The sequence below is a fragment of the Musa acuminata genome, chromosome BXJ1-6, assembly GCF_036884655.1.
Source record: "Musa acuminata AAA Group cultivar baxijiao chromosome BXJ1-6, Cavendish_Baxijiao_AAA, whole genome shotgun sequence".
NCBI lineage: Eukaryota > Viridiplantae > Streptophyta > Magnoliopsida > Zingiberales > Musaceae > Musa > Musa acuminata.
This window is the reverse complement of record NC_088332.1, coordinates 32,957,004-33,029,092: the sequence shown is the minus strand read 5'-3', so window position 1 is coordinate 33,029,092 and position 72,089 is coordinate 32,957,004. Positions and strand designations below refer to the sequence as shown.

At 38.4% G+C, this 72,089-nt stretch overlaps 3 protein-coding genes and 2 non-coding genes across 6 annotated transcripts; 4 read left to right on the top strand and 1 right to left on the bottom strand.

The window, feature by feature from the left end:
* The first annotated feature begins 15,439 nt into the window (after positions 1 to 15,439).
* Positions 15,440 to 18,772, top strand: LOC135676684 (sugar transport protein 14-like). Its single transcript, XM_065188130.1, has 5 exons — positions 15,440 to 15,640; positions 15,734 to 15,910; positions 16,527 to 16,849; positions 17,162 to 17,791; positions 18,157 to 18,772. The coding sequence occupies exons 2-5, from the start codon at positions 15,772 to 15,774 to the stop codon at positions 18,574 to 18,576; spliced, it is 1,512 nt and encodes a 503-aa protein (XP_065044202.1). The 5' UTR covers positions 15,440 to 15,640; positions 15,734 to 15,771; the 3' UTR covers positions 18,577 to 18,772.
* Positions 18,773 to 21,116: 2,344 nt separating this feature from the next.
* Positions 21,117 to 30,806, top strand: LOC103988817 (uncharacterized). Its single transcript, XR_010514711.1, has 9 exons — positions 21,117 to 21,300; positions 21,371 to 21,479; positions 22,711 to 22,839; positions 22,985 to 23,416; positions 23,497 to 23,560; positions 24,472 to 24,611; positions 24,702 to 25,013; positions 25,249 to 25,555; positions 27,864 to 30,806. It is a non-coding gene; the product is annotated as an uncharacterized LOC103988817 (transcript).
* A 3,237-nt stretch (positions 30,807 to 34,043) lies between these two features.
* LOC103988811 (large ribosomal subunit protein eL43) lies at positions 34,044 to 36,317 on the bottom strand. Of its 2 annotated transcripts, XM_009407454.3 has the most exons (5): positions 36,183 to 36,317; positions 35,128 to 35,167; positions 34,941 to 35,029; positions 34,398 to 34,480; positions 34,044 to 34,307 (listed from the first exon to the last, which is right to left on the bottom strand). In XM_009407454.3, exons 1-5 carry the CDS (start codon positions 36,183 to 36,185, stop codon positions 34,244 to 34,246), a joined length of 279 nt encoding a protein of 92 aa, XP_009405729.1. In that variant the 5' UTR covers positions 36,186 to 36,317; the 3' UTR covers positions 34,044 to 34,243. The 2 variants fall into 2 exon arrangements, with proteins under 2 accessions (XP_009405729.1, XP_009405728.1); XM_009407453.3 differs by lacking the exon at positions 36,183 to 36,317 and having other exon boundaries at positions 35,128 to 35,173.
* Positions 36,318 to 42,283: 5,966 nt separating this feature from the next.
* On the top strand, positions 42,284 to 42,357 carry TRNAV-CAC (transfer RNA valine (anticodon CAC)). Its single transcript has one exon. It is a non-coding gene; the product is annotated as a tRNA-Val (tRNA).
* Positions 42,358 to 43,032: 675 nt separating this feature from the next.
* On the top strand, positions 43,033 to 46,628 carry LOC135676682 (leucine-rich repeat receptor-like serine/threonine-protein kinase BAM3). The gene is made up of 2 exons (XM_065188129.1): positions 43,033 to 45,901; positions 46,219 to 46,628. Exons 1-2 carry the CDS (start codon positions 43,171 to 43,173, stop codon positions 46,539 to 46,541), a joined length of 3,054 nt encoding a protein of 1,017 aa, XP_065044201.1. The 5' UTR covers positions 43,033 to 43,170; the 3' UTR covers positions 46,542 to 46,628.
* Positions 46,629 to 72,089: the final 25,461 nt, after the last annotated feature.

Genomic DNA, 72,089 nt, shown 5'->3' with positions numbered 1-72,089 from the left:
AATTATAAAATAATATCGATATCATTGAGATAAGATTATCACGATCTTAGAGATATTTGGAGAATATATTATTATAATTTTAAATTATAAAATATTATCTTGATTTTATCAATAATAAAGATTAGATCTCAAAATAATTTCAGAAATTATGAAATAATATAATAAATATTTTTATAATTATTTTTGAAATAAAATATATAATTATTATATTTTTATAATTTTTATTTGTGTATATAAATTTATAATCATTATCAATAAAAATTTATAGCCATACCTAAAATCTCTTTAGAAGACTTAGTGTAACAAAGAACCAAGATCACAATCGATTGATTCTAAATCATGATAAACATAATATGATTTATCGTTGTCTCATTAATTGTTTAATATTATCTTAAAATGATCCTAAATTATAGAATTTATAATAATATATTATCATGATTCTATCAATAATAAAGATCTTGATTTTCAAAATTATGAAATAATATAGATATCTTTAAGATAAGATTATCAAGATCTTTTCAATATTTTGAGAATATTTTATTAAATTTAAATTATAAATTATTGTCATGACTCTATCAATAATAAAGATTATGATCTCAATATGATTTCATAAATTATGAAATAATTAAAAAATATTTTATACCTATTATTAATTTAAAAAAATATATAATTATTATATTTTTATGATTTTTATTTATTCATATAAATTTATAATTATTATCAATAAATTTATAATTATAAAATTTATAATTATAAAATTTATAATTATTTATAATTTATGACGTCTTACGAAAATCTCTCTAGAATAACTTAGTATAACAAAGAATAGAATTCAACAAACAAATTGCCCTATCAAAATCAAAATCAAATGAAGAGTGATCAAATCTGCAAATACTATGTACTTTATTATCCTCTAATGCTTCAAAAATTACAAGGTACAAGGAATATCTGCGATTTCTTAGGGGAAACAAGTCAGGAATAAAAAAAGCTCGTATTCCTCAATTTCATTAAAATACCATCAAATTCAAGGATCGAATTTGTACATGAATTTATTCATCCTACGAGCCCTCTACTTCATTAAAATACCAATAAATTCAAGCCGAATTTGTACATGTATTTATTCATTCGAGTAGTGACTAGACTTTCGGTTCATTCTCTTTCGATAGTGTAAGAGGCGTCAACAAGAACATCTTGCAGGCATGGTGGTGCTCTCAGTTCGTTCACGAACCTCTTCTCCAGTGTCACATGCTGCAGCAACCAATAATGTACAACCATGTTAACTACAATTGTCAATCGGTGACTGCAATGTGTAGGAGAAGATGGCAAAGCATTTGGGGTACCTTCCAAAGATCTCTGACTTCCACAACCATGTTTAGTGGAAGACCAATGTCGTCCCATTGGGCTGCGATGGTTCTAAATTCAGGGGAGCGATTCAATAGAACGACTACAGTTCTATATCCAGAGAAAGGTCCTACCCAAACCTGCATCCAAACTTCCATGATCTACCTCGTGATCTCCATCCATTCGCACCTTTTTCGCTTGAACACCGAGAGGATCTGTTCATAAGAAAACAAACCATATGTGAAAGCCATGCTCATGAGAGCCCCATCGAACTCATCGCATATGCCTACCTTGGTTTACATCAATCACTTCCTCGTTGCCATGGTTAGCCAAGGTTTCCTTGGTCATGCTCCTTACATCACAACCGATAATAAGAGGAGCCTGCAAGGATGGATTGGATTGGAGTGAAGAAATATATAAATATAATCTTCACCACGTAGAAAGATAATGAGAGAGAGAGAGAGAGAGTTGTTGAAACATTAAAACAGATGCCTTGAAGTATTTATGAGCAATACACTTGATGCATCATATCATAAACCAGTCAATAAAAACTCATTTACAAACCGTTGAATCGCGATCATGCTCAGCCCAACATCTGCGTGTCCATGCCATAGGCAATTCATCAGATTTACTCCCTCTAAATCTAACGAAAATGAAATTGTGAGTAAGGTTGTGAGAGGCATACCTATGTTGACATATCGATATCCAAGTTTAGCAAGCCCAGTAAACACCAATGCATCTGGTATAACACCGAAATAAAGCATCACTAGCATGTCATAAACCGATCTACTTATTTTTTGTTGGAGAAAACACATCAATATATTTGTACCTGATTCTCTAATTATAGTCTTGTTGATATCGCAATAAAAGTGATTCCAAGTGTTCCAACTACTCTTAAAGTACATCTTATGATCAGAAAAATTTACATGAATCTATCAAATAAATGAAAAAAAAAATATACCCCATGAATCTATCAAATAACTCGACTCCACGCCGAGTTCTCGGCTCTGATACCAAATGTCACGACCCGAGTCTGATGAGCCAATTGGTCAATAACTCTATTTTGGTCCTTCAACCACGGACCAAAATGCTTAAGCGGGAGTTAACATAGTATACTCATCAGGCCCATATAAGCTAATCATGCACATTGCCCACTTCCGATGTGGGAGTAATGTCAGGCTGAGGAACGCCTTAGAGGAGACGGAAGGTTGAGCAGCAACCATTCCCGGGGGTGATAACCCTAGGTCAGTGAACAGCCTCTAGTAGCACCCCGTGGTTACTATGTTGGCCTCCTGTTCAAGGGGAGGTGGGTGTTGCTCCCCGAGCCCAGGGGTTGAGTGGGTCGGGAGGCGATCGTTTCCCGAGTGTTCAGTCGGGTTGCCTGGTTAAGGTTGATCTTGTGTCATTGAGCCCTCCTTGTAGCGCCAATATAATAGTGGTCCTTTACACCGTGGTAGAGTGAGCTGGCCCAGCTTGGTTCAGTCTTGGGTACGTAGGATCATCCATGTCGGCGTTCGGTCGGCGAGGATCGTAGTCTGACGAGGTCGGGCTTGGGCTCTAGCTTCAAAGTCGAGGACTCCCTTGGGTTGACTGCCTGCTTCTTGCCTCCGATCCCTGTACACAAGTCGGGGTCGGGAAGAGGCTCCCGACTTTGATCTCTCCGAAGATCTTGTTAGAACTGAGTTGCAATCCCCCCTCTAATCGACACCATGAAGGGTTTTTTATCTTCCGCCTAGGGGACCAGTCGTACCTGTCATATTTATTACTACCAACGTTGTACTCGATCGGCACCATCCCGACCTTTGCGGGACGGCGTTGTACTCGATCGACGTCGTCCCTACCCTCGTAGGACAATATTGTACTCGGTGGGCGTCGTCTCGGCCTTTGCGGGATGGCGCTGCACTCGGTCGACGCCATCCCGACCCTTGCGGGACGGTATTGTACTCAGTGGGCACCGTCCCAGCCTTTGATGGACGACGCTGTACTTGGTCGGTGTCGTCCCGACCTTTGTGGGACGGCATTGCACTCGGTCAACGTCGTCCCGACCCTCGCAAGACGGCATTGTACTCGGTGGGCGTCGTCTTGGCCTTTGTTGGACGACACTATATTTGGTCGCCACCATCCCAACCTTTGCGGGACGATGCTGTACTTGGTCAGCGTCGCCCAACCTTTGCCGAATTAGCATTGACCGAGGGTATAATCTGGCGTGTTGTCCTTGATGCTGTTATGGTTAAAAATAATGGTCAGAGGATAGGTTCCCAAGATATGCCCTATCAGAATCCAACTAAATTAGGGAATGAATGCTCAATCAAACATTTGCCAACCCCTGTTTGCTACTGTTCTGAGTCGGATCTCTCTCTCTCTCTCTCTCTCTCTCTCTCTCTCTCTCTCTCTGGCGACTGCATGTTGCTCCATCCTAGACCTCGATAGGTTGGTGATCTCCGACATGGATCTTCTCGCGCCCTCGTCCAAGGCAGCACAAGTGCTTGCTTTGTCTTCAAACAGCCTCTTCGTACTCGCATCCAATTCACTGAATCTTTTGCTTGAATCCATGATCAGCATGCCAGCTCTCAGTGCCAAACAGATTCGATTAGTTCACATCGCTCCACAAGCGTCCGACCATTATTATTAATTTTTTAAAAATATAATTATTCTCATTATGTTAATCATTATTATCATCAATTTTTTCATTATTATGGTCTAAATATTTTAATTTTTTATTCATAATAAATGTAACTGTTATTATTATTTATTTATTTATTATTATTAATATTTTTCATTATGATCCAAACGTTACAAACTTTAATTATTTTTTGAACGTTATGAAGTTAGATGGTAATAAATATTTTCGATGGGAGAATATCTATATAAATAAGAAAAATAAGTGTACCATCATCGTTATGAAGCTGATGTACACTTACTCTCCATTCGAAATTCGCTAACCCGGTAGGGCATGGGATCAGAAATAGTCTCAGGGGCTCTAAGGGGGTGGCCAAAAATCGTACAGGTTAAGGAAGTGGCATAGACAAGGTTCGTTCGTTCCATGCTTCAATTACGAGCTCCTTTTTGCTCCGTATTATACTACATCTAGAATGTGTGTGATCAAGGACCGGGTCCAGTTTGAATGAAGGTGTTTGGCAGCTTAAAAATTTCCTACACCATTTAAAATGAGAGTTTCAAGTTGGAAAGTACCAAAATACTAAAAGAAATCATTGCTAAAATTCTTGACAATAACGGTTAGAGGTACGTAATTTTTGTTTTCGTATTGAATTTTCTTATAATTCTAATATCATATTATTTTCATAATTTACCTACAGGGATTATAAATTAAAATATAATTTGATTGTTTCATCATAAAGACTATTTGAATCTATTTGAATTAAAATTTTAGCTCACAAGTAATTTTTATGTCATGAGATTCATTTTTTGGCATGTTTCATATTGGTAAAATATGTAATTTAGACTATTAAGCCTCAAATTTTGATATAAGTATTTTGGATTATAGGCAATTTCTTAAACTATTAATTTCTCTGATATCTGATGTGACATTTCCAAACTTAGGGTGATAACTATAAGATATGGAAGGAGAGGATTCTCCTTTGTTTAGAATGGATGAATTTTGATTATGCTATTAGGAAGGATGAACCACCTATAGTTACTAATAAAAGCACTCTAGTTGAGGTCGTGCTATATGAGCGATGAAAGTGATCCAATCGGTTCAACGTGATGTTTCTCGAGACTAAGATAACTGCTGATATACGTGGTTCTGTTGACCAGCATGAGAAGGTCCGAGACTTGCTACAAGCTATCGATAAGCAATTCATCACTTCGGAAAAGGCATTAACAAGTCCTTAGTAATGAAATTCTCATCTCTTAGACTCATCAACATAAAGGGTGTGCATGAACATATAATGTAAATGCGAGATATTGTGACTCAATTTAAGAAACTCGAAATTGATATGTCAAAATCCTTCATAGTGCACTACATTCTAAACATCCTTTCATATCAATATGTGTCTTTTAAGATTTCATACAACACACATAAGGACAAATGGTCAATCAATGAATAAATGACCATGTGTGTTCAAGAAAAAGAGAGATTAGTGATGGAGCTAGATGAGAGTGTACTGGTGGTAACCACTCACGAGAAGAATAAAACTGAAAAAAAATCAAACTAATCAAAAAGCTAATTAGTAGGGAAAATATAAAATATTACCCCAAACTAATATTAAGAAAGAAGTCAAGTGTTTCTTCTATAAAAATAAGGGATACACAAAGAAGAAATGCATGAAATTCCAATAGTAGCTTGAAAAGAATCTTATTTGTGTGCAATAAATCTAATATGATTAATATTAATATTAACACCTAGTGGATTGACTCTGAATCAATAATCCATATTGCAAACTCTTTGTAGGGTATGCAAAACCTAAGGAAGCTAGTGGGAAGTGATTAATGTATCTTATCAAGTAATAAGATGGGCTCACATTTGGAGGCAATTGGAACATGCATTTTTAACTCTAAGTAGTGGTTTTATTTTAAAATTAGAAATGACCTTTTATATACTAAGTTTCTCACAAAACTTAATTTATATTTTCAGACTCGTATTATTTAGATATTCCTTTAATTTTCAAGGCATATCGTTTTGTTTAATATATAAATATGATTGTGTTGGGAATAGCATATTGTTTGATAGTCTTTATCGTATTTTCTTATAAAATGATGACACTCATAGTTCAATACATGTTCATGCTAGCACTAAAAGGTGTATTATTAATAAGGACTCCTCTATTTTATGGTACTGAAGATTAGGACATATCTCCATAGAGAGAATTAAGAGATTAGTTAATGATGAGATACTTAGTACTCTTGATTTTATTAATTTTAAGACTTATGTAGACTGTATTAAGAGAAAACAGATCAACAAATCCAAGAAAGATGTTAATAGGAGTTCAGATATATTAGAGATCATTCATATTGAGATATATTGTCCAGACATGGACGCATATAGTCAAAAAATTTTCATCTCCTTTATAGATGATTACTCATGATATATGTATATCTATTTGCTTTATAACAAAAATGAAGCATTGGATGCCTTTAAAGTCTTTAAGGCTGAAGTTAAGAATCAATGTGGTAAGTAAATTAAAATTGTGAGATCAGATAGAGGTGAAGAATATTATGGTAGATATACTGAGAATGGACAAGTCCCTAGTCTTTTTGCTAAATTTCTTCAAGAATATGAGATTGTTGCCCAATGCATTATGCCTGGTTCTTCAGACCAGAATAGTATTATAGAAAGAAAAAATCGAATATTATTAGATATGGCGCGAAGTATGCTTAGCAACTCCAATCTTCCTAAATTCTTGTAGACTAAAGTACTAAAGACTACTATATATATATTAACCGAGTTCCAACCAAGATTATCCTAAAAACACCATTTGAATTATGGAAAAGTTGAAAACCGAGTTTACGACATATGCATGTTTGGGGATGTTCATCTAAGGTTAAGATATATAATGTAACACCCCTGATTAGACCCACATCAAAAGTGAGTAAAGATTAAGATTGGCTTATAAGGGTCTGATGAGTGTACTACTATCAACTTCAGCTTAAGCATTTTGGTCAGTGGTTTAGACCAAACGAAGTTGATAGGCTAGTTAGCCCATCAGGCTCGGGTCATGATATTTGGTATCAGAGCCAACCTAACATTTGGGCATAGTGAGGGGGGCTCGAGTAGGAAAGGGCTACCCGTAGACAGAGTCAGAGGACTCGTCATGGCGTGGAGCCACCACTGGGTTACGCCTCATATGCACGATTAGTCCAACATCGAAAGTGGACAAAGATTAAGATTGGTTTATAAGGGTAAGAGAGTTCCAACTAAGATTATCCTAATGTAACACCCCTGATTAGTCCCACATCGAAAGTGGACAAAGATTAAGATTGGCTTATAAGATTAGTTTAGACCAAATGAAGTTGATAGGCTAGTTAGCCCATCAGACATAATAAATAAAATCATACATCAACCACATGCAACACATGCATAATAACACTGCCCTCGGCAGAGATACTTAGTCAAGTCATAATAACACATGGTTTGAGTCGATTCGATTTGATCGATCAACTTGACTCAAGTCAGACCCCAATTAGACTCTAGTCCCTTTATATAAGAGAAGATAAGATCTCCTCGAAAGGTAAGTAATAATTTAATTTTTATTTTTAATTTATTTTATATTTACTTCACACATAAAAAAAGTAATATAATATTAATTAATTTATGTTAAGGGAGAAATTAACGGTGATTATAATAGCACTCAGTTGAACAACGAATCATTGAGATTCCATAAGTTACTGATAGTATTCTAATAGATTAAGCAATTTAGGAATTATAACAAGCTCCTGGACAACTAATTGATCCATAAGTTACTTAGGGAAACATTGGTACCACATTAAGAAGATCTATTAGAAATAAAATATCAGTAATTTCTAGTGATTATGTTGTATATCTATAATAATCTGACTACAATATTAGAGCCAAAATTGATCATGAAACCTTTTCATAGGCCATGAGTTATAAAGAGTCAGATTTGTGACATGATACCATGAAAGAGGAGATGAATTCCAGAAAGAGTAATAAAGTCTGAGATCTTGTAGAGTTGCTTAATGAAGTAAAGGCTATTAGTTGCAAATGGGTCTTAAGACCAAGAAAATTTTGTTAGGCAACATTGAGAGATACAAGGCAAGACTTATTACAAAGGGATTTACTCAAAAAGAGAGAATCGATTATATGGAGATATTTTCTTCTGTATCTAAGAAAGATTCTTTTTTTATTATTTTAGCATTGGTTGCTTATTTTGACCTTGAGTTACAATAAATGGATGTAAAAATAATATTTCTTAATAGAGATCTAGAGGAGGAGGTTTATATAAAATAACATGAAGGTTTCTCCTCTAGTGTCAATGAACACTTGGTTTGTAAGCTTAAGAAATCTATTTACAGTTTAAAATAAGTCTCCCGATAATGTTATTTTAAATTTTATAGAGTGATTTCTTCATTTGGATTTGTTGAAAATCTCATGGATCAATATATATACCAGAAGGTCGATGGGAGTAAAATATATTTTTCTTATTTTGTATGTAGATGGATATTTTACTTATAACCAACAATAAGGGTTTACAGCATGAGATGAAACAATTCCTTTCTAAAAACTTTGCTACGAAGGACATGGGTGAAGTATCTTATCTCATTGGCATTAAGATCCATAGAGATAGACCTAGAGGCATTTTAAGTCTATCATAAGAAACATATATTAATGAGTTTTTAGAAAGATTTTGGATGAAGGATTGTTCACCAAGTGTTGCTCCCAAGTGTTGCTCCCATTATGAAAGGTGATAGGTTCAATTTGAACCAATGCCTAAAGAACAACCTTGAGAGGGAATCAATGAAAAACATCATATATACTTCTATCGCAGGAAGCCTTATGTATGCCTAGGTCTGTACTAGACCTAATATTGCATTTGCTATGGGGATGCTGTGTCGATATCAGAGTAATCTAGGTATAAACCACTAAAGAGCTACAAAGAAAGTGATGAGGTATCTTCAAGAAACCAAAGATTATATGATTATATATAGACATAAAATAATTTGGATGTGATTGGCTACTCAAATTCAGACTTCACTAGCTGTGTTGATTCTCATAAATCAACATCAGGATACATTTTTATGATGGCTGATGAAGCTATTTCTTAAAGAAGTGTCGAGCAGACTTTGACTACTACTTCTACCATGGAAGCTAAGTTTGTCTCTTATTTTGAGGCTACTTCAAATGGTGTATGGCTTAAGAGTTTTATTTCTGGGCTTTGAATCATGGATTCTATTTCTAGGCATCGACATTAAGAATTTTCTACGACAATTCAACTATTGTCTTTATGGCCAAAAATAATAAAAGTGGAAGTCGAAGTAAACACGTTAACATTAAGTATTTAGTCATAAGAGAATGTATAAAAGAAAAAAAAGTGGTCATTGAGCATAGTAACACTGAATTGATGATTACTGATCATTTGACTAAAAGCATGCCACCTTTGAATTTGACTAAAAGCATGCCATCTCTGAAATTCAAGGATCATGTAGAGAAAATGAGACTTTATTTCACTTTATAATTGTATTGAAACTCTTATATATTATGATATTTTCTCATTCATTTACACATTAATTTGAGAAAATATATTTGTGTTGAATCTCAGATTTTGATGATGAAACCAATTGATAAGTGTTTATGATTTAATATGTATTTTGAGTGACGCAGAATCCTTCGATTAGGGAGAGACAATTAAAGCAGGAAGAATTATATTGGGCCAAAGGAAAACGTGTCAGAAGATTGGACGTCGGGCCGGAGGATCGGTCGACGTATCGATAGAAGGTTTCGAGCCATGGATTCGGGCATCGGGCTAAGAAGAGCATATATTGCGCTAAGGATATCGAAGTTGCGGAGCTCAATTGGCTGATTGGGCAATAGGCCGCAAGAGAGGACGATGCACCGAAGAATCGAACGAAGCATCGATGGACCAATGACATACCGGACAACATGATTCATGCTTAGTAATAATTGTCTAGATTGAAGTGTATTTTTATATGTGCAGGATTAACTACGATAGCAAGGCATAAAGCAAAATGAAGTCCCGGAGTCAAGAACGCGATTTCATTAGGAGTTTGAGAGTTCGTTGGAAGTCTGGACGTTCGTCGGAAGTTCTGCCGGAATCAACCAAGAAGTCCAGGAGCTTGCCAAAGAAACTCATTGGAACTCGCCAAGAAGATCGTCGTGAAGTCCAGGAGCTTGCAGGGAGTCTACCGGAACATTGCCAAGAGATCATCGGAAGTTCGTCAGAAGATCGTTGGAAGAAATCGAACTTATCTTGCTTAGAATATATCTTAGGAATCGTAGTTAGCACATAATTAGAGTTGGGATTGGGAGGTAATCCTATCAACTCTGTTAGGGGCCAATTGGGCCCGAAGTTGGATTGGTTTAGGCCGGATTCAAGGCGCAACCAGGGTGCTGAAACCTAGCCGGCGGTGGAACCGCCTGGGGAATAGCACCCCAGGATTCCTGGGAGATGGTACCGCCTGTAGTAATGCTGCCAGTGGTGGTACCGTCTAGTACCAGATCCTGCGACGGTAATATCGCCCAAGAACGATGGTGGTACCGCTAATACCCAGGAAACATATGATGAGACCTTTTTAGGCTCCAAGTTTGAATTAACTTAAAGCCTATAAATACCCCTCTCATCCCTGGTTAACTTACACAAGCACAGAGAATTTAAAAGTGAGAAAACGCTGCTGCAATCTCTTGAGAAATTCCCTCCTCCACTCTAAGTTTAGAATTCTGTAAGAGAGGAATGAGTGCTTGTAAGGGTTGTCTCCTAAACCCGGTAAAAGAAGAATATGGGTGTAAGAAGGAGGTTCATATTTGCCTATTAAAGGAAGATCGATAGTGGATATCGGTGGCTTCGACGGAAGAGGAATCAGCGAAGTGGATGTAGGTCACGATGACCGAACCACTCTAAAATCTGGTTTACATTTCCTTCTTGTAATTTACATTAACTACAAATTGCCTTCAATACTTTTACGAACATGCTTTCAAGTTAAGTTTCTGAAATCATTTTTTAATGTACGAAGAAATTTTCATAACCGACGTGATTTTACCGCTGCACTAATTCACCCCCCTAGTGCCGACCCCGCTCTTGATCCTAACAATTTGTACTAAACCAAGAATAAACATAAGGTTTATTCATTAAGTAATTTACCAAGATTAATTCTTAAGAAACTAAATACATCGTGATACATGAATGATAATACTCGCTCTTAGATGACTTATCGCTATGATTCATGTATTTATTTCTTAAGAAAATTATTCGATAAGATTAATTCAAGTTATTAAGTTAAACATATGGATAAAGTAGGAGAATGTAATCATTTTTATTAAATTTCTCATCTATTATCATTATTTTTTTAGTGAATGTAACCGTCTCGTTAAGTTGATCATTCATATTATTAATTTCTTCATTTATTATGGTCTAAATATTTTAATTTTTCATTCATTATGAGTGCAACTATTATTATTAAATATTTATTTATTATTATTAAAAAATTTATTATGGTTCGAACATTACAAACTTAAATTAATTCTTGAACGTTACGAAGTTAGTGATAATAAATATTCTTGATGAGAGAACGTCTATATAAATGAGGTTTTTGGTCTCTAAGCTCTTTCTCTTTCAAATCTTAAGGATTTTTTATACCATCTAAAGCAAGAGGTGCCAAAATACTAAGAGAAATTATTGTTGAAATTCTTGATAATAATAGTTGGAGGTATGCAATTTTTGTTTGTATGTTAAATTTCCTTTGTTTCTATTATGGTGGTTTAGAAACACATTTTGGTCTTAAATTTTCTAATCGTGATCTTATGCTTGAGCCCTGTTCGTGCCTTCATCCGGTATGTTGATCTTCCTAAAGCTTCTTCCAACACGATCGACGTCGTTGACCGCCTCCTCGTGCCGACAGGAGGCGAACAGGAACCGGGAGCTTGTGAAGTACTCAAAGACGGCATTGTCGTCCTCCGCGTTGACCTTGCGGGCAGGTAGAGTGAGCCGCCAGCCAGCGATCAATGCAGTCGATGTGGAACGCATGCTTGCACCTGGGCAGCAGGCGGAGGAGCTCCGCGCCGTCGAACCTAAACAGGCAAACGATGCATTCAAGGCCATCCCACGCATCGCGCAGCCCCGAGAACCAGAACACGAGAAGCGACTCGACCGCGGCCTTGTTGATGCCCGAGAACCGACACTGCGGAAGGAGAAAGCCATCGTTTCTGGATAGCTCAACGATCGTGAACCGGAAAAACTTGACATATACGAGGAGGAGGAAGGTGACAGAGAACATGACCGTGAAGATGCCAACAACCATGGCCACGCTGGGCCAGAAGGAGAAGGTGGCGTCAAGCAACGACCATGTGCTGGCATCGGACGGTTGCAAGGCGACACGGACAGGGGCCGAGATCAACAACAGGAAAAGTAGAACATCAAAGCAGGGAAGGAAGACATGCTGTCTTGTAGGAAGAGTTTTGGCCTCTTCCTTCTTCCTCTGTGGAATTGTGGCTCTGATGGCTGTCATTATTTTGCTGAGTTAGAATTAGAGTTTGAAGCTCTAAAGCAAACATTTTGAGAGTTATCTTTAGGAGAGATGATATCGGTCGAGAGAGGAAAAAAGAATTTATCGGAATTGACAAGAATTTCAGAACGATAAAACAAATCTTAATAGGACGAGAAGAGACAGAGTTCGAACCAGGCTAGATTTTCTGATAACTTCTTACTCACGAGCATCAACTGGTGCAATGGGGAACTCGAGGGGAATCTGTAACCCTTCCTCTATATTTCCTGTGCCACCTTGTGTTGAATTCAGTGGAGAAGGAAGCATCTTCATGCATGAACATGTCACCCCGTTGACTCGGACGATGTTGAAGGACACACGGGCGTGCTGTGCTGTCTTGCGGGTGCGCGTCCAACGGGCACGGTTGGACGTGGGTCGTAAGCCACATCTGCCGAGGTTTGGTGTCGAGCAGGAATGGTGCAGGATTGCGTCATCGGCGGCGGCGGGAGAGTTCAGCGGGCACAGAAGGTTTCTCTATCACGATCGGCGTAGCTCCAAGAAGGCGTATGGAAGCAGAGGGGACGATAACTCGGCGCGGGAGGACAAATCCCACACGGCATTGACGGCGGTGAGAGAAGCGGACACGGGCAGGCACGTCCACCGTTGTAGAAAGGTCGATTACCTTCCCAAAACATAATAATAATATTATGGACTTGTGCACGACGGGTGTTTGATAACATTATTGGGCATGTAATCTGCACGATAATTATTTCTCCCTTGACATAAATTAATTATCATAAATAATATATTATTTTATTTAAATTATTAATTTCTTTATTTATATATTATAGTTAAGAAAATGATTAAAATTAATTTTCTTAATCGCATGGATAAATTAAAATTTTTATCGATCAATTAAATTATTAATTTATTAATTTCCTAAAAAAGTGATTTTTAGAAAGTAAATATTTTAAATTTTTATTTTATGTATGAACCATAAGAAATAAATATTATAATTTTATCATCGTGTGTAAAAAAAATAAAAATTAAATTATTATTTACCTTTTAGGTACATTAATCTTCTTCTATAAAAAGGGAGGTTCTCCTCTCTCGTTATTTTATCGAGCTTAATAGCGAAAAGATTTAGGAGAGGATTATTTGAGGAAAGAAATTTTCGAGGAGAGGTTAGATTTTCTTTTTTTTTCTTATTAATTTTATTAATATTTTAAAATCTTTGATGTTAGAATTATTATAATATGTGTGATGCATAATAATATTTTAATTTAAAATTTTTATAATTAATAAATAATGATAATTAAATTATGATGTTAGAGTGATTAGTTAATTTAATAATAGTTCTAATTCATTCAATTAAACATATTTATGTTTCAAGAAATTATATATAAATTATGTGAGAATTTAGAATAGGATTTCTTGAGAGAAGAGAAATCCCCGAGTAAAGGTAAGATCTTCTATTCTTTTCTTATTAGTTTTTATTTATATTTTAAAATCTTTGATGTTAGAATTATTATAATTTATGTGATGCATAATAATATCTTAATTTTAAAATTTTATGATTAATAAATAACGATCATTGAATTATGATATTAGAATGATTAGTTAATTTAATAATAGTTCTAATTCATTTAATTAGACATATTTATGTTTCAAGAAATTATGTATAAATTTTTATGATCTAATTAGTTTTAAATTTGGAATCATGAATCTAAATTAGTTAATTCATGAAAATAATAATTTTAAAGTTAATTATTATGTCATAATATTTTAAAATATTAAAATCTAATTTAATAGAAATGATTAAATTAAAGTCTAACTTAAGTTAAAGTTGATTGATTAGACCAACCCATATGGTCAAATATAATCTATCATATATGGTTAGGCGTGACTCTGAAGTCAATATAACTTATGCAATTAAGATATGACTAGTCCATATGATCAAATAAAATTGAAAATAAATAGATATATTATCGCTTGTAATTTGACTCGTGTATATATAATGTTAAAGAGATAGTGAGTGGATATTGGTTTCCAATAAAAAAAGATGTTGGCATCAAACAAAGGAGTCAAGTATTAAATTCCCGATAAGCATAATAAATTCCTCTACTAAATGCGTGTCTACTATCCATATTTCTTTTTCTCTCACGGGATCATAATAATTCTTGACATGTTCTATAATCTTGTACCGATTGGATCATTTGTCCCGAGCCAGGCATCTAATTCAACCAAATATTTTCCATTTTTTAGGATCCAGAATCGAACCATATATATATATATATATATATATATATATATATATATATATATACATAAAAAGATCAGGAGGATAATGCAGATAAAACATACCATGTTTACCCGGAATTGCATTTGGATTTATTTTATCCGATCATTGAAACCCCTCATAAAAGCCGACCATAAATTATTCGGTTCTTTGACTTTTCATATCAGAATGAGTCAACAGATCCATGGTAACAAAGGAAACAAAATTCTTGGTTGCGTCACATCATTGGATAATCCTACATCATCAGCCTCCTCTTCTGACCACTGATATCCGAAGCAAATGATTCACACGGCGATATTGGTCATAGATGGCCACAGATATGTTCGTTGCTGTAAGGAAACATTATCTTTGTTGTGGCTTGCTAAAATTGAAATTTCCATATGATGATGAGATAAAGTTAAATTACGTGGGAAATAACAATGAAACAGCAGCCGTCCGCTTCGATTCCGCAAGAATTCGAGTCCTCTGTTCGTCGTCTTACCTCCCCATTCTTTTCATCGAAAAAAGATCCTATAAATTATCATCATATTACCAACTTCAACCAAAGTCAAACCCCGCAGCCGCCAAGATATTGATTTCTTTCACCGTATCCAAACCTAACAAAATTGTTTCTTTCGACATATCCGACCCTATCATAGACTACTATTTCTTTCCAAGTCGCGGTTTGCTCTTATGCCGGTCATTTCCAGCGGGCATATGCCATTCTTTTCTCCCCTCCCTTCCTCCCTCCCTCCCTCCCCCTCTCTCGGGAGCCTCACCAAGATCGAGACCCCGCTGCTCTAGTCAAACCCTGCCTCTTATTTTTACGGATTCACATGACTTGTCTGTCTGTTGATTCATCGACAGGCATCCTCCTACCAGCTAGTAAAATAACACTGATCATCTAGTGTTCGCTTCATGTTTTGTTTCTTTCTCGAGTTTGACCGTCGTTCTAACAGATCTGGCTTGCTCCTGCAGTTACAAGAAGCTGAGTGACAGACAGGGAGACGGGAGCGATGGCTGGGGGCTTTGTTGGTGGTGAGTTGGGCAGGAGAGCAGAGCTGTACGAGGGTAGGATCACCGGCTACTTCATATTGGCATGCGTCGTGGGATCCCTCGGAGGATCCCTCTTTGGTTACGATCTCGGCGTATCCGGTAAGTCCTCGTTGCCACCCCCCCCTTCTTCGCGTTTCCTGGTCTTCTCCAGAGTTCATTGTTTGTTGGAGAAATGATTTCATCTGATGTGCCATCGCTCTGAAATGAAAAGTTTTGGGTCGTTAATGGTTCCTCGATCAAATCTTCGGGTGTTCTCGGAAGATAGTTGGCGTTGATGGGTATTTCGTGTGTCTCGGTTATTATCTCCATGAAAATTGTGTGGTATTGAACTCTTCCTGTCCGGAGACCGGAGAGATGAATCTATTCTTATTGGGTATTCATGAAAAGGCCTGAAGACCGCTCCCCCACGAATTGGGAACTCAGACGGACACACTTTTTAGAGTTACTTTTTTATCTTCTTTTGACTTTCGGATATCCTTTTCCTCGTTTGCGCAAACGAAAGGTTCACAGTTCCTAATCGCTTTAATATAAATGCTCTGAAAATTTCGCCAAGAGCTTCGATTCTTTTTCCTTTAACTTTGTGATTAAACAGAGCAATTTTGTGGATCAGTAAAGTATCATTTTCCCAACAATTAATCTGAAAGTCTACTAGGATTTATTTCGTGATGAAAGAGAGAAATTTTCGTCCCAGTTCACTCAGCATCCAAATCTGCAGGTGGAGTGACTTCCATGGACGACTTCTTGAAGGAGTTCTTCCCCCGTGTCTACCGGAGAAAGCAAGCACATCTTCATGAAACCGACTACTGTAAATACGACAATCAAGTGTTGACTCTCTTCACGTCCGCCCTCTACTTCGCGGCACTCGTCTCCACTTTTGGAGCCTCGCCGGTGACCAGGAAATACGGAAGAAGGATCAGCATCATGTGTGGTTCGGTCAGCTTCTTCCTCGGCGGAGCTATCAATGCAGGAGCAGTCAACATCTTCATGCTAATCGTCGGCCGAATATTACTTGGAATTGGCATCGGATTTGGAAATCAGGTAAGAACTTACTAGCCATACGCATCGGAGCGTGACCCATCTGAATGATGCTCCCCGGTAAGCTAATAAGCTAGAATCGCAAAATTTTGGTATTGAATCGATGTTGCAGTACACGGAAGGGAGATCCAAGCTAAAGTTTTGATTATCAAATCGATCTAATCGCTCTAACCATTAAGCTTATCGCGTTATCTATGCATCAGCATGATCCTAGAAACAAACAAGCATCATGTAGAAGAGCAGGTTCAAGCGAAAAGCATGTTATCTTTTTTTGATGTCTCGACGCGTTCCTGATATCTGTGATGCTGGCGACAGGCTGTTCCCCTCTATCTTTCGGAGATAGCGCCACCGAAGATCCGAGGGGCGGTCAACCAATTGTTCCAGCTGACCACCTGCTTGGGTATATTGGTCGCTGACATTATCAACTACTTCACAGAAAAGCTTCACCCATGGGGATGGAGACTCTCCCTTGGCCTCGCCACGGTGCCGGCGACGCTGATGTTTGTGGGCGGTGTCTTCCTTCCCGAAACCCCCAACAGCCTCGTCGAACAAGGCAAGCTAGACGAAGCAAGATTAATACTGGAAAAAGTAAGGGGGACCAAGCAGGTGGATGCAGAGTTTGAGGACCTAAAGGAGGCCAGCCAAGCAGCGCGAGCGGTGAAGCATCCCTTCAGGAACCTCCTCGAGCCAAGAAATCGTCCCCAGCTCGTTATAGGAGCTCTTGGCATTCCTGCGTTCCAGCAGCTATCCGGAATGAACTCGATTCTATTCTATTCTCCCGTGATCTTTCAGAGCCTGGGCATGGGCTCCGGGGCTTCTCTCTATTCGTCCATCATAACGAGCTCTATGCTTGTGATCGGGGCACTCGTCTCCATGTCGGTCGTCGATAGGATGGGAAGGAGATTCTTGTTCATCGAAGCTGGCATTCAGATGATAACCTCCATGGTAAGCAGCTTCCGTAGTATCCAACTCGTTGGCTCTAAAATTCGGATGCCAAGTCGATTGGTAACAATATGCCAATCGATGAGAAAAAAAAAAAAAATTAAATTAAATTAAATCTTTAACATCTTCCGAGAGCTTCGAATTTGAGATGATATAGCTGCATGTTTTCTCCATTTAGCAGAATTAAAATATGATAGGTGCTAACTTTTTTTATGACCGACTGATGTGCTTCGGTTTGTCGAGAACTATGATGACACTCTGGACTTGCTTCACTCACAACATCAATGCAAGAGTGTTGATGTCGTCGCCAGAGTGTCTCCACTGATTCTGACTGACAAAAGTTGTTCTTTTTTTTTGGTCTCCGACAGGTAATCGTCGCTATAATTCTTGCACTAAAATTCGGTCATGGGGTGATGCTCCCCAAAGGATTGGCTGTGATCCTGGTGATCGCAATCTGTGCCTTCGTGGTGGCCTACGGATGGTCCTGGGGACCTCTTGGTTGGCTGGTTCCGAGCGAGATCTTCCCTCTGGAGACGAGATCGGCAGGTCAAAGCGTTGTGGTGTGCGTCAACATGTTCTTCACCGCCGCGATCGCTCAGTGCTTCCTTGCCATGCTTTGCCATATGAGGTGGGGTGTCTTCATCCTCTTTGCTGGCTTGATTGTGATCATGTCCTCGTTCGTCATCTTGCTTCTACCCGAAACCAAGCAAGTTCCGATCGAAGAGATGTCACGGCTTTGGGAGAAGCATTGGTTCTGGAAGAGCATCGTCGCCAGAAATCCTGCCTGAGAGCCAACAGCAGGTCTCCAGATGATTTAGAGTTTGGTTTACGTTTTAGATGGGTGAACACACACACACCTATGTTATTTTCATCTTTCAAGCTGTTGATGAAGCAAACAGCAAAGATAGGAATAACTCCAATGACCTGTTTGTTGTTGTTGTTGTTGTTATTGCAAATCAATCAAGTTTCCACTAAATGGCCTCATGTCTCCCCATCCATATATGCATAAATAAATATAGATATGATCATTGCTTTTAGCGAGAAGAATCAGATGCTTCCATCGTAAACAGAAAGTGGAGGGTCTTGAGATCATCCTTGTCGCTTCTTTCATGATCTCCCAAGTTTTACATGTACGAGTGAGAGTCCATTTTTCTGCAGACCATCCGTGACATCCCATCTTAGTTTTAGACTTGTGACACTGCAGTCTGGTTTTTCTTTCTTACTCAACGGTGGAGTTTGATGTGATGAAAATAATAGAAGATAAGAACAATTATTGTAGAAGCTTTATTGAAGAAGAAGTGAAAAGCTTTATTAAAGTAACTTTAGCTTGAATACATTAACATGTCCCTCTCCTATTTATAGGGATTAGGAGAGAGGATTTTCCTCAACAGAATAGAGGATTTCACTCAATAGAATAGAGAAATTTTCTCATATAGTTGGGGAAATCTTATCTTCTATCATGCCCCCGTAAGATGGTGCTCCTGTCAAGGATACCAATCTTGGATCGATGCAAAGAATTATTTACGAGCCAGAGTCTTCGTGAGTAGGGCAAGAGGAGATCACTGCTGCTGTTGTTGTTGTTGCTGTTGTAGCGACTACGACGACGACGGCTGCAGTAGAGGAAAAAACTACAATGTTGTAGTAGAGGAATAAGCTACGGTAGAGGAGGAAGTTGTTGCAGCGATACTATAGCAAAGGAGGAAGCTACAGCAGAGGTGTAGCAGAGAAGAGAGAAGAAAGCTGCAATAGAGGTACAATAGAGGAGGAAGCTGTAAAAGAGGAGGAGGAAGCAGAGAAGAGAGAAGAAAGCTGCAATAGAGGTACAATAGAGGAGGAAGCTGTAAAAGAGGAGGAGGAAGCTGCAACGATGCTACAGTAGAGAAGAAGGCAACGAACGTTGGTGCAGAGTGGCAGTGGAGAAGATGTTGCCGTTCGCCGAGGAGGAAAGATTTATAAGCTCTCTAGGCAAGTGGCTCTGATACCATGATGAAAATAATAGAAGATAAGAACAATTATTATAGAAGCTTTATTGAAGAAGAAGTGAAAAGCTTTATTGAAGTAACTTTAGCTTGAATACATTAACATGTCCCTCTCTTATTTATAGGGATTAGGAGAGAGGATTTTCCTCAACAGAATAGAGGATTTCACTCAATAGAATAGAGATATTTTCTCGTATAGTTGGGAAAATCTTATCCTTCTATCATGATGCCCGTAGACTGTTATCTTCTGATCGGTGTCTTAACGATGAAGCAGAGGAACGAAGTGAAGTCATCCGAGTGAGGCAGGCACTATAACTCGGTGCTCATTCAGTGATCCGAATGGACACCGATGGGATGGATGTTGGTGGACCATTGGTTAGCGTGTCGAGGGAGTCTGCTTTCAGAAGAAGAAGAAGAAGATAAATATAATAATAACTTTTATCATTATTATAGTAATTATAATTTAAATACATGATGCTGCTTTTCTATTAGCAGTGATGGCATGCCTCCCAATTCATCTTTCTAAAAATCATATGGTCAATGTGGTTGTTGTTGGTCTTTTTTTTTAATGTTTTCTTTTCTCCAATAAACAATGAGCAGTGATGCCATTCCTCCAACAGCACTAAACGCAACATAAGGTGATTCGAAATATTTATATTTATTATATTTATTATTATTATTATTATTATTATTATTACAACAATACTAAGGCAACATTGAGATTAGAGTGTTTTACTATATATATATATATAATTGAGATTAATTGAGTTGTTCAATTAATCGAGATTTGTTTACAATGTCTTTGAACTAATTAAATTTTGATTACGGTGATCCAAATAGAATTAGTAATCAAAAACACTATAAATCTATTCAAAATATTATGATCGATTTGGACTAACAATAAATCGATATTGCTAGTTCGATTTAGTTAGATTATAATGAAACTAAGAAAGTTGTTAACGAGGATAATATTTTATTTAAGATAGAAAAGGGCTTACTAAAAGCATTATAAAAATTTCAGAGGTGAAATATGAAAAAAAAAAATGACTTGGATTTTTTCCTAAGAAACCGCTCAAAAAATATATTTTGTCGTAATTTAAAAGATAAAAAAGAAAAAGGAAAGGAATGAGAGAGAGAGAGAGAGAGAGAGAGAGAGAGCGAGGGGAAAGAGTCTCATGGTAAAGCTAACTGGATTGGATAGTTCCCCCCCAGGATCACCTGCAAGTATTGTAACTCACTCTCCCATCACACCCGTGCATCCGCGGGGGCCACTCCACACTTCGAAACAATGAACGCTCCGATTGACGGCGCGTCGTTACAGTAGTTGGAGAGGATTCCCCGTCTCACTCCCCCATCTTTTTCCCTCCCTCGTCGCTCCTCGTTCCTGTCGTTCCTAAGTTTCCTTCTTCTCGTTCGATCATACTATTTACTTAATCCCCGATTCCCCCCGTCCTCCCCTTCCCAGGTCACCGAAACCCTAGTGGAATCAACGCCGATGGCCGCCATGGAGCCTCCGCCCGCCGCCGAACCCGAGTGAGCCCTCCATCCGCCCCTCGTCTTCCCCACCAACAATTTCGCTCACGGTTCTTCGACCTCCGTGCAGGCTCGTCCTCTTCTTCGGCAGCTCGTCTTTCCAGGATCCCGATATCGTGGAGGTCTCGCCGTCGGCCTGCACCTCCAGCCCGCCGAAGCCGAAGCGGAGCCAGGCGCTGGTGTCGATCTCCCTCCCCATTCTTTTCTCTCGTTCCTCGATTCCGTAACTTCTCTTCGATTGAATCATCTCCTGTGATGTTGATGGGTCCAATAAAAATCCGATCTTGAGGGCTGGGTTGCGGATAGGTCATATCGTGTTGTCGATGTCCTATTCTTGGGCGGAAAAAGGAAAACCCTAGAGTGTAGCATCACGTCTTAGGAATGAGTTTAATACGCATATTTATCTGTCTTTTTTTATTACGTCCATTTTATTGCATGTGGAACTTATTGATGACTCATTGCTTTCTCAATTGGATGGATATTCATTAAATCTGGCTCGTGAATGTGCTTCTTGGCATAGAAAATCCACGTTCTATTAAATCTGAGAAATAATTATTGTTCTATTTATCGTGAACTGATATCTGATACCTACGAATGCTTCAAAGGTAAGACCATGATAAACGAAAAACTGGTAGCAGTTTCTGATTAAAAGAATTCGTCTTCTGCTTGTGAAAGAATTAGAGTGTCTGTCTTGTTTTCTGCCCACATTAGTTCTAGATTGTGGTACTTCTGCATTTTATTCCGTTTGGTATTTACGTTTTCTTTCATATTCGTTTTTATGGATGGAGCTTATTTGTCATTGATAAAAAGCTTTATATGGATGCTAAGAAGAATTGTGCGTATGCAAGTCTTGCATCAATCTCAAGCGTGCAATTGTCTTACCATCTGGGCTCCACTTCATAGGTCTGGCTTGCCCAAGAGGGGCTAGATGCTTGGCCAATGCAAGTCTTGATTTGCAGCACCTTTATCGCAGCTTTCTGTTTTTGAAGTTATCTTTTGTGCAGGAAGATATATGCATCCGCTTTTTATTTCTGTGATATGAATTGTATTGTTGTGACATGTACAATAATTAACATCCTAAATCGATGAACTGCAGTGTTATTTTTGTCGTATTGCTTCTAATCTTTTTATCATATTCATCTTTCACCATCCTTTCTTTTTTTTCTTGGTTTGGTGTTGTTGTTAGTTTTGATTTGATACCCTAGGTAAAGTACATAAGCCTTGTTGGAGTTTCATTACCAATTTTTTTATTTATCTTCCTTTAATAGAGGCTATCTGAATGACATATTGATGTTGATTGCAACTGTTTATTTCTCATTGTTGATTTATTTTTTGGATCATCAGATAATGAGTTTGTTATATAGGAAAGTTTAGATGCTTGTTGAGCTTTTATTTATGTTTGTGTTTAAGGTTGTTCCTCATGTTGTAATTGAGCTTGTTGGAGATGATGATGGTGTTGTGTCAATCGGTGAAAGCACTTCAGACTACAAGAACAAAGAAGCTGTCAGAAATGATAAAAGCTGTCCAAAGCAACTGAAGGTAGAAAAGTTCTTCATTTATACCCAAATAACTTCTTACTCAGAATTTTTATTTTAGCATGTTATTTTGCTTCCCAAATTATCAACTACCCAAACTATCAACTAATATGAATAAGAAAGAAATTATTCCTTTTCTGTCAATCTAGGATGCCTTGCTCAATGACCTTATGAGTTCGAGTGCAAATAATGATTCTGAACATGTCGCACCACTGGATAATTTAAAGAGCTATGAGGCAGGACAACTGGATCTTAAATATTATGATGATGTAGAATATGATTATGCTTATGATGATGAATATGACTACGAATATGATGCTGAAGATATTGAAAATGATTTTGATCTTAATTTGGCTGCTAAATTTGATGATCTGGACCTGCCAACTGGCATTGAGTTAACTGTACCATGGCTGGAAGTTCCTGCTACCAAAGAGCTAAGCAAGAACAAGGACAAGATAGTGATTGAAGATGAAATTGATGTGAAATATAGATCATTTAAACAACTTGATACTGTTCAGGATCATGAAGATCATTATTTCAGCAGACCAGATCTTCTAAAAGCTATTCCATCTACTAAAAAGGTCAGTAATACGAAACATTTCTATGCAACTTTTAATTCTAAATGCTGTGCTAACTTTTCCTGATATTTTTATACTAACAGCCTTCAAAAGATTGGTCAAAGAGGATTCAGCATGAGTGGAAGGTCTTAGAAAAAGATCTACCTGGTGAATTTGTTACACATGCCGCACCACAGTCAATTCTGGATATTTATAATTTTGTTGATGTAGATCTTGTTAGATTTCAACATTCAATCCTTGTGAAAATTACCAGTATGTCCTATTAATCACTTAGATGGTAAGGTTGTCCATTTTATTTGTGATATGTTGAATTAGTGTAGCATAATTTTCTGCAAAGCATATAGGTTGAAAAGAAAAAGGAAAGCAGAAAATAAGAAAAGACTGACTTCCTCATTCTTCTCATCTTAGGAAGAAATATCACTAACCCAAATAAGTTGATGTGTCTATCAGCCACACAATTGTGTCAGATACTTACCTCTGTTATCCTCAAATAGTAGTGTTATATCATATTCTCACGCTAATGTCTGAAGTAAACGATAAGAACTATAAGCTGGACAGACTTATCCACACCATCCACCATGTATTGTCTGTTATCTGGTATTTTCTGTCTTCTTGCATGTATGTGACACTAGTGTTTATGCATTCTTTGAACTTGGGAACATGTAAGTTGAAAAGATTAGGCTCTCTTTAAGCAGACACTTGCATTCCTAATGTCAATTAGTGGAATTTTTTTTTTGGAGAATATTATGTTGTGCTCGTCCTGCATTGTTTCTTTGGATGCATACAATAACTTGTTTTCCTACATGATAACTCTCATTACACAGTTTTCATGTCATCTGCATCATGTTTCTCAAGTGTCACTGCAGCGAGGTTCATGATACCAATGTTGTTATAATATGGTCTCATAAAATTCTTGACAGCGTAGTGCTTTTGCTCTGCTAGAATTGGAAACCAAACGAGTGATACTCGAGCTGATCAGATTCACTTTTGTTTTGTTTTTCATTCTTGTTTCATTTGATATTGTTGACTTTTTGGTTCTCATGTCACGTCCTGAACAGAGATGATATATGTTAGAATTTATGAGGGTAGGATGGACATTCTAAGGGCTGTTATAATTGGACCACCTGGAACTCCATATCATGATGGCCTTTTCTTCTTCGACACTTACTTTCCTCCGAACTATCCCCAAACCCCTCCGGTGTGTAACTCCTTTTATTATACTTCTAGCAATCAATGATTTCTATCTTTGTCGCAAGAAATAGATTGATTATTTCCTAATATCATGCAGATGGTTCATTATCATTCTGGTGGGCTCAGACTAAACCCAAACTTGTATGCTTGTGGGAAGGTTTGCCTTAGCCTTCTGAATACATGGCCTGGCAGTGGATGCGAAACATGGAATCCATTAAATTCAACAATGCTGCAGGTCTTGATCTCTATTCAGGCTCTTGTTCTCAATACCAAGCCATACTTCAATGAGCCAGGATATGCACAAACAGCTAATACAGATCATGGGGAGAAGGAATCTCTGATGTATAATGAGAATACTTTTCTCTTGTCATGCAAAACAATGTTATATTCACTAAGGAAGCCTCCAACGGTATGAATCATGCATCATTATATACATATTTCTTTTTGCACTTTGAGGTGTGCATCCCTCTGTTGCATCCTGGATACAACTAGAACAATTCATATGTATTTTTTGTTTTTTTTTTATGACTTTGAAAAGTTAAACTTTTGCAAGCTCTCTGTATGTGTTTTATAGTTCTCTTGAAAAGCTAAACTTCTTTATCTTTGAGCTTGCAGTGCTTTTAATATGACTTTCATAACCGCAGATTTCTACCATGTTCTGATTACAGCATTTTGACGACTTTGTGGCTGGACATTTCCGAAATCGTGGGCATACGATTCTTGTGGCATGCAAAGCCTACATGGGTGGTGCACAAGTCGGATGTGTTGTTGGTGAAGGCGTGCATGATGTTAGTAAGGGTGATAAGAGTTGCTCACCAGCATTCAAGAGTTCCCTAGAGAAATTATTTGAGGATCTTCTGATGGAGTTTGCTGTCAAAGGGGCTGACTGCGTTGAATTTCTGCCTCAGAAGGCTAAAGTTGGAATAGCCAACACAGCCGATACTACTTTATGATTGTGAAATCAAGTTCAAATTAATTTTGCCCAGAAGGCATTTAGGTTACATTTTGACCTATAGAGTTCAGAAAGCACCAGCTGTATGGTTTAACCATCTTAACTTATTCATCATGTAAATATCAAATGTAAATATTTCTAGTTTGTTATTCTGATCTTGGAGTAGATTGTGCATGTGTTCCTTTGCTTTACTTCATATTGTGTGTTTATTTTCCATAATCAATGTTCATGCTACTTTAGCTAGTTCAAATGGTATGTTCAGGGAGATGGCTGAAAGCAACATTATTCACTTAACTAGATTTTGTTTATTGCTTAGCTAGTATCATATACACATAGATATTAACATATATACTATTAGCAATAGACAATTGAAGCTGAAAGTATTATTATCCCAGACCAGGAACTAGAGCTTAAGTTATGTAATTGTGTACTTCAATATTGTTCAAACTTTAACATGTCTGATTGAATTCAGAAATTTCAAATTATATTGTTCATCATTTAATGCTCATTTAGAGTTCATTTGGTGGTGTTATATCTTTTTTTCCTTTAATAGGACATTAAATGGTGTTTTATCTAAAAATGTTTATCAATGGTGTTATATCTTTTTTCCTTTGATAGGGCATTGGATGGTGTTTAATCTATTTTTTTTTTTTGTTAATGGTGTTATCTACTATTATAATATGTCTTAAAAATTATGATTCAAAACTAAGTTGATTAGATTAGTGTGTCATTCCAAATCAAGACTAATGTCATGGGCATTGTCAAACAATGATCTAGAACCTCTGGTACAACTTATTCATTCAAATACTTGAAAAGGAAGTAAAAGATTTTGAAGACCTCTAGTCATGTATGAAGCAGAATATTTTCTTGTACTAACTTAGCTATGATTCCTTCTTCTTTTGGCTCATAATTATATTGAAGGAAGTCATCTATGTGGAGTAGGTGGAATTAAAGGCTTGATGTTAACGTGGCTGTTTCTTATCAGTAAATGTTGATGTCAATCTGTATCTCCTCCGTGAACACCTCCACCACTGACAATGCTTCCACATTGTTGCTTTCACAAAGAAACAATGTGATAGAAACAATGTAGGCATTTAAACTTGTATTGCTCCCCTGCCTTGTAAATGCCTCCATAGAACTGCCACTAGAGTTTCTTATTAGCAGCTATGAAGCTTTTGTTTGATCATCAAACTTATGCACGAACCCCAATTATGTTGTTTTACAAAGATGTGTTAATTATCTCAAAATTCCTCCTCTGTTTAATGTATTGCAGGGTTTCCAAAAGAAAACTCGTCTACAACTCCAAGATGCTGCTGTAGGGATTTTTTAACTATCTTGCAGCAGCCAGGGAACTCCCAACTACACAAATCAGTGAGGTTCCATGTCTTTGCCTTCATCTAACAAAAACAATGGTGTTCCAATAGAAATTTGTGTGTGCAGCAGATAAATGGACTAGAATCAATATTGTTAAGTGTCAAATTTAATTTGGTAGTTCTGCTGTGATAACATTGTCATTGTCAAATTTAAAAATTAAGCTTGTAAAATATATCTTGAATTGAACTTTTTGATATGATAATCCTGACCAGGAGAGTCCTGATGTGAGTCTGACAATGTCCCATCTTCAAAGTCACTCCCCAAAAGACTTATGTCTGATGAGATTTGTGTGTGTTTGAGATATGTTTAGAAGAAGCATGTAGATTGAAATGAAATTCTAGAAATCAAGGAGTTTGAAAAATATTATTTGAATAAAATAATATTTTTCATTTGAATCTATGTTGGCATAACAAATTTTTTTTGATTTTTTTTAAATTTTCTATGGGTTATACTTCATTCATTAAGAATATTATAGAGATAACAAGTTAATCCAAACTTCAACTCTACAATATATCTTATTTGAAGGTTAAGATAAAACAGATACATTCTCCGAAGATAAAAGTCATGGGTGATCTCATTATAATGACAATAGAAAAATGTTGCCCTCCTTTGTTTATTGTTTTCCACTTCTTCGTTTATATTATTTATCAATAGAAAAATCGGATGATTAAAACAGAAATGCTGCATCATGGTGATCAGATTCGTTGCATCAACGGTCAACGCAGTTGACACGTCATACGCACTGAAGTGGGACCCATTGTAACCAATAACTTGTTTTATCGATACATTTAAATGTTTTTCCATTAAAAGAAACGCCAACGTGCGGTTTGGGATTCGGCGGTCATATAACTTCTCGTTACAAATTTTGTAACGGGATGTGAATGTTTCGTTATGTTCGGTCCACGAAAATAACGTTTCGCAACCAATAAGAAGGCCGGCCGGCCTCCCTCTTCGCCCACTCCCCGGTCATTCTCACCCTCGTCCTGCCTCCCTGCGCGCTCGCAGCTTCGCCCATGGCGACGACTTCCTCTTCCCCTCTCGTTAGGGTTTCTCCCATCTCCTCCGTAATTCTACTCGCCCTCGTCCTCTCCTCCTCCGCCTCCTCCTCCCCGATCTCGTACGCCGACCACTGCGCCACGGTCGTCGCGGAATCCCCCACCACAGGCCACTCCTTGGACGCCACCGCCTTTCGTCTCTCCACCGGTATCTTCTCCGGCGCCGACGCCTTCTTCGGCGGAAGCGACCGCTCCAGATCCTTCTTCTTCCGTCGCCGGTCCATCCTCCCCACCCAGACCCCCGGCGTCCTCCAGATCATAGCGACCCTCACCCTCCGCTCCGGCGCCGGTTTCCACCACATCCGAGGCCGGCACGTACTTGATCGCTCCGCTGGCGAGTTCCATCATGTCCGGCCTCGGATCCCTCGGACATTCCCCCAGCGCGGAATGGTTAGCTTCGATCTCTCCGGATACTGGTCTGAGGCCGCTGGGAAGCTTTGCATGGTGGGGACCGGCCATGGCCGATCGCTTGAAGGTGAACCTCTACAGGTTTCTGCTGTCCTAATGCTCGATTACCCAAAGATTACAGACATCTATTCGAGCTTGATTAGTGGGAATTTGGAGAACTTGGATGCCGTCGGTAGCTCGAATCATTTCGACCCCATTGCTATCTTAGCGTATGCACCGGGGAATTACGCGTACACACAGATATCTCATGCACAGAAATCATGTGCTCGTCTAAATGCTGTGGAGTCGCTACGGCTTGAGTCTGCTTCTTTCTGCTACTACATGCAGAGTCTTTCAAGGGTGCGTTTTGAGTTGGATTTGGGGAAGAATTGCTCATCTGGATTTTGTAGCCCATTTGCTGAGATCTCAGAATCTACTCTAGGTTTCATGTCTTTCAATCAAATACAATGTTCTGGTGATGGAAAGTTTCATATGTATATCGGATTCTCCAATACCAGTAGCTTTTACTTTGGCAGTCTCTTGATCCCCGGGAAGGCGCTGGTTGGTGAAGGGGCTTGGGATCCTCAGAAGAACCGGCTTTGCCTTGTTGCGTGTCATGTAAGGAGCTTGAACGATTCTTTGTCGAGATCTACTGTTGATGATTGCACAATTAGGATTTGCTTGTGGTTCCCTGCTGTATGGTCGATTGAGAGTCGGTATACTGCTGCCGGGCGTATTTGGAGTGACAACAATGAGAATGATTCTGGCTCTTTTGACGCAGTCTCATTCTGGAGCACTGACCGTTATATGGGTTCTCTTCCTGGCTTGAAGTACAATTACACTAGGACAGAAGTTGTGAAGAAGTCTTGTGCAAATGACAGTTCCAGAAGTGTGGGAAAAAGGACATATCCTGATGCAAATGCTTTTCGTGATTTTAGATTTCATGTGTCTGTGAAAAATTCTGAAGGAAAGACGACATGGGGGGACTTCACCCCAGTTTCAATTGGCCAGATGATTTATGGTAATTTGTTTGGATCCAATGTAGATACTATGCCCTCAGTTAGCGAGGAGCATCGCAGCCTTCACAATGTGAGCTATGGGATACACTTTACGTTTCCAAATGCATCTTCAAGTATGAATGAAGCAGAAAAGATCTCAGCAGAAGGAATATACAATGCTCAAACTGGGTTTCTTTGCTTGGTTGGTTGTCGGCATATAGGCTCCTTGGCTGGTAAGAAGGAAGCGAAACAAGGTGAGTCCATGGACTGTGGAATTGTTATCAACATACAACTTGCTCCTTTGAATCCCAAAGTGGGGGAGCAACTTAATGGAACAATTAGGAGCACACGAGACAAGTTGGACCCGCTTTTCTTTGAACATCTGGAGATTACTTCATTAACTATCTACAGGAACCAGGCAATTCAATCTATGTGGAGGATGGATATAGAAATTATCATGGTTTTGGTCTCTCTGACACTTTCGTGCATTTTCATTGGATTGCAGCTCTTCCATTTCAAAAATAACCCAGAAGTACTTCCATCGGTATCTATCACAATGGTCGTCATTCTCACTCTGGGGCATATGATCCCTTTGGTGCTCAATTTTCAAGCTTTGTTTAGAATAAGTGGCAGTCAAAATGTTTTATTGTGGAGCGGTGGGTGGCTTGAGGTAAATGAGGTGATAGTAAGGATCATGACAATGGTAGCTTTCCTACTGCTAATTCGTTTTCTTCAACTTTCATGTACTGCAAGATCAGCTGATGAAGGCAAGAGGGATCTGTGGACAGCAGAAAAAAATTCTATTAAAACATGCTTACCTTTGTATATAGTTGGGGGGTTGACTGCCTGGTTCGTTCACAGAATATCTAATCAATCGGAATTAAAAAGAAGACCACTTTATGTTACCCAGCCTCATCATACTCTGTGGGGCGATTTGATGTCCTATGCTGGCTTAATACTTGATGGATTTTTGCTCCCACAGGTTCTATTTAACATATTCTCTAGCTCCAAATATAAGGCTCTTTCTCCTTCCTTCTATATTGGAAATACTATTGTTCGAGCACTGCCCCATGCATATGATGCCTATAGAAGTCACCATTATGTGCCTCGTTTCAATTCATCCTACATGTATGCTAGTCCATACGAGGGATTTTATTCGTTGGTATGGGATATCATTATTCCTTGCGGAGGACTGTTTCTTGCAGTACTCATATACTTACAGCAGCGGTTTGGTGGTACTTGTCTCTTTCCTTTTAGAAGTAGCAAGCCTAGGGCATATGAATTAGTTCCTGTAGTGAGCTCTTCGAATATACATTGTTAACACTCACTGTATATCAAATATTGATGGAGCTTTTCCCCATCAAGTGACAATTCTGTTTGGTTACTGTAAAGCTTTCAATTGATAAATGTTAAACTGGACATGTTTGTTCTGCCTCCCTCCTTTTTGTTCTCATGTATTGTATCTAAAGATAAAATTGAGAAAATTATGCTTGGTATGGCACATTTTGTTTTCTTGTGTCATGTGATGAAGCAGATCCTTCATTTACATTTTGTGTTAATTATCTGGAACAAGCTAATCTAGATAACTCTCCTTTGAATTATTCTTGTGGCCTTTAGTTGTGAATTGTCTCACATCCATGCAATAGCTGGCAAGGTAATGGAGCAGTCAGACATGCAATTTAAATGAATCGAGGGAATTCGAAGGAAGGATGCAAGCAACAATGGATATCCTGACTTTTAGATTTGAAGTTCTTTGTATGTAATAGCTGGGGAGGTTTGATATCTACACCACTTAAGCTTGCATGGAGCCAAGTACCTGAGGGAGTCCATAACGAGAGCAAGAAGCTGTAATGTCCCATCTGCTTGGGGTTGGCCACCATCAAGTTTTATTCATGACAAAATAACTATTCAAACTAAGAGCAATCAAATCTCTATTATTGCTTTCAACAATGTTTTCCGAGGTATCTCTCTAACTCTCTTCACATTTAATATGAATCGATTCACCACTAAATATCTGCTGGTTCATATGCATTGTTCCTTGTGGACTCCTTTTAGTGTCCATACAGCAATGATTTGGTGGTAATATAGTAAGCCTAGGGCATATGATTTACTTCCCCTAGTGATCTCATAGCATAAACATAGTTAACACTGTATAACAATGTCAATGGAGTTTTCTCCATTGCACAAATCTATTTAGTCATTAGAAACCTTTCATTAGATAAATGTTAAATTATATATATTTGTTCTGCTCTCTGCCCTTTTATTCTGACTTATCTCGGATGAGAAGGATAATTCTTGTTGGTATTACACATTGTGTTTTTATGTGTCACTTAATGAATGCAGATTTATCATTAATACTATACTGATAATTTTGAATTAATCAAAGCTATAGAAAATCTCTCCTTCAGCTCTCCTGTACTTTGAATTTCCTCAAATTTCATGCAACAACTGGCGAAGAAGTGAACCGGTTACACATTCACTTCCAATTTGTTGAGGGAATATGAACTGTACATGCAACTGATGGATATCCTGATCTTTTTTCTTTCTTTTGAATTGCTTTGGATTCAATAGTAGCTGAGGTGGGAAATTTATGTCACTGCAGCTTGTAAAGAGCTAAGTACCAACCTTAGCATCCCGACTTTTGGGTCGGTTACGTGAATCTTTTCATGATATCCAACTTAGGACAATATCACTAATTCAAAATAAATATGATTGTCTCTTCCTCAAGACATTGTTATTGCATGGTTTAAATGTCTGAAATGTTAGACGAACAAGAAACACTGCATTTTAGAGGGCAGGCATGATATGAATCTGTATTTTGAATAATATCTCCTATTTGTTTCGGAAAGTCTCACTACAAATTCTAGGTGTTGATGCACAGGGCAAGCATCTACCTTTTGAATGTTTATTAGTTTAATTTTGTTATTCTAACTCAACTTTGAACTCTGACCTTTACTATGGAGCCCTTATGCCTCGTGTACTGATAGGTCTGCCGATCATGCCCAGTGCGTGAAATTATTAGAATGATTTCATTTGGATTCCCCTTTTGACATGTCGGGTACAGACCATGATTTGTTTCCTTTTTTTTTTTTATCCTAATAATTAGCTCATGAGCACCAAGTTTGGAGTGTATTGGCAGGATGCTCAATTATCATCCCACATTCATCTCCAGCTTATGTGAGAGCTTGGTTGCATCCTCCATTAGCATAGCAGTTAATTTTTAAATGGCAGGTGTCATGCTAAATTTATCAAGTTATGTGTTACTTGGAAGAATTTTTATTTTTATTTTAAAATTAAATTAGATTGTACAATGAGTTTGTTGATATATCTCCGGACGCAATTGAATCGTAGTATCTGCAATAACAGATGGGAATTTCATGATGTCATCATGGTCGTGTTGACGCGAGAGGTTGCAGATTTCATCGTTTATTTCCTGCCTCCTCCCTTCCCAACAAAGAAGCATAATTCATAGTTCTGAATGGCATGGCTGATACACCAACCATCAGGTATGTAAGTTGAAAACCTCATCCTGCAACCATCATATGTGTAGTCTTGTGATGAATGCAAATTTCTTTGTTTGTACAAGAAGGTTCTTGATATATCTCTGTATGCTATTTGAGTTGTCATATCTGCATATATTTGATGGGAGTTGAATGATGTCATCGTGGTTCTGTTGATGCTGGAGGTGCAGGTTTCATTGTCTATATTTCCTGCCTCAACCAAGCACACGAGCTGTGAATGGCCTGACACACCAACCATCATGCATACTTCTTAGCCATCCTCCAGCCTCCAGCCTTGCTATCTTGACTCGCTGTCTGCAGCCTAAAAAGTGAGTACCTGCTCTGCCATGTCGCTGGGCGATCACACTGCTGTGGTATTTTAGGGGGAGGGGATTCACAGGACCAATCTGTTCTCAAGGGAAAGCCAGAGAGCCTTCATGATCAGGGGAATATTGTGGAAGCAGAGTTCATTGACTCATGATAAATAATGGTGTGGTTACCCATTTCATGTAATTATTACAAGAGATGGGGAAAAAAGAAGGCCTACTACACCTCAAATCACTTCCACAAAGTACATCCGGTACTCTTTTTTTAACTTGACTCCACCACATCCTTCGCCCTCTGTGCAAAGCCCCATCGCTTCTACCCCCTCTACTTCTCTTGATTTGGCTCCACCACCTCCTCCTTCCGCCGCAAAGCCCCATCGCTTCTCTATCCCTTTTACTTCTCTGCTTTGGCTCCACCACCTCCCTCCTCCTTCCGCAAAGCCCCATTGCTTCTCTACCCCGACGACGCGACGATAGGAGAAAGACATTAGCAATATGGGGAAACAACTTACGGTAAAAAACCCCACCACCCCCAAAGAAAAACTTCTTTTTAAGAAAATAACCCTCTTTACTATCTATAACTAAATTTTAGAATGTGATGCTTCTTACAAAAACAGATTACAAGCTTAAAGATCTTCGAGGCAGGTTCATTGCAGCAGGATGTAAGGTTAGTCAATCTACACTCATCCTGCAAGCAGAAACCTGAGGTCGAGGCATTCATTTCATTTGTGCGATATCCGACTCTCAACTGGCAAATAAATCTTTTGGAACAGCGTTTGAAGGTGTTTTTTTCTTTTTCTCCCAAAAAAAATTATACCAATTCCAAAATTAAAGATGCAAGAGATCATTACCACAAATGTTTTCCTAGGCATGCAAGCCAATTAAAGTAAGACTCAGAATTCAGATGTGCCTCAAAGGTACCAACTCAAGAACACATTGTCCAACTATCAAACACCAAATATGGCTGAGCCAAACACCAACTTGCTTAGGATGCACTTCTTCTAATCCACCTTTCTACCAGAATTGACTGCTCACTTATTGTCGGCATCAACTTTCGGTCTGCTCCCTCAACCGGCGAATGGTGCTCCTCACGGTAACAGCACTGGCAGTGCTATACAGACATCATGGAGACAACGTTATGGAAGAGCAAAATAACAGAGGCAAATAGCCAGGCCAGAGCACAAAAGAACAACACACTTACTTCAAGGTATAAGCACCACCCGCCTTCACCTTCCCACAATCCTTGCATCCCCAAATCCCAACTGCTTTTCTTTTCACAGCATACTAGGAAAGTGCCAACAAGAGCGTTAAGATATGTTGGTCAGTAGCAGCTACAAATTTATGAAAAAGAGATTAAAAGATACAATGAAACACCAAACACGGAAACAATTTATGCACCAATTTAATCAAGGAACCATACATTCAGCGAGCTCTTCATGATAGCAATGATGAAGAGCACATGACCATAAAAAAACCCACAAACCATACAGAAACCACATGAACTCATATGTTAGACAAAACAACAATCCAACACAAGCTAAGCCAAAACTTTACTCATGACACAAATTTTAAGGCATTGAATCACAAGATCCATATAAACAAAATTTTTAAACTTCAATGATGTGTTTCAGGAGAAGGGAAATGTAGAGCTCGGTCAACTTAATTGTTTTTTATAACTAGGTTGTACATGCAATGCAATGTGCCTAAATATGACCAACCACACTCAGTTGAAAGAAGTTTGTACCTTTCCACAGAATTCACAGAAATACTTTGCATGCTGCGAAACTTCCATTTTCTTAATTTGCTTGCGCAAACTGGCACCATATCTGGTACCTGAAGCCAAGAAATGTGACTTAGATAAGCACACAACTGGTGAATCTATTACGTAGAAAGGAGAAGAAATTATTGAGCAGATTCAGAGCACAGCATACCATATTTTCCAACAATTCCAGCCTTCTTGGTGCGCTTCGTCTGCATTCAAGTCAAACAAAAAGAAGCCATGATCAGGAGAAAGAACTAAATCAGCTTTTAAATAGTTAGTGTTGCTGTTCTAGTCGATTCCAAGCACTGGTACAAGTCCACACCAGAAAAGCTGCACTAGTCACCAATCTAGATTAGCCAACATTTAGAACTAATGTTGGCACATAACAAATAGCATATGGCAAGCTAATCACAAAATAAATATGAAAAAACCTCCTTCATTTGCCCTAAGTTTCTGCACTGGCCCTTTATGACTTTGGAGATACATACGATCCAAGGAGAAACTAGTCATAGACTCTCAAAAACCAACATATGACAAGTTAGAAACACGCTTTTATCGAGACTTGAAGTATCTTTTGAAGCTGCATAGTTAGAGATGAGTTTCGACTACAAAGGTCTCTCTCTCTAACCAAATGCATTATAGGAGATGGACTTATATATCTATAATTGTCACTAGTATTTGGCTTTATTGGATCTTCATTCAGCAACTTACTTTTAAAAAATTGCAATCAACATAAGTTTTTTTTTTTTCATTTAAACATTAACAAAAAAAATTGAAGATTCCTTAAGAATATTTTTCTTCAATCACATAGATTCCATTCCTTGCATCAAATCACAAAGCCACTCCCCAATGCAAACACTACTAAGTCTCGTTTAGTTCTCTTATGAAGTTTCACCATCCCGAGCACCTCATCGCACACCATCCTTGACAAAGAACACCACAGATGTAAGAAAGGCAAACCTTCATGTCTTCCTACCAAATCATAACACTAAATCCCATATTTCAACCCCTTCTCACACTCCAAAATTCAATTTTTACAGAAGCACTATCCGGTCACTTGCATGCTTTTCAATTATTCTCCGACATTTTCCAAACCATGAGTACTACCCATCAGGCCTCCAACCCCTCTACGACGTGTAAATGAGCAAGCAAACGAAACTACGACAGGCAGCAGAAAGCACTACGACAGGGCGCGAAGGATAAGGAAGAGATCAAAGAGCATACCATGGTGCGGGGAGACGGGAGACTTTGTCTTCGCTCCGGCGAAACCCTAACGAGGAGACGAGCGCGCCGTTCCCCGTCGCCGCCGCTTTCTTTTATAACCCAACCCCTAATCGTTTCGATCGGTCGTTCGATCAATCGCGACCGTCGGATAACCAACAATTGTCGTTGATATCGGGTGCGCTGACCGTCCAATTGACGGACATATCAAAGAGCGTCCCTTAGTTTTCGATTGATGGACTCAGTAGCTTCGTTTCATTTCGTTGTTGTTTAGTTTCGTAAATGAGATGAACCTGTTATTTGTTCGATCAATCGTAGCCGTCGGATAATTGCCATTGGACGTTGGTATCGCAGACGCCGACCGTTCGATTGAGGTATATCAGAGGGCTTTCGAAGGCTTAAATGGGCCGATAACGGGCTGAGTTGTCATCCTCATAAATACTTCATATATAATTTATTTAGAAGTGTTGTGTGTTTTTTACATGACATGAGTGAGTTCTGCGCGCTCTCTCTCTCTCTCTCTCTCTCTCTCTCTCTCTCTTTTTTCTGGGTTGTTAGATTATAGTAGGAAATTTGACTTATGAATCTACTGTGATGCAAAAATAATACAAGTAAGTTTTAAAGGTTTTTTATTAGTTGATAATTATAAGTAAGGAGAATGACTAAGTTGTTTGATATATCTAATCTCACGAGAAGTTGTTTCGTTAATTTGATGAGTTCACAATACTTAAAATCCGAAGTAACAAATATATGTGCTCATCTGGTCTTTGTATATTATTATTGATAGAAATAAAATACAAAGGAGAAATACAAAGGAGAAGAATGCATTGAGTTGAAACAACACAATACTCCCTCGTAAGACGGTGCTTCTGTCAAGAACGTTAATCTTAGACCGATGTGATGAAAGCGAGTTGCGGGTGAGAGGCTTTGTGAGAGAGTCCGCTAGTTGATCAGCCGTATGTACGTGAGAAATACGTAGTTGATGTCTGACAACTTGTTCTTGCACGAAGTAAAAGTCGATAGCTATGTGTTTCATCCGTGAGTGGAATACTGGATTAGCATATAGATAAATGGCTCCGACATTATTACAATATATTATAGGAGTAGAGGTGATACTGATGTCAAGTTCCTTGAGGAGATTCATGACCTAATTGAGTTCTGCAGCAGCGGTAGCTATGGCACGGTATTCAGCTTCAGTTGTAGAACGTGCAACTGTCCTTTTCTTCTTAGAACTTCAACTGATTGGGTTAGATCCAAGGAAGAGAATATACCCTGATGTGAATGTTTTGTCATCAAAATTCCCTACCTAATCAGCATCGGCAAAGGTGTGGAGATTAAGGGGGGAATGTTTATGGAAAAAGAGGCCATGATTGATAGTCCTGTGAAGATATCGTAAGATTCGTTTGACTGCAAACCAATGCATAGTAGATGGTCGATGCATGAACTGGGATAGTTTATTGACCGCAAATGAGATATCTGGATGGGTGAGAGATAAGTACTGTAAGGAGCCAAGGACTTGACGGTATTGAGTTGGGTCTGTAGTAGGGCTTCCATCACAAAGTTTGAGTGACTCGCTAGTAGACAGAGGTGTTGTAACTGACTTTGCATCTTACATATTTGTTTTAGATAATAGATCTTGAATATACTTTCGTTGTGATAGGAAGAGCCCGAAAGATGTATATGTTGCTTCTACTCCCCAAAAATAGCTCAAGGGTCCTAGATCTTTAAGGGAGATTCGATCTGCTAAATGCTTGAGGAATGCTTTAATTTCCATAGGATTGTTGCCTATGACAATAATATCATCCACATATACCAGAAGATATATTATATTGCCACTTTGGTGATGGAGAAATAAGGAGGTATCAGACTTGGAGTTGATGTAGCCAACTGATGCCAAAAACGAGCTAAGTTTGGTGTACCAAGCTCTTGGAGCCTGATGAAGTTCATAAATAGCTTTTTGTAGTTTACAAATATACTTTGGATATTGAGAGTGGATGAAGCCAGGAGGCTGCTGCATGAAGACATCGTCAGTTAGGGTCCCCTGTAGAAAGGCATTGTTAACGTCGAGTTGACGTAAATGCTAGCCTTGTGAGATGGCCAAACTTAGAATAAGTCGGATTGTTGTGGGTTTAACAACAGGGCTGAATGTCTCTGTGAAGTCAACATCAAGTCGTTGATGAAACCCTTTGGTCACTAGACTTGCTTTATATCTGGCTACGGATCCATCTAGGTTCCACTTAATTCGAAAGACCCACTTACACCCAATGATATTTTGTATGGGATGAGAGGATACAAGGGTCCACGTAGAATTATGGAGGAGTGCATCATATTCTTCACACATGGCTTTATGCTAGGATGGAGATATTTGGGCTTGAATAATTATGGTAGGTTCAGTGGTCTCTGACGAGAATGTTATGATGGTATGTAGGTCAAGGATTTGTCATGGTTTAAAGACACCACTTTTGGATCGTATTGTCATTGAATGTCCAGGGGCTATAGGGTGTGTTGTAGGTATGGGCGATAGAGGTTGAGGGACTTCAGTGTCATTGGTCCCAAGAGAGGATAAAGGTAGCGACTGTGATTCCGAGGGAATGCCTTCAATCATATGAGAACCTAGCGAAGAAGGGGTAGGCACAATGGAGGGGGTGAGGAGCTATTGCACTAGGAGAGTGAGAGAGTGTGAATCCTGAAGAGAAGGACTAGATGATATTATGGGAGACTCGATTGACGGGATTGATGGTGTACTCCAGTGATGTATATGTGATTGAGTAGGTGGCACAGTATGAGACTCAGGGTTGTGAAATAAAAATGTAGTCTCTATAAAAATAACATGACGGAACGTAAAGAATTTTCGAGGTTGGGGTTTATAGCATCGAAAGACATTATGGTCAAGGGAGTATCCAATAAAAACGTAAGGTTTAGATTTTGATGTTATCTTATGTGAGGCATATGGACGCAACTATGGATAACATAGACAACCAAACACTTTAAGTTTTTGAAGGTTCGGGGATTTGTGAAATAATTTTTCAAATGACGACTCGTACTCAAGGACTGGAGTGAGCATACGATTAATAAGGTAGACAGTAGCTTGAAATGCTGTAGTCCAAAAAGTTAGTGGCATAGAGGCTTAGTATAGGAGTGTGAGACTAGTTTCAACTATATGTTGATGTTTATGTTCAGCAGAGCCGACGAGTTGAGGAGTATGTGGAGGTGACTTGAGGTGTTGTATACCACAAGTAGATAGGCAAGATGTGAGGACTTGATATTCGCCACTACCATCAGAGTAAACAATCTTAATTTTAGATTGAAAAAAGTTCTCGACCAATCTTCAAAAGTTGGTAATGACTGTTGAAACTTCAGATTTATGGTGAAGAGGGTATAACCATGTGTATTTGGTGAAATAGTCTACGAAAATAATATAAAATCTGAATTTGTCAAAGGAAATGATTGGAGTGGGGCCCCAAACATCAGTGTAAATAACTTCAAGGGGTTTAGAGCAGGATATGGAGGATTTTCCAAAGGGAAGTATGTGACTTTTATTACTTAAACAAGCATCACAATGGGTTATGATGTTATTGGATTTAAGCATAGGAAGAGAATAATGGGAAAGCAGTTTTTGCTGAATAAGAGTTGAGGGATGACCAAGACGACGATGCCACACGTCAGTTGGAGCTACGACCGAAGAGTAGGTAGTGGGTTGGGTGATTTATGGAACCGACGACCACTCGTAAATGCTATCTTTACTCTGGCCTCGGACCAAGGATGCCCCCGTGCTTAAATCCTTAACAAGAAAGGAATTAGGAAAGAATTCAATTAAGGTATGTTTCTGTTTGTAGAATTGAGAAATAGAAATGATGTTTCCTTTGATTTGGGGTGCACACGAAACATCATCTAGCGTAAATGAAGTACTATGTGAATAAAGCATTGTGAAACCGATATGAGTAATGGGGAGTTCGTTACCATCACCGATGATGATGTCTTCAGTTCCGCCATAGTCGTTGTGGATGGACAAGTTTTGTAAATCAGAGGTGATGTGATGAGATAAGCCAGAATCCATAATCCAATTTTGATCACCAGTAGTCGAAGTAGCTGTGAGATTTGCATGAGGCCAATGCGATGGAGGAGGTAGTCTGGATCGAGTTCTACAGACTTTTGCAGAGTGGCCAACTTTGTCACATAGCTGGCAGACAACTCTTCGTTGATTTATATAATCAGGACGCTAAGGATGAGGATAATTGAAATAGTCGCCTTGATGGTTGCAATTGAAATGTTGAGAGGGTTGAGGAGGAGAGGTTTGTTCGGAGCTCTTGTTATACCGGTTGCTCTTTTTCTTAGGTTTTTGACTGACTTGAGCTATAATGGATGGTCTTGGCAACCTGTCCTCATGCTTGAGATATATCTCATAGGCAGTCAACTTATCATAGAGTTCTTCAAATGACACTAGTGAATCATGTGCCCGTATTACTGCTGCCAATTCCTTGTACTCATCTCCTAGGTCATTTAGGATATGGATAGTAACTTCTTCATCACTGAGGGAATGACCTATCAAGGCCAAGTCATCGATAATAATCTTTATGTTGTGTAGATAATCAACAACAGTACTTCCCTCTTATTTTATCTTCATGAGACTGGATAGAAAACTAAGCATGCGAGTGCAGGAACGATTGGCCAGGATGGTTTGCAACTTGCACCAAGCTTCGACAGTAGTGTCACATGAAGAAATGAGTGGGGCGAGGGAACCAGCGACCGAGGCTTGAATTGCTTGAAGGATGAGATGATCCTGGCATAACCATATTTTGTGATCTGGATTTGGTACTGGACTGGATGTGCCTGGGATGTTGAGCATCGCCGGTGGACAACAAAGAGAGCCATCGACAAATCGTAGAAGATCATAGCCAAATAATAGATTAAAGAATTGAGCACGTTATGATGCGTAGTTGCCACCGTTGGATAATTTGAAGGGAATGAGAGTGGTAGCATTGATAGAAATAAGGCCCGTAAGGGAAAAGGTACTATGGTTTCCTATGGGAATGGTAATTGGAACATTAGATGAGGACATGTTGGACATATATAGGAGCAAAGTGGAAAAAGTGGAAGTATGCAATGATTAGATGGGTAAAAAAAAACTGCTGAGGCCACCTGTACCGATCACTTGCCAACTTTCGAAGCAAAAGGTTTGCTACACCTTGACAAGTCTTCACTAAGGCATTAATGACAAGCAAGCAATGAGATCCATGCTGCCACTATTCATGATGCAGTTGTAGTTGTTGATGTTGCCGCAAGCAACAACGACTACAGCAGCAGCGGCACCACCGTCGCGTGTTGTAGCTTGCAGGTCAGTGAGATGTTGCAACTTACAATTTTGGAAGAAGCCGACGATGCTATGGGCGCAGTCCCACTTTGGGAGAAGCCGGTGATACTGTGGGCGCAGAGCGATCGATTGGCAATGGTTTTCTGTTGACAGATTTCTACACGGCCGCGAATGAGATTAAGGGAGAAGGTTCTTTGAGAACTTCTTTGCTTCTGCAGGAAGAAGGTGGGGGCGCTGATGTGCTCTTGCAGTGGTGAAGGATATGATCTGAAGTAGCGAGAGTGGTAGAGGAAGAAAATGATGGCAGCAGGATCAATATCACTTTAGTCGCCGGAGGTAGAGGTCACACCTATGGGGCTGTTGTAGTGCAGTGTAGGTGTTTGGTGACAAGATGTAGCGATAGAAAGATATGGCAACTGGGTTCATGGTGATGGGAATTGTCGGAGGTCAGGTGCAGAAGACATGCCTAGCTCCGACGAGAACAGGCTGCAGAAGGAAGGGTAGAGCCTTCAGAAGGCAGGAATAGCTCTGATACCATGATAGAAATAAAATACAAAAGAATGCATTGAGTTGAAACAACATAATACTCCCTATTTATACATGTTAGGAGAGAGAATTTTCCTCAATAGATTTATGACATCTCTTGGTTATTGTTGAGGTTGTTATCACGAAAGATCTTAACTGTTATCAATTATAATTATTTGATACTTGTGATATATTATTGATTTGATGATTATATTATTGATTCGAACCTAATTTACATTTAAAAATTATAACATAATTAATATAAACGGTCTGGGTGGTGTAGTTGGTTATCACGCTAGTCTCACACACTAGAGGTCCCCGGTTCGAACCCGGGCTCAGACAGACATATCCTATCAATTATTATTTTTATAAAAAAAAACCTAATTTGCATTCATCAACAGACCTTTGGCCACATGCATCTATCTATCGGTTGGTCTTCTTATATTTGAAAGGAAAGGTTGCTTAGGTCGAAGAAGGTGAATCAAAAGATTGTAATTTTTGCCTCACTTTTCTACTGCAGACCGTGTTATGTTAGAAGCCAAGAAAAAAAGAGGATCAAATTGCCGGTCGGTGTCACCTCTGTGTTGTTTCAGAAGGGCATGTTCTACGTTGTCTGCTGCTGGCACACCACAGCAATTTGAATCTGGTGCTACCACCACCACCACCACCACCACCACCACCTCTTTGATCCATGACCATCGCAAACTGGACTTTTGTCCCCCTCAGTTACGACACTGCATTCCTTGATGTTACCACACTTTGGTCTTCTAAGGAAACCACCGCCTCCTCTTTTCAGCCTTAGCTGATCGTTTCAGACATATCCTCTCTCACTTTCTCTTCCTTGAACCCATGGATGGATATGGGTGTCATGTTGTTTTCCCAATACTTCCTCCATCCATGCTTCCCTGGATAATAACTATTTGCTCATGTAAACGGAACGATCTCATGTCATTACGTAGGATTTTTTAGCTACATGTTTCATGTAATGACAGTGATATGAGAAGCTCAACCACATTAATGGAGGAGGAGGAGGAGGAGGAATGCATGCAATGAGACACTTGTGTGACCAAAAAGCCACCCTTCAGCTTTAAACCCTTTTTTGATCCCCGAAACAAGAGAAAGAAAGGAGAAGAACCCAAACCCATCTCTGCTTCAATGCTACTCACCATCATCCTTGGATTCTCTCTCGTCCTCCTCCGCCCTCCCCCCATCTTATTATATCCACCTCCTCCTCTGCCTCATAAGCCTCCCTCCATGGCTTCTTCCGCCCCACCAGCCTTGCTCTTCCTCTCCTCTCTCCTGCTCCACCTCGCCTCTGCTTCCTCCACCGGCCTCCTCAGCCTCTCCCTGAGAAAGCAAGCTTCCATCTTGCTCTCCATCAAGCGCTCTTTCCACCACTCCCAGTCTTTACTCCCCAGCTGGAACTCATCAGCCCATGCAGCTCTCTGCGCATGGGATGGTGTGCGGTGTGACGACTCCAATCACCTAGTCCTCGCGCTCGACGTGGCCAACTCTAACTTCTCCGGCTCCCTCTCCCCTGCGATCGCCGAGCTGAAGGGCCTCGCTTCCCTCTCCGTCGCCGGAAACAGCCTCTCCGGTCCGTTTCCGCACGCTATCAGTGAGCTCCCCCGCCTCAGGTACCTCAACATCTCCAACAACCAGTTCAACGGCACCTTGAACTGGAGCTTCTCCGACACGGCGGAGCTGGAAGTCTTGGATGCCTACGACAATGACTTCTCCGGGCCGCTTCCTGTTGGCCTCCCGAGGCTGACCAAGCTCCGGCATCTGGACCTCGGCGGGAATTACTTCTCCGGTGCGATCCCGTTCGCCTATGGAGGCTTCAGTGCCATCACCTACCTCTCGCTCGCGGGGAACGATCTCGGCGGCTTCATACCTCCTGAGCTGGGCAATGTCACCACTCTGAAGCAGCTCTACTTGGGTTACTACAACGAGTTCGACGGCGGCGTCCCGACCGAGATCGGCAATTTGATCGGTCTGCTCCATCTCGACCTCTCCAGCTGTGGCTTGGAGGGGGAGATCCCGCCGGAGCTGGGGAATCTGAAGAACCTGGACACTCTCTTCCTGCAGACGAATCAGCTCACCGGTGCAATCCCTTTCCAGCTTGGCAACCTCAGCAGCTTGAGATACCTCGACATCTCCAACAACGCACTCACCGGCGAGATCCCCAAGGAGTTCTCCAAGCTCCATCAACTCACCTTACTGCACGTGTTCATGAACCGGCTTCACAGCGAGATTCCAGGGTTCGTGGCGGAGCTGCCCAGTCTGGAGGTCCTGAAGCTGTGGCAGAACAACTTCACCGGATCGATCCCAGCCGCGCTGGGTCGAAATGGGAGGCTTCGCGAGCTCGATCTCTCTACCAACAAGCTCACCGGGCTGATCCCGCCATCTCTCTGCTTCGGCAAGAAGCTGGAGATACTGATTCTGCTCAACAACTTCCTCTTCGGCCCATTGCCGGACGACCTCGGTGACTGCATGACGCTCTCCAGGGTCCGCATGGGGCAGAACTACTTGACCGGATCGATTCCTCGGGGCTTCCTCTATCTGCCGGAGCTGTCTCTGCTGGAGCTGCAGAACAATTACCTCACCGGAGTGGTAGCGGAAGAGCCAGCGCAGAAGCCTGCAAAGCTAGGCCTATTGAACCTCTCCAACAACAGGCTCACCGGGCCTCTTCCCTCCTCCATCGGGAACTTCTCGTCGCTGCAGATTCTTCTCCTCGGCGGCAACGAGTTCGCCGGGGAGATACCATCCCAGCTCGGCCTTCTGAAGCAGGTGCTGAAGGTAGACATGAGCAGGAACAACTTCTCCGGCAGAATCCCCCCCGAGATCGGTGACTGCTCCTCACTGACCTACTTGGATTTGAGCCACAACCAGCTCGTCGGACCGATTCCAGCTCGGATATCTCAGGTTCGCATCCTGAGCTACCTCAATCTGTCATGGAATCTCTTGAGCCAGAGGATTCCGCAGGAGATGGCAAGCATGAAGAGTCTCACTTCCGCAGACTTCTCGCACAACGATTTGTCCGGTAAGATACCGGAGACCGGGCAGTTCGCTTATCTCAACGCTTCATCTTTCCTCGCCAACCCTCAGCTATGTGGATCAGCTTCAAATCCATGCAGCTCGTCATCCTCTCCACGGATCGAACGAGGCGAGCATCACGGTGTCAAGTCCCAGCTCCCTGGAAGATTCAGGCTCCTGTTTGCTCTGGGACTCTTAACATGTTCTCTGGTATTTTCCATCACAGTGGTCATCAAGACGCAATCCATGATGAAGAGAGGCTTCTCCGACTCATGGAAGTTGACGGCGTTCCAGAAGCTCGAATTCGCTTGCGACGACGTCGTCGAGTGCCTCAAGGAGAACTGCATCATCGGCAGAGGAGGGGCCGGAGTCGTGTACAGAGGAACGACGCCGAGCGGGGATGGGATCGCAGTGAAGAGACTGCTGGGGATCAATAAAGGTTCTACCCACGACAACGGGTTGTCGGCAGAGATCCAAACGCTGGGCAAGATCAGGCACCGCAACATCGTGCGCCTGCTCGCCTTCTGCTCCGACAAGGAGACGAACCTGCTGGTGTACGAGTACATGCACAACGGGAGCTTGGGGGAGGTGCTGCACGGGAAGAGAGGAGGGTATCTGAGCTGGGAGATGAGGCACCGGATTGCAACGGGGGCAGCCAAGGGGCTGAGCTACCTCCACCATGACTGCTCTCCTCCCATCCTCCACAGGGACGTCAAGTCCAACAACATCTTGCTCGATCTGGACTTCGAAGCTCACGTTGCAGACTTCGGCCTGGCCAAGTACCTGCAGGACACAGGAGCCTCCGAGAGCATGTCAGCCATTGCTGGTTCTTATGGCTACATTGCTCCAGGTATGCCCTACTGTTCCTGCAATCTTCACAGCTTCAATTTAGTCTCAGACTGTGATGGAATCCGAATGGCTTTGGTTATTCTTTTGATGATGGAGAAGACACACTGAATGAGGCAGCTGCTGCTTTATCCCTGTCACCCTTCTGCCGCCATGGAATCCCATGCTTTGTTTGCTTTCAGTACGCCACCACAACACCTTTTTGACCCAAATTGCAAGATCTGAACTCCATCGATGCAACTCTTGATGTGCTCGATAAGATCAAGACCCAAGACAAGGGAACAGCACGCTTAACCATTTGCTTTGGTTCTTGTGGAACAGAGTATGCGTACACTCTCAAGGTGGACGAGAAGAGCGATGTGTATAGCTACGGAGTGGTTCTCCTGGAGCTCATCACCGGCAAAAAGCCGGTGGGCGACTTCGGGGAGGAAGGACTGGATATAGTGCAGTGGGCGAGGATGAACACGAGCTGGAACAAGGAGGGGGTGGTGGAGATCATGGACCCGAGGCTGATCGATGTGCCGATGGAGGAAGCCATGCAGGTGTTCTTCGTCGCCATGCTCTGCGTGCAGGAGCACAGTGTGGAAAGGCCCAACATGAGGGAGGTCGTCCTGATGCTCGAACAAGCAAAGCAATCACACTGATCTCTCTCTCTCTCTCTCTCTCTCTCTCAAACTGTACTTTCTTCAGCTTCAGATGTAATGTTAGCAGTTTCGGTGTGATTGTGAGCATGATCTAGGAACTGCCATGCATGAACGTTGAATCCAGGAACAGCTGCTCCGCTGCCATGGAGACAGTGCTGGGGTCCCTGTCAACCTCCACAAGGACAAAAGTGAGGGGGAGAGAGAGAGCATGGGAGAGAAAAGCGAGGGTGACCTTTAGCTTTCATCGGTGCTGAAGATTGCCCGCCCTACCAAATAATAGAGGAATGATGCTGCCACCCACTCTCTCTCTCTTTATCTCTCTCTCTCTCTCTCTCTCTCTCTGTGTCAGGCATGCTAGCTTGCAGCAGTGAAATGGCAGCACTGTTTTCATGGACTCACATGCATGCAAGTTTCTATTTGTTATTCAGAATAATTAATAAAAATCATTTTTTTATTTTATAATATAAAATAAATAATAAAATAAAACATCATTTATATTGAATTAAAATAAATTAATAAAAATATTATTTGTTATTCACTCTGCGATGCAATGGTGTTTCTTTCTTTTCTCTTTGAAAATTCAAAAAAAAATATATAATATAAATTAATAACGAATAAGATAACAATATCCAATCCAATCGACTCAATTAACTTTATAGTATTAAATTATTATTCTAAAATTCTTACACTCCAAATTAAGAATATCATTCTTAATCTAGACTGGTGAGAAACATTTAGCTCCCCATACGTGAATTTTAATATCATTTGATATGATATGATGAAATAACTCTCTTCCCATCATATCTTCACATTCTTATTGGTTATTAATTAAGAAAAAAATTATACAAAGGATAAGTGATGAATGTGAGATTTGACTTTAGGACCTTAATCTTTACTGGTGAAATTAACTAATAGTTAAATTAACTAACATCTTCTAACTGAGAAAACTCGAGTTAACCAAGTGTCAAAAATATCAAAATGTTCTTCATTCATCGATCCATACAAGGGTGTGGTTTGAGAATATATTTGAAATATACATTAAGAGCCCAATACATATTTCAAATATGAATTAATATTTAATAAATATTTTAAATTATATCTGACCTGAATGTTATATTGAAAATGCTTAAATACTAAATGATGATGTTACCTTAGGTTAGCATTAGCATTTTACATGATGCTAATATAATTTTTTAACTTAAAAATTATCTTGTGACTTTATAACCATAAAATTAAAGAATAATGTAGTGAGAAATCAATATGATTTATAATTTTTATAAGATAAATATTATTTATTTATTTATTTTTAAATATTATATTATATTTATTTATATGATTGTTTTTTATTTGTTTGGGCCATACAATTTTTTTTATAAGATTAGATACATTTATTTATTTTTTTTAATTAAAAATATATTTATTTATTTTTAAATAAATTTTAAAAAATTAGAAGGATAAATTTATCATAAAAATATTTAAACTTTTAACATATAATTTTCTCAAACAACACTTACGTTAATACATAATTAAAATACAAATACGTTCCAAACATAGTCTAAGTCGTATTTGCCACAACAACACTATTCCATAAATCCTATATTACTATTTTTTATTATGATATATATATATATATATATATATATATATATATATATATATTAAGGTAGCAAACTAGTATATACGATCACATCAAGCCAAAAATCTTTTTATTAGAAAATAATTTTTAATAAAATATGATTTTGAAATAGTGGAATAATTGATGTGTATTACAATAATAAATGCTAATGATCATTGATATATTTGTAATTAAGGAAACAATGCCTATTGTATCATCTCAAAGATCAGAAGTAAATAGAATTGTAATTGTATATTCTCTAAAATAGCGTCAAACATTTATGAATGATAAATTGTTGATCAAGAATATAAATACAAGAGGAACTAGAAATGATTGAATTTCCTAAAATAGTGTTATTGGTTCTCAAGGTATTTATTACAAGTATTATTAAAAAAGTCTGATGTAAATAGAAGAAGTTATACAAGGATTTTATCGAGCCTACTCATATGCTATCTAAATTCTAAATTTAGATACAAGGGTCTATCTATTATTCAAGGGTTTTATCGAGCCTACTCATATGCTATCTAGGTTCTACAATGGTCTCCCCAATTTCACTAGTATCATAATTTTTGAATTTTTGCATGCATCAAGATTGAGATTGAGGAAACTAAGTTTTTGAATCATTAACTCAAGTTCATTATTGAATCCTACTTAACATATTAAATATAAGAGGTATCGTACTTATGGCAGAATGAACTAATCTAATCTTTCATAATAAAGTGATAAATGAAACTACTATAAAACAACTTATTAGCATGTTAATAGATCATTTCGGAATAACATATACATCACATCTCGGATAAGTAAAGGTGCAATCAAATCAAATATTTAATTTAGGAATCAACTTTTATTTCTATAATTACAATTATAATTATAATTTATGAAATATTAATCTTATTTCTTTGTTTACCATTGCAAATTAGGAAATAACTATTAAACATTTTAGATAAGATGATACTATATTTGTTAATATATTAAATAAAAATAAAAATTAAGAAAAAAAATCTTTTAATGGAGGCTCACCTCCTCTTATTGATCAGGAGGGATTTCTCTCGTTCATTTATCACCTAGACGAGTCGAGTAGTAGGAGGAATGAGGAGTTATATCCTACTCAGGAGAGATAAGTTTCCGTACCTTTCTTGAAAAATAAAATTTTTTATTTTGATTATTTAAATATTAAAAATTTTATAGTTCAAAAATATTTATCAATCCTTTAAATATCAAAATTTTTATTATTACATTAAAATCTATTACTTGAAGTTTTTATAATATTCTTCGACCCCTACTTATGGTTTCTACTTTTGAATTTAAATATATTAAAAATTTACATGTTTTATATATTAAATATTGTTAGGATCGAGAGCACTAAGAGGGGGGGTGAATTAGTGCAGCGGAAAACTTTCTGCGATTAAAACGAAACTGCATTCGAATGATAAAAACAATTTCTGTGTAAAATCCGATTCTAAGCAAGATGATATTAAAGTTAATCTATGCAGGCAGTTTGCAGCTATGGTAAAGCTCAAAACGTAAACGCAATCTGAAATATGATGATCGTACGAAAAAGCAGATTTACGTCTAAACGCTGATTCAGAAACTAAAAGGCTTGAAACCCGATCGTAAAAGCGCAGAAGGCAGTAAGCTTCAGAGGAGGTTTGCAGTAAAGATAATATGCTCAAAGTAAATGCAAACCGAGATTTAGAGTGGTTCGGTCAATCTTGACCTACTCCACTTTTGGCTTCCTCCACCGACGAGGTCACCGACGTCAACTAGAGGCCTTCCTTCAATAGGCGAAGGCCAACCACCCTTTTACAGTTTCACTCCTTTTGACGGGCTTAGGAGACAACCCTTACAGAATTTTCTCTCATCTCTTTACAACTCAGAACTTGGAAGAACAGAGGGAGAAGAACTTTTGGCCTTTACAACAATTTTGAGCTCTAAGAATCATAGAAAAAGATTAAGATTTCGGTGTATGTCTGTGCTCTTTCAGTGCTGAATGGGTGGGGTATTTATAGGCCCCAACCTAGTTCAAATTTGGAGCTCAAAACTATCAATTCCCGGAATTCCGGGATCAAGCGGTTGCACCTCCTGATTGGAGTGGTTGCATCGCCTGGCAGAGCTCGAAGACTGAGCCTCTGGGCGGTGCCACCTCCTGTCAGGGGCGGTTGCACCTCCTGCCAGAGCTCGAAGACTGAGCTCAGGCGGTTGCACCTCCTGACTGAGGCGGTTGCACCGCCTGCTAGAGCTCGAAGACCAAGCTCAGGCGGTGCCACCTCTTGTCAGGGGCGGTTGCACCGCCCAGTCTCGCTTGGAGACTGAGCCCAGGCGGTGCTACCTCTTGGCTGGGGCGGTTGCACCGCCCAGTCTCGCTCGGAGACTTAGCCTAGGCGATGCTACCTCCTGGCTTGGGCGGTTGCACCTCCCACAGCAATCAGGGTCCGAATGGGTTGATCCATTCGGCCCAATTTGGGTCTTTCAGGGGCCCAATTGCCCCAAGATTAAGTTAATGAGATCACCTCCAATTTCCAACTTAATCATTATGCTAACTACGATTTTTCCTAAGACATTTACTGCAACTTGCTCCGGTGCGTCAATCGCTTCTTCCAGCGAGCTTCCGACGAACTTCCGTCGATCATCCGATGAACCCTCGGTGATGCTCCTGCGGACTTCTGGCAAACTCCTGGACTTGCGACGATCCACTTGGCGAGTTCCGACGAGCTTCTTTGGCAAGCTCATGGACTTCTCAGATTTGTTCCCTCAGAACCTCCGACGATAGTCCGAACTTCCGTCGAACTCTCGAACTCCCAACGTGATCATTGTCTTGACTCCGGCGTAACTCCTGTTGCATGTCTTTCTTCCATCGTAGTTAGTCCTGCACACTTAAAACAAAACTTCGATCGAGACAATTAATCCTAAGTAATTAACCAAGTTGTCCGACATGTCATTGGTCCCTCGACGCTTCGTCCGATTCTTCGGCGCATCGTCCTCTCCTGCAGCCTATTGTCCAATCGGCTAGTTGACTCCGCAACTCCGATATCCTTGGCACAGTACCCGCTCTTCTTGGCCCGATGCCCGAGTCCACGACCCGAAGCCTTCTGTCGATACGTCGACCGATCCACCGGCCCGACGTCCAATCTTCTGACATGTTCCTCCGGCACAACATGATTTTCCTGCTTTAATTGTCTCATCCTGATCGAAGCATCCTGCGTCACTCAAAACGCAGATTAAATCATAAACATATATCAAGTAGTTTCATCATCAAAATACGAGATTCAACAATCTCCCCCTTTTTGATGATGACAACTACTTGATGACGGAGTTAACCTTAACTTCCGGAGTTTAAACAAACTCCCCCTATCAATATGCCATATTGATAGAATCTTGAATTCAAACTGAATTCAAGTCATTGCAATATTCATCATGAATACTTGCAACACGTCATCATGAACTTATGCATAAACTTATGCATAACATGTCATGTCATCAACTTACTTCTCCCCCTTTGTCATCAACAAAAAGAAGTACCACAATCAAGTGTTTGTGATATTGGTTCAACTCATTGCATGAAAAACATAATATCAAGTTTTATTATCATGCAGTTTTGAAGCCAGAAAATTTAGCAAATGTTACATCATGCTTCGAACATTCAAGCTATCAAGTTTTAGATATGCAAGTTTTACAGCATACAAGATAGCACTTTTAGAACATGCAAGCTAGCAATGTTACAACATTTTAGAACTTGCAAGCTAGCAATTTAGAGATGTTCAAGAAGGCAACTCTTGCTTCTTGAAATATGCAAGTTGCAAGCTAGCAAATTTTTACGATATGCAAGTTTTGCTTCTTGAGATAGGCAAGATAGCACTTTTGTAATTTTTGTTTGGCAAACTTGTGCTGTTCAAGATAACAAGCTCTTTCTTCTCTTTTGAGAAGTGTCATTTTTGCTTTTTTTGCAAAGTGCAAGCTAGCAAAATGCCAAACTTGCAAGAGATAATGTTTTACATGAGGCAAGCAAACAATTTGGCAAGTGTTACATTTGCATCTTCTCTTTAGAGGAGTGTAATTTTTGCTTTCATCTTGAATTGTGTAAGCTAGCTAGTTTGCCTCTTTTCATGATGTCCACACTAGAAATTCTTGCTCCCCCTTTGTCATTGTCAAAAAGAAGGGAAGACCCTTTTTTCAATTTTCAGATTATGACAAAGGTAAGTATCAATTTTATTTGTGCATCATTATATATTCAAATTAAAACATACACAATTTCAAAAGCCTTATTTTTCATGCACGATACCGAAAAATCAATCATCATTAATGGGTATATCATACATGATACTTAAACATTAAAATTTTTAAGCATTTATCAACATGTTGATCATGATACCAAACATTCATCATTTAAAGCATTCATGATACATATCATATGCAATACATCATGTACATCATTGTCATAAGTATTGCATGCATCATTTCAAATTCATGAATATTTCATCATTGCATGCATCTTGCCAAATCATAAAATATACAATCATCATTAATGCATGATTCCTAATCATCATTTATTTTGCAACATGATGGTATCAATTTTGTCAAATTATATCCTACCATGTATGATCATAACTTTTCATTTGTATACATCAAAATAAATTAATGAATATTTCATGTATTCATATCATCACATAAGGAATATCAAGAAGAATTGGTAATGAGATTTACAAATCATGTAGACAAATTATGAATATTAAGAGACATATTATGATTCTTTTTAGATAACTCAAATAGCAAAACGAAGGAATCATAGTAAGTTATTTTGATAAAAAAGAATTCTCAAGTTATAATTCCAAGAAATCACGATTCATTTCAATAAATTTCAATAAGATCACAAAGTAGGTGATCTTGATTCATAAATGATTTCAAGTTATAAATCATGGGAAATTAAGATCATGATTTTGACAAAACCCATTAAATTCAAATCATCAAAATCTCAACATTACTTTCAAGAGATTCAAAATGGCATAGATAATTTTATTAATCTCTTAGTGAAAAAGTCAATAAGGTAGAGAAAAATAAATTTTCAAGAAAAATACTTTTCTCTTTTTAGTTGTTTTAATTCCTATGATTTTATTTCATCTATGCCAAACATGTAGCATGTTTTAAAATTGAAAGTGCAAGTTTTATTATGACAAATATCAATAAGGCACTTTCATTACCATGATAATCGAAAATCACAAGATTCATCATCCATAATTATAAAACCAATAAACATGATTTTTAAAATCTCATGCATAGAATAAAATCATGGTATCAAAACATCATTATATCATCAAGCATGATTTCATATTTTCAATCAAAATCATTTTGTTTGTTTATCATAAAATATGTATTTTTCATGATTATTTTCAGAACTACTAGCATGATCATAAATTTTGCATTTTCATCATAATAATTTTTTTTTTAAACATGTAATTTTCCGGAAAATTAATTCTATACTAAAAAAGAAAATGCATTATGAAGAGAATCATGTAATTTCGAAATAAATTAAGGGGGTTTTGATTACCTCATCGTTGAATGTCGTTAAGGCGTAGTTTGCCACCTTGCCTTTCTTGATTTTCTTCTCGTCTTCGGAGGGGCTCGATTCATCCTTGGTTGCCTTCCTCTTCTTTGGCCTCTTCCTTCGTTCAAGTTCACTGTCTATTTTAGATTTTTGTTTAATAAACTTATTAAGATTTAGTGTTCGAAGTTCAAGTTCATCATTGTCCTCATCACTTGAGTCATCGCTCAAGTGGTATTCATTTGTCCGGAGTTCCAAATCCTTCCTGTTCTTTAGAAGGTGATTTTGTTCATCATGTTCATCATGTGCATTATGCACCATTTCATATGTTATCAACGAACCAATTAGTTCTTCAAGTGGTAAGTTGTTTAGGTTTTTAGCTTCTTGTATTGCAGTTACTTTTGAATCCCACTTTTTAGAAAGAGAACGCAAAATCTTGTTTACGAGTTCAAAATCCGAAAAACATTTTCCAAGAGCTCTTAAACTATTGACGACATCCGTGAAATGGGTGTACATGTCGCCTATAGTCTCGCTTGGTTGCATTCGAAAAAGCTGAAAATCATGCAATAAAATATTAACTTTCGAGTCTTTGACTCTACTAGTTCCCTCATGCGTGATTTCAAGTGGTCGCCAAATGTCAAAAGCCGTTTCGCACATAGAAATCTGATTGAACTCATTTTTGTCCAAAGCGCAAAATAAGGCATTCATAGCCTTTGCGTTTAAAGAAAAATACTTCTTCTCCAAATCCGACCATTCGTTCATCGGTTTAGAGGGAAGTTGAAAACCGTTTTCAATGATATTCCATAAATCCAAATTCAAAGAGATCAAGAAAACTCTCATTCGAGTTTTCCAATAAGTGTAGTCCAATCCGTTAAACAACGGTGGATGAAAGACCGAAAAGCCCTCTTGAAAGCCATGAAGAGCCATTTCTCTCAGGTGTAAATCCGAAATGAGAAAAACCGAGCTCTGACACCAATTGTTAGGATCAAGAGAACTAAGAGGGGGGGGGGGGGGGGGGGTGAATTAGTGTAGCGGAAAACTTTCTGCGATTAAAATGAAACTGCGTTCGAATGATAAAAACGATTTCTGTGTAAAATCCGATTCTAAGCAAGATGATATTAAAGTTAATCTATGCAGGCAGTTTGCAGCTATGGTAAAGCTCAAAACGTAAACGCAATCTGAAATATGATGATCGTACGAAAAAGCAGATTTACGTCTAAACGCTGATTCGGAAACTAAAAGGCTTGAAACCCGATCGTAAAAGCGCAGAAGGCAGTAAGCTTCAGATGAGGTTTGCAGTAAAGATAATAAGCTCAAAGTAAATGCAAACCGAGATTTAGAGTGGTTCGGTCAATCTTGACCTACTCCACTTTTGGCTTCCTCCACCGACAAGGTCACCGACGTCAACTAGAGGCCTTCCTTCAATAGGCGAAGGCCAACCATCCTTTTACAGTTTCACTCCTTTTGACGGGCTTAGGAGACAACCCTTACAGAATTTTCTCTCCTCTCTTTACAACTCAGAACTTGGAAGAACAGAGGGAGAAGAACTTTTGGCCTTTACAACAATTTTGAGCTCTAAGAATCACAGAAAAAGATCAAGATTTCAGTGTATGTCTGTGTCTTTCAGTGCTGAATGGGTGGGGTATTTATAGGCCCCAACCTAGTTCAAATTTGGAGCTCAAAACTGTCAATTCCCGAAATTCCGGGATCAGGCGGTTGCACCTCCTGACTGGAGCGGTTGCACCACCTGGCAGAGCTCGAAGACTGAGCCTCTAGGCGGTGCCACCTCCTATCAGGGGCGGTTGCACCTCCTGCCAGAGCTCGAAGACAGAGCTCAGGCGGTTGCACCACCTGACTGAGGCGGTTGCACCGCCTGCCAGAGCTCGAAGACCAAGCTCAGGCGGTGCCACCTCTTGTCAGGGGCGGTTGCACCGCCTAGTCTCGCTCGGAGACTGAGCCCAGTGGTGCTACCTTTTGGCTGGGACGGTTGCACCGCCCAGTCTCGCTCGGAGACGTAGCCTAGGCGGTGCTACCTCCTGGCTTGGGCGGTTGCATCTCCCACAGCAATCAAGGTCCGAATAGGTTGATCCATTCGGCCCAATTTGGGTCTTTCAGGGGCCCAATTGCCCCAAGATTAAGTTAATGAGATCACCTCCAATTTCCAACTTAATCATTGTGCTAACTACGATTTTTCCTAAGACATTTACTGCAACTTGCTCCGGTGCGTCAATCGCTTCTTCCAGCGAGCTTCCGGCGAACTTCCGTCGATCATCCGATGAACCCTCGGTGATGCTCCTGCGGACTTCTGGCAAACTCCTGGACTTGCGACGATCCACTTGGCGAGTTCCGATGAGCTTCTTTGGCAAGCTCATGGACTTCTCAGATTTGTTCCCTCAGAACCTCCGACGATAGTCCGAACTTCCGTCGAACTCTCGAACTCCCAACGTGATCATTGTCTTGACTCCGGCGCAACTCCTGTTGCATGTCTTTCTTCCATCGTAGTTAATCCTACACACTTAAAACAAAACTTCGATCGAGACAATTAATCCTAAGCAATTAACCAAGTTGTCCGACATGTCATTGGTCCCTCGATGCTTCGTCCGATTCTTCGGCGCATCGTCCTCTCCTGCAGCCTATTGCCCAATCGACCAGTTGACTCCGCAACTCCGATATCCTTGGCACAGTACCCGCTCTTCTTGGCCCGATGCCTGAGTCCACGGCCCGAAGCCTTCTGTCGATACGTCGACCGATCCACCGGCCCGACGTCCAATCTTCTGACATGTTCCTCCGGCACAACATGATTTTCCTGCTTTAATTGTCTCATCTTGATCGAAGCATCCTGCGTCACTCAAAACGCAGATTAAATCATAAACATATATCAGGTAGTTTCATCATCAAAATACGAGATTCAACAAATATATCATATTTCATAGTATTACAACTTATCTTTTAATCTTATCTTGATTAAAATTTTCTTGTTAAATTAAAATATGTTATCTAAATTTTTTTGATTTTTTTAATCTGAAATTTAAAATTTATTATTCTGAATGGTTTAAAAATTATTTGACTAGATTATATTGAAATTATGCAGAAAGTATCATTTCTAATTTTTATTGAATTTAGAAGGTTATTTTCTTGTATTAAAGCATATCTCCTTATATTATCTTTTAATGTGTTGTTACATTTTTGTTTCTTTATATATAATTGTTAGTGAATATATGTTATCATAATTCGGTATGAAATTGGATAGGAATTGGGTTGAAATAGCCCGCAGGCTAGGCCCAACCTATATGTCAAGCCACAACCCACTTGCTAGGCCCAGTTAATGTTAGGATCGTGAATGACACTAAGAGGGGGGGGGGGGGGTGGGGTGGTTTGAATTATTGCTATCGTAAAAATTAAGTCGATTCGAAACTTTCGGCTTGATAAAAATATATCAGAAAAGATATTGAATGTGTGCTTGACTTAGAATAATAGTGATAAGCAATTAAGGTAGAAAACAACATTAATGAAGAGCAACAAGAAAGTGCGCACAAATTTTATAATGGTTCGGCAACAAGAAAGTGATAAGCAATTTTATCAGAAAAGATATTGAATGTCGTGACCTACGTCCACTCCCGATTCCTCTTTCGTTGAGGCCACCGGCATCCACTATCAGTCTTTCTTCAATGGGCGAAGACCAACCATCCTTTTACAATACTTTTTCTTTTTTATAGGGTTAGGAGACAACCTTTTACAAGTCTCACACCTCTCTTAGATTAATCATAAAACTAAAGGAGGAGGAGAATACTTAGGACTTTTTCAACACTTTTACAACCAAAATCTCAAGACTTTTATTCACACTTTTCATGCTCTTTCATATAAGAAAGAGTGGAGTATTTACAGGCCCCAATGGCTCTAAAAATAGAGCCAAAAAATGTCTTATCCTAAGCTTTCGAGGTACTAGCGGTGTTGGGCGGTACCACCGCTTGTAAACTAACACTGGGCGATACGACTACCTGACAGAGTCTCGAAGACTGAGCTCTGGCAATACCACTGCCTGACAAGGCGATATCACTACTTAACAACATTAACTACCGGTGGTACCAACACCCAAACCACCTGTGAGGCTAAGCCTCAAGTGGTACCACCGCCTGAGTGGCTGAATGAGCCATCCAACTAATATAATTCAGCTCAGTTAAGGGCTCAGTTGGCCTATAATTGAGTTAGTAGGATTTCTCCCCTAATTAACTCAAATTAAAGTTCTAACTACGATAGTTAAGGCTAAAACAATTATGATACAAGTAATCTAGGTTGTTTGACACGTTAATTGTTCAACCGAACTCTCGGTAAACTTTCGGCGATCTTTCACCGAGCTTTGGGTGAACTTTCGGTGAGCTTTTGGTGAACTCCTGGTGAACTTCCAGTGAGCTTTCACTACATCGTCTGATCCTTTGGTGTATCCCCTGGTTCATCCGACCCGATGCCAGATCATTAACTCCGGCCCAACTTCGTTTCTTCTTTAATCATTTTGCCTTTCTCACAATCGTAGTTAGTCCTGCATCACTTATCTCAATACATGGATTAGATCATTAATTGACCAATTGATTTCATCATCGAAATCCGAGATTCAACAATCTTCCCCTTTTTTGATGATGACAACCAATTGATGATGGAGTTAACCTTAACTCCCCCTATCTATATGACATATTGAGATAAGACAAACTTAAATTTAAAAGGAATCATAACCTTTGAATTCAAGTAAAACAACTTCGATCATAGTGATCAAATGCAATATATCAAAATTTCATACATTGTGCATCATCATAGTTTCAAGTCATCAAAGTATAACATGCACAATTTCATCACTTTATAACAAATCAATATTACTTTGGGCACAACCTACATGATACTAAAGCATTCATCACTTCATGCATGATACTAAAATTAACATTATTTTAAACATAACATTCATGATACCAAGGTATTCATATTTTTAATCATTTTGGGCATAACATACATGATCTCAAAGCATTCGTATTTTCAATCATTTTGGGCATAACATATATGGTTCTAAAGAATTTTTTAATCATTTATCACTTCATGCATGATACCAAATATAATATTATGATTCCAAACATTTATCATTTCTCCTCCTTTGTTATCAACAAAAAGAAGAATCATTCAATAATTTATGCAAGTATTTTAAACTATGCAAATAATTTTTACACCCATTTATGTAAGCTAGCAAATTTGTAAAATGAGAAGTTAAGCAAAAACTTTGCCAGATAACTACTTTTGCTTCTTGAAATGGATAAGCTAGCACTTCTCTTTAGATATGCAAGTACTTTTTGGTTCTTCTTGAGATGTGCAAGCTAATATTTTTTCTTTTCTTGAGATGCTAGCAAGTTTCTCTCTTCCTTTTGTCATAAAAATAAGAAGAAGAGGAAGAAGAAGAAGGGAGGAATTCATTCATTATAAGAAAAATCAAGTTATAAGAACTAAAAGTCCATGAATCAAACTTCTACTTTCGCAAAGAGAAAGGATTCATCATAAGAGATCAAAATGTGCATACTAAAAATTTATGAATCAAATCCCTATTCTCGTACATAGAAGGAAGAAGGATTCGTAAAAGATTAAGTTTGCCAAAAATTCATGAATCAAATCTCTTCTTTAGTGAATTGCAAGAAAAAGGAATGAAGGAAACAATCTTAATTTAAAAAGAAGATTCAAGTTATGAAAAACTGAGAAATCTAAAAAATATATAGAGGAATTCATGCATTTGAAAGATTTAACATGCTTAATTCTCTTCTAATAAAATCAAATTGTTCCTCATTTAAAGATTTTATAAAAATATCAGCTAATTGATGTTTTGTATTAATAAATTCTAAAGATATTTCATGGTTATTAATATGATGCATAATGTCAATATGTTTAATTCTAGAATGTTGAATGAAATTTTTTATTAAACATATTGCATTACTAGTATTATCACATTTTATAGATATGTTTTTCAAGTGAATTTCATAATCTTCTAATGTATTTTTTATCCATATAACTTATGCACAACGTGCACCTACTACTATGTACTTAGCTTTGGTTGTAGATAATGCAACCAAGTTTTTTTTCTTAGAAGACCAAGAGACAAGTGCATGACCTAAAAGTTAATATATTCCGAATGTGCTTTTTCTATCTATTTGACAACCAACAAAATCAACATCGACATAAGCAATCAATTCAAGATTTTGAGTTTTTGGATACCATAATCCTAAATTAGGAGTTCCTTTTAGGTATCTAAAAATATTTTTGACAACTTTTAAGTGAGATTGCTTGAGATTTGTCTAAAATCTAGCACATAGTCCAACACTAAACATAATATCATGTCTAGTTACTGTGAGGTATAATAAACTACTTATCATACCCTTATTATTAGGATCAAGAGCGGCACTAAGAGAGGGGGGTGAATTAGTGCAGCGGAAAAGTTACCCATTTCAAAAGTCTTCGTTTCGATTAAACCCGATTCCGACGAAAATTGTTTCGTAAAGATTTTAATTTGAAAGCATATGGGAGCATAGAGAAAGCAGTAAGAAGGTAATGTAGCTTGCAAGAACGGTAAATTGCTCAAGAAGAAATGTAAACTAGAATTTAGAGTGGTTCGATCATTGTGACCTACATCCACTTTCGGATTCCTCCTCCATCATGGTCACCGGCGTCCACTAATGGCCTTCCTTCAATAGGCGAAGACCAACCACCTTTTATAATGCTTTCTCCTTTTTACAGGTTTAGGAGATAACCTTTATAAGTCTCACACCTCTCTTGAATGATCTCAACACTTAGAAAGGGAGGAGGAGGATTCTAGCACTTTTTACAACACTTTAACACTCAAGAATTTAAGATTATGCCAATGCCTTTGTACCCTTTCATGCAGAAAAGAGTAAGATATTTATAGGCCCCAATCAGCTTCAGAATTGGAGCCAAAAAGTGTTACATCCTCGGAATTCGAGGTACTGGCGGTTCTATCGCCATTATTGGGCGATACCACCGCCTAACAGAGCTCGGAGACTGAGCTCTGGCGGTACCATCGCTTGACACGGGCGGTACCACCATTGACAGCATTAACTGTCAGCAGTACCACAGTCCAGTCTGGGTGGTACAACCGCTATAGCACCTAGGAGACCGAGTCCCTGGCGGTACCACCGTCGGCCGTGACTTCAAGTGCTGATTGGGCTGTTCAACCAACACAATTTAGCCATGTTAAGGGCCTAGTTGGCTCCTATCTGAGTTAGTGGGATTACCTCCAAATCCTAACTCAACTAATGTACTAACTACGATTAAGGTAAGCGATTAGTCCGGTATGTCGATTTCTCTCGGTGAACTTCTCAGCGAGTCTTCCGGCGTGCTTCCGATAAACTCCCAACGAACTCTCGGCGATCTATCGATAAGCTCTTGGCAATCTTCTAATGAGCTTCTAGCGATGAACTCTCGACGATCTTCAGACGAGCTCTTGGCGAGCTCCCAATACATCATCCGAATCTTCGATTTCGGTTCATCATATGCTTTATGCCTTACTGCTATCATAGTTAATTCTACACATTTATCTCAACACATAGATTAGGTCAAACAATTTATCAATTGATTTCATCATCAAAATTTGAGATTCAATAATCTCCTCCTTTTTGATGATGATAACCAATTGGTGAAGGAGTTAACCTTAACTCCCCCTATCTATATGCCATGCAAACTTGAATTCACAACCTTGAATTAAAGCTTTGATTTAAAAATCACATGCATTGTGCATCACCATAATTTCAAGTCATCAAGATATTAAATGCATAATCACTTTATGCATGATAAAATGTTTCGATATAGCCTTTCATCACTATTTGCATGAAATATTATTATTATTGCATTGTAGCATTCAAAAGTTCACAATATTAAGAATTTGATAATGCATCATTTGTATGATAAAGAGATCACAACATCATAGAAATTTTCAGCATAGAGTTTCAACATCAAAGTAAGCAACATTTTAAGATTATAACATCAAAGTAAACAACATAAGATTATAACATCAAAGTAAGCACAATACAAGAGAGATTTCGTCCACTTCTCCCCCTTTGTTATCAACAAAAAGACATACATAACTTATTCAGGTGGTGGCAAGTTAAAATGTCTAAACAAGGTATTAAGCTATTGATGAATATGCTATAACTCAGTTAAAATTTGATCTTGATGTTGTTCAAATCTATCTTGACATTGTTCAAATCAATCCATTCGAGTCCCTATGTCATCGATAGATGAGGGGGGGGGGACTTGCTCTGCTGGAGGTATTGCCTCAAAGGGACCAGTAGGAGGAGATTGATTACCCCTAGATATTGGTATTTCAGGTTCTGGTTCAAGTGGAAGGGGATCAGTCCTTCTAGGTAATCTAGTCCATATCCCATTTCTGAATATACACCTTAATTTTTGAAATATATTTCTATTTATGACATTAAATCTATCTAGTTTCATAACTTCTTCATTAGGTGGGATAACTATGTCATAAGCATGGATTAGTTTTGTGATCAGGCCATCATATGAAAGCATAATATCCTTTTTTGATAGTTCAATCATATTTTATTGAATTAGGTAGCCAAAATAATTTTCATATCCTTTCATAAACCAATACATCGTTCCTACTTGCATTTAGTTAACTTCATCATGATGATATTATTTTGGAATTATAATGCTTATCAAGATGTGATAAAGTAGTTTGGTGTTGAAAGGTAATAAATGTTCATAGCTTTTTGGAAGAATAGACAAATTAGGATTACCAAAGATGGTTCCTAAGGCTTCAGAATAAGTGATCCCAACTGATGCTTCATCCCATTAGCCTCTAAAATAACAACCTCTTTCTTTCTCCATAATTCCTATGAGACTATAAATGACGCTATCCGTAATAGGTATATGATGTCCTAAGAGATACGTAGAGACCCTATCGTTTTCATCCACATGCAGATTATTATAGAATAATCTAACAAGTCTAGGATAGATAGATTCACATATTTGAAGGATTAGTAGGATATCTAGGTTAGCAAACCATTGAATAGGTTCCAAATCACTTAATTCCTCTAAATCAACATATTTACCCTTATGAACATTTCTAGATTATATGGTTAGAAATTTAAGGGCATGTTGATGAGAATCGAAAAATAGGGAGTCATAGTTTTTATCTAATCTCCTATTCTCTTTGTCCCTTGAAGATCTTCTAGAAGTCATGGAGACTACAAATATGAAGACAAATAAGAGGCAAAAATAAGTAATGCAAAGGGGGAATCAATTTGGTTTAGGGATTACCTTAGTAGTTTTTCCTTCTTGTGATTACTAAGATGGTATTTGAGATTGATCCTTGATTTAGTAGAAAATGGAGATTTTTTTTGAGTTGCTAGAGGGAGAGCAAGAGGATCAAAAGGTTTGGAGCTCTTTAGAGAAGTGTAGAATGGGTTGGGGTCGGTTCTACCACTGGCCCTAGCATGTTCTTTATATAGGGCAGGTTGCGGGTGATGCCACTGCCTATAGGCAGTGAGCACGACTTTCATTGAGGTGTGGTGTTAACATTGTGTGGATCCTTCTTGTAATATTTTATCATTATAAAGCACACATACTCATTTACACAAACATCATAGATTCTATTTTTGTAAAAGAAGAAAATTCACATAATATAAAATTGGCATTATATAAAATTCGCATCATAAGTTCATGATTCATATATGCATTATATATAAAATTTGCACCATAAGTTCATGCATATAAAGTTCGTACACAGTTCATGATTCAAGTGAATGATTTTGTAAAATAGAATTTGATAAGAAAATTTGAAAAAAAAAATTTAAAGGGGAACTATTGTATTCGAGAAATTTAGCATACCTAATTCTCTTCTTATAAAATCAAATTATTCCTCAATCAAAGCTTTTGTAAAAATATCAGCCAATTGATGTTTCATGTCGATAAATTTTAAGATTACATTATGATTATTAATATGATCTCATATAAAGTGATGTCTAATGTCAATATGTTTAGTTCTAGAGTGCTGAATAGGATTTTTCGTTAAACATATTACACTTGTGTTATCACACATTATAGGTATATTCTTCAGGTGAATTCCATAATCTTCTAAAGTATTTTTCATCCATATAACTTGAGCACAGCATGCACCTACTGCAATATACTCAGCTTTGGTTGTGGATAATGCAATCGAGTTTTATTTCTTAGAAGACCAAGAGACAAGTGTCTGTCCTAAAAATTGACATGTTTTGGATGTGCTTTTTCTATCTATTTGGCAACCAACAAAATTAGCATCGGGAAAATCAAGCGATTCAAAATTTTTAGATTTTGGGTACCATAATCCTAGTTTAGGAGTTCTTTTTAGGTATTTAAAAATCCTTTTGAAGCTTTTAAATGAGATTTCTTGGGGTTAGATTGAAACCTAACATAAGGTCCTACATTAAACATGATGTCTGGTCTAGTTGCGGTGAGATAGAATAAATTACCTATCATACCCCTATAAGCTTTTTGATTAAAGCTTTCTCCACCTTCGTCAATGTCTAACTTAGTGGAGGTACTCATAGGAGTATTGATAGCTTTCGAACTATCCATATTAAATCATTTTAGCAAGTCTAATGCATATTTTGTTTAACTAATAAAAATATCATCATTAAGTTATTTGATTTGTAAGCCTAAAAAGAAGGTTAGTTCTCCCATTAGGCTTATTTCAAATTTTAGGCTCATACTTTTAGCAAATGATTCACATAGAGATTCATTTGTAGAACCAAAAATAATATCATCGACGTAAATTTGAACAATAAGAAAGTTATTTTCAAAATTCTTAATAAACAATGTAGTATCGACCTTGCCTTTAGAGAAATTATTTTCGATAAGAAATGAGCTAAGTCTCTCATACCAAGCCCCTTAGGGCTTGTTTCAATCCATAGAGAGCTTTAGTCAATTTAAACACATAATTAGAGAAATTATCATTCTCAAATCTGGGAGGTTGTTCAACATATACTTCTTTGAAAATAAAACCATTAAGAAAAGCACTTTTAACATCTATTTGAAATAATTTAAAATTATTACTACTAGCATAAGCAAAGAGCATCCTTATGGCTTCTAATCGTGCCACAAGAGTGAAGGTTTCTTTATAATCGATACCTTCTTCTTGGTTAAAACCCTTGGTCACTAATCTAGCCTTGTTTCTAATCATCTTGCTTGTTTCTAAAGACCCATTTAGTACTAATAACTAAATGGTCATTTGGCCTTGGAACAAGCTTCCACACCTCACTTCTCTAAAATTGATTCAACTTTTTTTGCATTACGATAACTCATAAATCATCTTTCAAGGCCTTGTCAATGCATTTAGGTTCAATTTGGGAGAGAAAAGCGGCATTGACACAAAAATTCTTAAGAGAAGAATGAGTTTGAACCCCTTTAGATGTGTCTACTATGTGTTGAATCTCGGATTTTGATGACGAAACCAATTGATAGTATTTATGTTTTGATCTGCGTTTTGAGTGACGCAGGATGCTTCGATTAGGGAGAGACAATTAAAGCAGGAAGAATCATGTTGGGCTGGAGGAAAATATGTCAGAAGATTGGACGTCGGGCCGGAGGATCGGTCGATGTATTGACAGAAGGCTTCGGACCATGGATTCGAGCATCAGGACAAGAAGAGTGGATATTGCTCCAAGGATATTGGAGTTATGGAGGTCAACTGGCCGATTGGGCAATAGGCAGTAAGAGAGGACGATGCGCCGAAGAATCGGATGAAGCGTCGAAGGACCAATGACATGCCGGATAACGTGATTCATGCTTAGTAATAATTGTCTAGATCGAAGTATATTTTTGTGTATGCAAGATTAACTACGATAGCAAGGTAAAAAGTAAAATGAAGTCCCAGAGTCAAGAACACGATTTCGTTGGGAGTTCGAGAGTTCGTCGGAAGTCCGAACGTTTGTTGGAAGTTCTATCGGAACCAACCGAGAAGTCTAGGAGCTTGCCAAAGAAGCTCATCGAAACTTGCCAAGAAGATCATCTTGAAGTCCAGGAGCTTGCTAGAAGTTCGCTGGAACATTACCGAGTGATCGTCAGAAGTTCATCGGAAAGATCGCCGGAAGCTCACCGGAAGAAATCGAACTTATCTTGTGTAGAATATATTTTAGGAATCATAGTTAGCATATAATTAGAGTTGGGATTAGGAGGTAATCCCATCAACTATGTTAGGGGCCAACTGGGCCCGAAGTTGGACTGGTTTGGGCCAGATTCAAGCCCCAATCAGGCTGCTGAAACCTTGACCGACGGTGGCACCGCCTAGGGAACATCACTCCAGGATTCCTGAGTGGTGGTACCGACTAGGCTGGGCAGTGGTACCACCAGCAGTAATGCTGCTAGAGGTGGTATCGCCCCTAATCGGTCGTGGTACCGCCCAGTACCAGATCCTACGGTGGTAGTACCACCCAAGAACGGCGATGGTACCGCTAGTACCTAGGAAACCTGGGATGAGACCTTTTTAGGCTCTAAGTTTGAATCAATTTGAAGCCTATAAATACCCCTGTCATCCCTGGTTAACAAACACTAGCGCAGAGAGTTTTAAAGTAGAAAATGCTGTAGAAATCACTTGAGAAATCTCTCATCTAGATCTAACTTCAGAATTCTGTTTAGAGAGGAGTGTGTGTGCTTGTAAGGGTTGTCTCCTAAACCCGGTAAAAGGAGAAGAGGGGTGTAAGAAAGAGGTTGATCTTCGTCTATTAAAGGAAGATTGATAGTGGATGCTGGTGGTCTCGATGGAAGAGGAATCGACGAAGTGGATGTAGGTCACGACGACCGAACCACTCTAAAATCTGGTTTGTATTTTACTTTGAGCAATTTATCTTTACTGCAAACCACTTTACCTCCTTACTTGCATTATATTCAATACGCTCTTACTTTGCTTTCAAAGTTAAGCATTTCCGAAATCAGTTTTATCGTACGAAGAGATTTTTCGGAACCAATTTAAAGACGTATTTTACCACTGCACTAATTCACCCCCCCTCTTAGTGCCGACTCGTTCCTAACAATTGTTATCAGAGCCTCGTATTTCTCATTTGGTTTAACACCCCAGAGAAATGGCTCTTTTCAGTTTTCAAGAGGGTCACTCTCTCATTCGTCCTCCCTTTTTCAATGGGACGGACTACACATATTGGAAAATTCGAATGAAAGTTTTCTTGCTTTCGTTGAATCTCGATTTATGGAATTTAGTTGAATTTGATTTTCAAAAGTCTTCTACTCCAATGAACGAATGGAATGATTTGGAGAAGAAAACTTTTTCTTTAAATGCGAAAGTTATGTACGCTCTATTTTGTGCCTTGAGCAAAAATGAGTTTAATCGTGTTTCTTTATGCAAAACTGCACATGAAATTTGGCATGCACTAGAAGTAACTCATGAAGGCACGAATAAAGTAAAAGAGTCTAAAGTCAATATTTTAATGCATGATTTTGAACTTTTTCGAATGAAGCTGAGCGAAACCGTTGTTGACATGTACACCTATTTTACGGATGTTGTCAATGGTTTAAAAGCTCTTGGCAAATGCTTTTCTAATTTTGAACTCATTAATAAGATTTTACGATTGCTTTCTAAGAATTGAGATTCGAAAATAACGGCTATACAAGAATCAAAAAATTTGAATACTTTTTTGATCGAAGAACTTATCGGGTCTCTAATGACCTATGAAATGACGTGCAATGCATATAAAGAACTTGAGAACCACCTTCCAAAGAACTAAAAGGATTTCAGACTAAGAACAATTGAAGACCACTCGAGCATAAGCTCAAGTGATGGTGAATTTGGACTCATCACTATGTAATTTAAAAGGTTTATGAAACAAAAATTAAAGAATAAAAAGAACGCAACTATTTGCTATGAACGCAAGAAGAGGAAAGAACTTTGAGATGAATCGAGCTCCTCCGAAGACGAGAAGAAAAACAACAAAGGCGAGGTGGCAAACTACGCCTTAACGGCTTTCGACGATGAGGTAATCAAAATGCCCTTAATTTATTTCAAAATTACATAATACTTTTCATGAGTTATTTTTAATTTAGTTTAGAATTAATTTTCTTGAAAATTATATGTTTAATAATGAAAATGCAAAAATTATGAATCATACTTATCATTTTAGTAATTTTGAAAATAATCATGAAAATTACATGTTTATGATAAAAAATTAATTTTTATATGAAATGTTATGAAATCATGTTTCATGAGTTTATCTTTCTAAAATTATGCATTATGATTCTTGCAATTTATGGACTATCGATTTTTACTATAATGAAAGTGGCTTTTTTGGTTTTAAAAATGATACATGTTTTGATTTGATATAAATGAAAAAGTCATGCTTATATAAAATAATGTAAGTATCAAGCTTGATGATTTTATATTTAAATTATGCATGATGATTTGAAATAATGATGATTTATGGGTAATTTATGGTTTATTAATCTTGATGATTTCTATTATGAGATTTACGCTTTGATTTTAAACCATGATGTATTGTTTTCATATGAAAAACTTGAGCATGCTTATATAAAACAAATCACATGAATTGAAACAACTAAAAAGAGAAAAGTATTTTTCTTGAAAATTTCTTTTTCTCTATCTTATCGATTTTTCACTAAGAGATTAACAAAGTTGTTTATGTCATTTTAAATCTCTTCAAAGTAATCTTGATGATTTGATGATTTGAATTTGAATGAGCTTTATTTTAATTTTTTAAAATTTATAACTTGAGATTTTTTATGCATAAATCAAGATATTATATCATTTGATCTCCTAAGAATTTTTTTCGTTATTTATTTAAGATGAGATTTGTTAAAATGAATCATGGTGTCTCTTGATATTCACAATGTGTCTTCATTATTTGTGTATCTCATCACCAAAATTCTCTTGATATTTTTCATGTGATGATATGAAATTATGCATGAAAATACTCTTGATATTATTTTGATGTATACAAATGAGAAGTTATGATCATGTATGGTAGGATGTAATTTAACAAATTGATACCATCATGATGTAAAATATTTATGATTTGGAATGATGCTTGCAATACTTATGCTTTTTATTATGATGATGTATGTGATGTATTGCATATGATATGAATCATGATTGAAATTGCTTTAATTTGAATTAAAGGTTTATCTCAATTAGGGCATTTTGAAATAAGAATGAATACTTTACCTTTGTCATGATTTGGAAATCGTTGTAAAAGGAAAAAGAACTACAAAACTGTATTCTTCCATTCTTTTTGACAATGACAAAGGGAGAGAAATATTGCTAGCTCAAGACACACATTGTAAAAGAAGCAAACTTGCTAGCTTGCTCATATCAAAAGAGAAGCAAGAAGTGCTATCTTGCAAATCTCAAGACGCACAAATACAAACTTGCAAAATTTATAATTTTACACATCATTTATGATGATTTGGTGATTATACATGCTCTAAAATGTTGTAAGATTCACTAGCTTGTATGATGTAGAACTTGCTATATTGAATAAGTGCTATCTTGCCTATCTCAAGAAAAAAAAAAAAAAGTTAACTTGCATATCTAGCAAAACTTATATTTCAAGAAGCAAGATTTGCTTTCTTGAACATCTCAAAATTACTAGCTTGCATGTTTTAAAATGTTGTAAAATTTTTGCTAGCTTGTATGATGTAGAATATGCTATCTTACTACCTTGCATATCTACAACTTGATAGCTTGAATGTTCTAAATATGATGTAACACTTGCTAAATTTTCTAACTTACAAATTGTATGATGATAAAACTTGATATTATATTTTTTTATGCAATGATTTAAACTTGTATGTCTAAACATTTGATAAGTGGACTTCTCCTTTTTGTTGATGACAAAGGGGGAGAAGTATGATCATGTTATACATGATGACGTGCTATAAATAATCATGATGAAATTTGCAATAACTTGAATTCAGCTTGAATTCAAGGTTCTATCAATATGACATATTGATAGGGGGAGTTTGTTAAAACTCCAGGAGTTAAGGTTAACTCCGTCATCAATTAGTTGTCATCATCGAAAAGGGGAAAATTGTTGAATCTTGGATTTTGATAACGAAACCAATTGATAGTATTTATGTTTTGATCTACGTTTTGAGTGACGCAGGATGCTTCGACCAGGGAGAGACAATTAAAGTAGGAAGAATCATATTGGGCCTGAGGAAAACATGTCAGAAGATTGGACGTCGGGCCGGAAGATCGGTCGACGTATCGACAGAAGGCTTCGGGCCATGGATTCGGGCATCGGGCCAAGAAGAGCGAATATTGCACCAAGGATATCGGAGTTGCAGGGGTCAACTGGTCGATTGGGCAATAGGCCGCAAGAGAGGACGATGCGTCGAAGAATCGGACGAAGCGTCAAAGGACCAATGACATGCCGGACAACGAGATTCATGCTTAGTAATAATTGTCTAGATCAAAGTATATTTTTGTGTATGCAGGATTAACATGATAGCAAGGCATAAAGCAAAATGAAGTCCTGGAGTCATGAACATGATTTCGTTGAGAGTTCTAGAGTTCATTGAAAGTCCGGACGTTCGTCGGAAGTTCTACCGGAACCAACCAAGATGTCTAGGAGCTTGCCAAAAAAGCTTGTTGGAACTCACCAAGAAGATCATCGTGAAGTCCAGGAGCTTGCCGGAAGTCCGCTGGAACATTTTTGAGAGATCGTCGGAAGTTCGCCGGAAAGATTGCCGGAAGCTCATCGGAAGAAATCGGATTTATCTTGCTTAGAATATGTCTTAGGAATCATAGTTAGAAATAATTAGAGTTGGAATTAGGAGGTAATCTCATCAACTTTGTTAGGGGCCAACTGGGCCCGAAGTTGGATTGGTTTGGGTCGGATTCAAGGCCCAATTAGGGTGCTGAAACCCTGGCACCGTCTGGGGAATAGCACCCCAGGATTCCTGGGCGATGGTACCGCCTAGGCTGGGCAGTGGTACCGCCGACAGTAATGTTGCCAGTGGTGGTATCGCCTTTGTTCGACGGTGGTACCACCTAGTACCAGATCCTACGGTGATAATACTGCCCAAGAATGGTGGTGGTACTGCTAGTACCCAGGAAACCTGGGATGAGACCTTTTAAGGCTCCAAGTTTGAATCAACTTAAAGCCTATAAATACCCCTCTCATCCCTGGTTAACAAACATAAGCACAGAGAGTTTTAAAGTGAGAAAATACTGTAGAAATCACTTGAAAAATCCCCCCTCTAGATCTAACTTTAAAATTCTATTTAGAGAGGAGCGTGTGTGCTTGTAAGGGTTGTCTCCTAAACCCGGTAAAAGGAGAAGAGGGGTGTAAGAAAGAGGTTGATCTTCGCCTATTAAATGAAGATCGATAGTGGATGCCGATGGCCTCGATGGAAGAGGAATCGGCGAAGTGGATGTAGGTCATGATGACCGAACCACTCTAAAATCTGGTTTGCATTTTACTTTGAGCAATTTATCTTTACTGCAAACCACTTTACCTCCTTACTTGCTTTACATTCAATATGCTCTTACTTTGCTTTCAAAGTTAAGCATTTCTGAAATCGATTTTATCGTACGAAGATATTTTTCGAAACGAACGTATTTTACTGCTGCACTAATTCACCCACACCCACCCCCCCCCCCCTCGACTCGTTCCTTACACTATGATTAGCTCCTTAGGATGAGCATCTAAATACTTCTATTCCTTGGGTAAGGATGTTTCGGAAGAAGATGCATCTAAGTTGCTAAATGGAGAGAGGGTTTTATTTAAATTCAAAGCATCGAAATTAAGATTATCATTAAAATCATTTTTCTTAACTCCGGAAACTTTATTAAAAACAACATGAATAGATTCTTCTATAACCAAAGTTCTTTTGTTAAAAATACGAAAGACCTTAGAAATAGAAGAATAGCCTAGAAAAATCCCTTCATCAGATTTTGCATCAAACTTTCCTAAGGCATCTTTTTCATTCAAAATAAAACTTTACACCTGAAAACTTTAAAATATAAAACATTGGGTTTTTTGTTGTTTCACAACTCATAAGGAGTTTTGAAAAGTAATGGTCTTTCTAGAACCATATTCATGACATAGCATGTCGTATTTACGGCTTCGACCAAAAAATATTTAGGTAGGCTATGTTCGTTGAACATGACTTAACCATTTCTTGTAAGTTTCTATTTTTTCTTTCTACTACTCAATTTTGTTGAGGATTTCTTGGAGTAGCGAAATTGTAGTTGTATCCATTAGATTCATAAAATTATTGGAAATCACGGTTTTGAAATTCACCACCATGATCACTTCGAATTGATGAAATCATAAAACCCTTTTCATTTTGAACAAGTTTATAAAATTTAGAAAAATACCTAAAGTAA

Bases quoted from the DNA above. Each gene is read 5' to 3' on its own strand.
- LOC135676684 (XM_065188130.1), top strand. From the start codon at position 15,772: ATGGCTGGGGGCTTTGTTGGTGGTGAGTTGGGCAGGAGAGCAGAGCTG. The intron at 16,850-17,161 runs GTAAGAACTTAC...TGCTGGCGACAG, and splicing joins GCATCGGATTTGGAAATCAG to GCTGTTCCCCTCTATCTTTC. The intron at 17,792-18,156 runs GTAAGCAGCTTC...GGTCTCCGACAG, and splicing joins TTCAGATGATAACCTCCATG to GTAATCGTCGCTATAATTCT.
- LOC135676682 (XM_065188129.1), top strand. From the start codon at position 43,171: ATGCTACTCACCATCATCCTTGGATTCTCTCTCGTCCTCCTCCGCCCT. The intron at 45,902-46,218 runs GTATGCCCTACT...CTTGTGGAACAG, and splicing joins TTATGGCTACATTGCTCCAG to AGTATGCGTACACTCTCAAG.
- LOC103988811 (XM_009407453.3), bottom strand. From the start codon at position 35,173: ATGCAGACGAAGCGCACCAAGAAGGCTGGAATTGTTGGAAAATATG. The intron at 35,030-35,127 runs GTATGCTGTGCT...TCTTGGCTTCAG, and splicing joins TGGAATTGTTGGAAAATATG to GTACCAGATATGGTGCCAGT. The intron at 34,308-34,397 runs GTAAGTGTGTTG...ATGTCTGTATAG, and splicing joins GGTGGTGCTTATACCTTGAA to CACTGCCAGTGCTGTTACCG.